The sequence below is a fragment of the Excalfactoria chinensis genome, chromosome 4 (genome assembly GCF_039878825.1).
Source record: "Excalfactoria chinensis isolate bCotChi1 chromosome 4, bCotChi1.hap2, whole genome shotgun sequence".
Classification (NCBI taxonomy): domain Eukaryota; kingdom Metazoa; phylum Chordata; class Aves; order Galliformes; family Phasianidae; genus Excalfactoria; species Excalfactoria chinensis.
In genome coordinates this window covers 75,287,070-75,341,904 of record NC_092828.1, presented here as the reverse complement: position 1 = coordinate 75,341,904, position 54,835 = coordinate 75,287,070, and the positions used below count along the sequence as shown (strand labels likewise).

The window sequence follows — 54,835 nt, the reverse complement described above, 5'->3', positions numbered from 1 at the left end:
GGGCAGAGGGGGAAGTCAAGGGCCTGGGGCAGCGGTCTCACCCCTCAAGGAGCTGGCTGACAGTGCTGCAGAGGTACCCCTCGCCTGTCCAGGAACTGTGTCCCTCTGGGTCTTTAATTAAGGCAGCCTGAGCTTCTCAAGCGATGGAGTGTGAAAGCAGTACCTCATAAAAACGTCCCGGCCCCAATAACAATTCTAAATCAGCTTCCTGGGATGCAGCCGCAGTACGCCACGTGGAGAAGCCACGGCAGCAAGGGGAAGGTTTTACGGGCTCTTAATTATGAGGTCTGGCACAAGTCTCTGGAGCTGGAGCTGTGGAAAACAGTGAGGAGAAGAGCTCAGCATCATGCTGCTTCTCAGCTGCTCCCACACCTCCCCAGCTGCAGAGTGAGAGGAAAGGGCAGAGGCCTCAGGTCATCAACAAATGGGGGTGGGATTGATGTGCACCTACCTGTGGAGCAGGTGGGCTCATTCACACCACAGAGTGCACATTCCCATGCACATAACTGCATATCTGCTACACACATCTACGTGCACTGGTGCACATATGGCCATATGTTGCTGAGAGGGGAACTAGAGCACAGGCTGCCCAGACAACTGTGGGTGCCCCATCCCTGGAGGTGCTCAAGGCCAGGTGGGGTGGGACTCTGGGCAGCCTGACCTGGAGAGAAACAACCATCCCACGGCAGGGATTGGGAATGGATGGACTTTTGGTCCCTTCCAACCCAACAACTCTGTGATTCTGTGAAGTGAACAAATCCCCAGACAGGGAACCTCGCAATTAAGGGCTGTTTAACCCAGCTGAATCCCTGCCTGCAGGATCAAAGGCTGCAGCTAGAAGGCTGGATGTGTTCAGAAAGACATAGTTAATTGTGAGAGCAATTAGCCTCTGCAAGAATTGGATTCTCCGTGCCTGGAAGTGTTTAAATCTCAGTGGAGATCCTTCTGCAAGATATGCTTGTGTTTGGCTGGGGTGGATGAGCTTGATACAGGAGCAGCCCACTTTGTGCAGAAAGTCAGAAGAGATGAACAGAACGGTCCTTAGAGCCAGAAAATCTCAAAAATCTCTGAAACTATTAATAGAGAGTGAGACATTTCCAGTGGGTTTGACAGCTAGATGACAAATCTGTGTTAAATTCCACAGGATCCAAAGAAACTCTGCTTGGCCTCATTTTCCAATACCCTCCAAGGGGTTTCCCAACAGGGGAATTTTAGTCGTCTTTTTTTTTAAGCTTTAAAATGATATTCCAAACTGGAAATCTTCTCCACCTCCACTCCCCTTACCTTTCCTCTGCTCCTCCATCTCCTCCCACATCTCAGCAAGAGCCCATGTGTCCCCACGTGTGGGTATAGAAAACACGAGCTGTGCTGCCCACCAGCCCTGGAGCCAGCTTCCCATGGCAGCCCCCAGTTCACAGCCCCTTCACTTCCACACAGAACTCTGCTCACCTCTGCAGTTTCTGCAGCCACCATCACACCTCATGGTCCAAGTCACTCCAATTGGACTGGAGAAGGAGATCATTTGCACTTTCCCACCGCAGAGCAACCTCAGAGCCAGGACATGATCCCGTGGGTACATTCTATTGCACCCAGAAAAGTTCAGTTTATTAGTGCTTCCCTATCAGTATTTCCCTTTTAGCTCTGCTGTGAAGCTCCATCCTCCTAAATTCAGCCTGGCATAGCAGCTCTCAGTACCCTCTGTTGGGGACATGCTTTCACGCTGCCTCACTGCCTGCTCTCTCATCTCCCTCAAACAGAACAAGCGGTCGCAAGGCACATTACATGATGCAAGTGATTAAGAATTAATAACTTCTTCTAAGGCCAATCATTTCAGCTGAGACTGCTACGAGTTTATTATTTTATCGGTATGTTTTGAGAGAGATGACAGATAATTGAAAATGCAGTATTACTCCCAACTGCTCATCATTTTCCACTGAGCTTACACACAGGCCCCCACATACAAAAACCTCACTCAAGCACGCTGCATCCTCTCTATCAAGCCTTCATTTGTCATGCTTGCTTTAACTCTTCAGGGAACTCTGAGTTACAAGTTTGTACAGTGCCAAGATAACAAGCAAAAAGCATAACAGGAATGAGAATAGCAATACCTTGTTTGCTGGCAAGATTACGCTCATGTGAGATCACATCTGTTGCATCAGCAAGACTTGGGAGGACAAAGCAGATTTAATCCTAATAGCAACCTTTTAGCAACTAACGGGCTGTAAGAAAGAAGGGGACAGCCTCTTTAGTGGGATCTGTTATGACAGGATGAAGGGAGGTGGTTTCAAACTAACAGAGATTTGGACTTGTTATAAAGGAAAATGTTTTTACAGTCAGGATGGTGAGACACCTGGAATCACTCAAGGTCAGGCTGGATGGGTCTCTGAGTACCTGATGGAGCTGCAGGTGTCCCTGCTCATTGCAGGGGGTTGGCCTCTAAGGCTCCCTTCCAACTCAAACAATTCTGTGAATCTATAATAGCACTAACAATGAGAGTAAACCTAAAGTGTGACCAGACCAACAGGACTACGCAGGGAAGAATAAGTCAGAGCAGTGCCCACCACTGAGTGGGCAAAGGAGACCATTAAGAAACACCTCTAGGGACTCTTGAGATGGTTTGTGGTGTGCTGCAGGGTGATCGGGGTCACAAATTGGGAGGGTGAGGTCTTCCCTGGGGAAACACCTTTGGTGGGAGCCATCAAATGGAAATGGAAGAAATAAGCAAAAAGCTGGGTAGATTCACCAATAATAACGATTTAGGGTGTGACTGAAGTTCCTGGTTGCAGAAGGAAAATAGAAACCACTTAGAATATTTAACCCAGAAGTTCCCAATGTAATGCATGGTTATAACACGGAGCCTATGTATACCCATGAAGAAATACATAAGCATCCAAATTACTCAAAGAGGAACAATTTGCAGAAGGATCCCCAGCTTGTTTCTCTCGGACATTTATAGTGAAGATGACTCTTTTCCTTCTCTCAGAAGGAACTTCCCCTTGTGAGCATCCTCCATGCACCATTCTATGTCACACAATGGGGCTGGTGGGAAGGGATTCTGTGGGGCAGAGCTGGATTTCAAACACGTGCAGCCAGGGGAAGATGCATTCTGGTGCCTGTAGATCAGTGAGATGTGGAGAGATCCCCTAACACAACAGTTTCTCAGATGTCAGATCAGTGCCGGGAGAGGTCTCAGCACGTGCTACTCTCTGTTCACAATCACAGAACCACAAGGTTGGAAAGGACCTACAAAACCATTCAGTCCAACCATCTTCCATCACCACTGCTACCACAAGCTACTAAACCAGATCTCATAGCTCCTCATCCAGATGCCTCTTGAACACTGCCAGGGACAGCAACTCCACCACCAACCTGGGCAGCCATTCCAGCACCTGACCACTCTCTGAGAGGAAAAGTTTTTCCTTCTATCTAACCATCCTCACGATGGAGCAAAGCCTTCAAGAGCAGAAGACCTCTGGCATCCCCACTTGCAGGTTGCAGTTGGCACATACACGTGGCTCTGCCAGATGCCCAGGACACACAAAGAGTAAACACCACAAGGCTGTCTCCCTGCGTGCCACAGAGCAGCTCTATCATCCAGGTCCACTCTGCCCCCGTCCTTGGAGCTCTTTGCGTTCAGTACTTTCTATGCGCAGACACTCACCACCCAGAGGGTCGTCCTGTCACACCCTATCTCCTCTCCCTCCCAAACATTTTATTATGCAGATAGAAAACCGCGGAGCTGCCAGGCATCCTTCCCTCGCCTACAACCAAACCAGCAGCGCTGCCCTCTGGAGGCCTCGCCTTCCTCCTGCAGGAGACGGGTTTTGGCAGCGGGGGGAGTTTTCTCTCCCTTACTTCGCAGGATCCATTTGTGCCTCAAGGAAGAGCAGAGAGGAGATGCCCACCAGACCCACACCCACATACAGCTCCCCTGGTCCTAGCATCTCCTGCAGGATGCAATAATGCCATTCCCACGCCCCAAGAAAAACACCTTTGTTCTTCCTCTGAAAAGCTGAACTAGCCCAACAGACCGCAGCCGTGCCTCTGGCTTTGCCCATGAGGAGCTGTCTGATATTCACAAAGCCTTTCTCTCTTTTCTTCCTTCTCCTTCTTTCCTACTCGTGCCTACTCTTGGTTTCTAAGCACTGAGCATAACCGAATGTCTGCAGGGGGGGCCGGGCTGCAGCTGGTACAAATCAACACAGCGGTGCTGATTCAGAGTGACCGAGCATCTGATAGGAATCCTCCTGCATCAACAACACATTCTTGGTGACTACTGGCACTGCAGAAGAGGAAACCACACAGAAAGACCCTTCCGTCACATTCGATCTCTCACATCCCTCCCCACACAGTGCGAGCCCTGGAGCCCAGCAGCCAGACTTGCCCACCACTCCCAGCCACCTCGAAGGCTGACTGAGCCCAAGGAAAGGCAGAAGCACAGCACCCCGTTTCACACATCAAGGGATCTGGGACCCTGAGCTCGCAAGGAAAACGTGCTTGAAAGCTCTTGTGTGCCAGGAGACACATGTAAATCAGGGCATCCCCAGGCAGATCCTCCTTGTCCTTCCCCTGCAGCGGCAGGAGAGGGGTGGTGGAGGTCAGGCCTTCAAAGCCAGAGGACAGTAAATCCATGTGGCACTCACTCCATTGTCTGAAGATTCATGGCTTTGTTCCCTGAAGGTCAGCTCCATCTGTTCTAGTCAATTAAGGATAATCTATGACTTTTCCCTCTGCACCCTCCCTGGCCGTATGCTCCTTGTCAGCAGGAGACCATTGGTCAAAGAGAAGCCAGAAATGCTCAGTGTCCCAGAGAGAGGCAGGGAGAAGAGCAGAAGGAGGCAGAGAGCTCTTCATCTCACAGTGGGCTCCCAGGGATCCTGCTTCCCTAAAAGGCTGGAGGCTGTTCTCTCTGCCAGTCCTCAGAGTGATGTAAGTGCTCAGAAACCACCTGTAACTTGGGACAGCAGAGAGTTTTCCTGCTCCAACAGCACGGCTCACACAGGTATCCATCTAGCACCCAAGCCTCTTTGTTCTCTCCATTATTATAGCATCATCAAGATTGGAAAACACTACTAGATTGCCACGTCCACCCATCAACCTATCCCCACTAAGCCATGGCCACAAATACCATATCCACGTATCTCTTGAACGCCTCCAAGGAACAGTGACTCCATCACCTTCCTGAGCAGCCTGTTCCAATATCTCATCACTCCAAGAAGGGCTTTTTCCTAATATCCAACCTGAACCTCCCCAGTGCAACAAAGCCATTACCTCTGCTCCTTGATCCAGTGCCACACCAAAAAGGAAAGGTGGTTACCTGGGCTATGGCCTTTACATGGTACCCCTGGTGGGCTGCCCTACCTAGTGCAGGAACCAGGAACTGGGGCACATTTTCCCTACATGTTTTCTATGGGACAAAAAGAAAGTGGAAGAATGATTAGTCTTCCCATTTGTCCTCATTTGCTTTGCTAGCTAGCTTTGTTTGTCTGCTTTGTTTCTGAGCAGCCCTCAAGGCTGTGTTTTGGAGAGAGGGTTTCATCAAGCAAAAGAAGGTACAAAGATGAGTTAATGAGAACGATTATTCAGTGACAGCTGTTACAGTTCACCTCCTAACAAGCAGAAGGCAGTGCCTTGCTAAAACAAAGCTTTCTCTGGTGATTATGTGCAGGAGGATTAACTTTGAAAACTTTGCTCAAGACCTGCAGTGATGCTATTGGAAATCCACTCAATGAGCAGACAAGTACAGGGGAAATGGACCATGTTTGAAGTGCGCCTGCTGCGAGGAGGCAGAGCCTGGGGATGGATTATAGGCACAGCAGAGATGCACAGTTCCCTTCTCTTCCACCCCAGGATGTACAGCTGAGGGTATGGCCCACCTGGGGCTCAGCAAGGCACAGTCTATCTGCAGAAGAATTTTCTCCCCCGCATGCCGCAGCCCACAAATCAAGCCCTCCATCTCTTGCCCAGACACCCCATGGCTGGGCTGGGCTGTGAGCTCCTGCGATGAACGCTGGCTGTTCCTCACTGCCATCTCCTCCACAACTACAGTCAGCTCCAATAATGATTATATCTGCATCCGTGCCTGAGAACAGCTCTTCATCAGCTCCTCCACACGGGGATGAGATGCCTAAACTTGGCACATAGCACCTGCCATTTAACATCCCCGTCAAGCCACAGGGAAACCAAATGGAGCAGAAAACTGGCCCAGGAACTGTGCTTTCTTTCCAAACTGGCACCCACTGAACACAGGACCCCTCTGCATCCTCAGACTGGCAACCCAAGCAGCTCTCTGCTCAGGTTGGCACTGGCAAGAAGCAGTGCCCAGCATTGTGCTTCCACCTGTGCTTCTGTAGCATCACACACAGAGACTCCAGCTCCTGGGGGCTTTGCTCTGCAGCATCGCCCCCAAGCTCAGCTGCTTCCAGACCCAGCATCACAGCCCTGCCACAAGCTAAGACAGATGGTGAGCAAGCCCCACTCTGTCTCCTGTGGCTGTTTGGCCACTACAGAGAGCTGCACTCAAATTTGACTGGCGGGTATCCATACCCCACATGCAAACATTTTGGCAGGGAGAGGCTACAAGCTGAGTAGGTGAAACTGTACTCCCCCACACAGGCCAGGAAGGCAGGTCTTCCCACAACTCCAGGGAGATCTTCTCTTGGAAGCACCAGTCTCTCCCTCCACTGGCTCAGTTGCATTTCAGACATAGGCAACCACAGACTCACCACCAGCCCCCAACCCTGCTCCACAGGCAGAAATCCCAAAGCAGTGGTTATGGAGCGGTTTCCTCCTTTGAATCCCTTCTCCTTGACTCCCAGCTGTTCCACATCCCCTACTGTCCACTCTGCTTCCTCCTGATGATCAAGCAGCAGCTGCAACGCATCAGCCCCTTTATCAACACTGATTTTCTACAGCTGGCTCTTAGAAGTCCTGCAGGGGTTCTACTGCCACCTCTGCAAACCAAAAGCTCTTATGCAACATGGGGGGCTGGAGCTTAATGTTCTTTAAGGTCTCTTCCAACCTTAGCTGCTCTATGATTCCACAATTCTATGAGCAGAGCAGGCAGTCCTCATGGCAGTAAGACTCCCACCACTGGTCTGTACTGTTCTGCTTCCAGAGAAAAGGAAGGAGAAGGGTTATTAAGCTCTCATGGGATGAGAAAACCATTGTGGGCTTCTCCACACACTCAAATCACATCTTTCACAACCCACATTTAGGGCCAGAGGGCTGCCAAAAGCAGTGCTCTTAACATGAAATAAGAAGCCTTGACAAATATTTAATTGCATCTCTGCTCACAGGCAATTAGAGGAATAGGACATAAGGTCTGGTTTTATGTGATGTTTTCTTTTCATTCTTTCTTTCTTTTTCCAGTTTGTAGCTCTTGTACCACAGAAATGTGTCTTGCATCATAAAGAAATTGAGGAAGAGCCCTCATAGCATAAGGAGTCTGATCAATACTACTGGGCAGGCAGAGCCAAAAACATGACAGAAATGAGCTGGGAATTGGAAGAAAGCAGCAGATATCATTCAAAGCCCCGGGGCTGATGAAACATGAGCTGTGCCTTGCCTAGATGAGCAGCCCTGGTGCAATGGGACTTGTGAGATCGAAGCTTGGGAGAGGAGAGCTCATGGGCATCGGACAGTATGCAGTAGGTGGGAAAACTGCATGAGCACCAGCAGGGAAAATTGCATAGCAAGTGCTTTTGCTCCTGTAGAGTTTGTCCTGTCACTGGGGAAATAAGAGGGAGTGAGATGCCAAAGGATGGGGAGCAGAGGTTGCATGTGGAAATGGGAGCAGGTGCTGGAGTGAAGGCAGTGATGGGGAAGTGGGGAGCAGAGGAGCCCCCGCTGCTGCAGAGAGTGTGGGCAGCGTGGCTGATGGCAGAATCTTGTCCAAAAGGGGATGCAGGAAGGATTTATGAGCACAACTATAATGAAAGGCAGTTATCCGTGACCATCTTAAATCTTGTCAGAGGGAGGAGAGGGGCCATCTCTGGTGTGAAGATTGGAAGATTGAACATTGCTGTTCTGCAGTGGAGTTACAAAATGAGACCCCCCACAGAAGCAGCTGCTTTATGAGAAGGGGCTGATGCTCTTGGGCTGGGCCTGAGCTATGGGTGCTGTGCTCACACTGTGAGGGAGGGGAAGGCAAACAGCACAGGCGTCACTGCAGAGGGGCTCAGCATCCCTCCCAGGGAGGAACTGGAGTGCTGCCAGGCTGTCACAGCCTGAATTCAGGACAGGCTGAAAGACTCACCTCAAAGGCTCAAGAGACAGGGACATCATTCTGGTTCTTTCCAACGCACACCAGTGCAGTTCAGCTCCCACAGCTGTGATTAACTCTGCAGCACTTGCAGCCCACGGTGCTGCTTATCCCATCCACAAGAAGGAGAAAAGCTCCATGCCCTTCCCTGCCCCATAGCAGCTCCCTGGGGCTGGATCCTTAGAAATTTCAGTCATCTCAACCCCACCAGCTCCACCTGGGGTGACATTTCAGTCCAGGACCCGAGGGCACAAGGTGGCAGGGGAAGAGTCTTCACTCTCCCAGCATCCAGCACAGGAGATGCCCGCTTCTGCCTCTGCAATGGAACAGCTGAACTGCACTATCATTGGGAGAGAGAGGAATCAGGTAAAGCCGTGTCTACAGGCACATATGGAAGGGCTGGGATGCTGCCCAAGCTTCGGCTCAAAAAAAGTGCACATCTTATGGTATAAATATTTTGGTTCGCCTCCCCCTCTCCAGCCCACGAGCTCCAGCACTGAAACCACAACAGCAGCCCTCAGCACAGCCGTTCTGGCACTCGCTTCCCTCCGATCCCCACAGCCACCAATGTTTGCTGCAACACAAGTCTGTGCCGCCTGCGTTACCCCAGCCCTGCGTGTGGCCCTAAAGTGCCTGCAAAGATCCACGTGCCCACCTACCAACGACTCGCCCTCCGTGCCTGCATCAAAAGTTTCTCCAAAGACTCAAGGGAGTGTGACACAAATACGGTGGTTTGGGAATTAACTAAGATAGAGAGGAGAGGACATCCCCTCAGAGGCTTTCTCCACTGATTTCTTACAGAACAAGAAAAAGATAAGGAGAGAGTCTAATGAAATGGAAAAAAATATATATGAAGAGTAATTTTTAACCAGCACATACTGAATGGTTCTTAATTCTTGAGCCAGCAGAGAAGAGAGGGGGCTTTGGCTGTGGGTGAGCCGTACACCCCATCCCTCAGCACAGCAGGGAGCTGGGAGAGCCCAACAGCGGCAGTGCTCATTCAGAAGCTAGAGAGCCAATGCCAAACCTGAGCCTGGGCTCTGTGCTTACCTGGGCAAACATTTGTTTTGTGCTCTAATAGCAAGGTGGATGCGCTATTCCCCTGTGTAAACATCCACTCTCCAGACATAAGCACTTCTGAGCTGTGCTGTTCTGTTCAAACAAGCCCCTTTCTAGGTGAAATCTGCTGCATTCTCCTGTGTCAACAGCCTGTGCTGGGGGCTGTCCCGGTCTCCTCTAAAACACCTCTTAGGATGGGAACACTCCAAGGGTGGCTGTTTGTCTGTGCAAACATCTCCTGTGTAGGTGCAGAGCTCTGTGCCTGTGCGGCTGCCCGCAATGGGCTGGAACAGGGTTTGTGGTCCCGTTGAGCTATATTGAAATGAGCTTCCATAAAGGATCAACACTGGGAAGGAGAAAGCTCCTACATTTCCTTCAGCCAGCCCTTGCCACAGGATGGAGTCACCATTCTCCCTATATAGGGAAACTGGGGCAGGCAAAGCAACGTGGTTTGTCACCCACCGTAGTGGCTCAGCCAGGAGGATGCCCACAACAAGGGATGGTGAGGAGCAGAGCAAGGCTGTGGGCTGAGCCAGGGCACACGGCACGGAGAGGGGAACAGATATTGCTTAGCCCAGATGAAGCAAGCTGGCAGTGATGTGATTTTTTTCTCTATAAATACATCTGGAGGGTAAACATAAGGGAAGGGGAAAAAGGCTATTTAGGCTGAAGGACAGTAGGGGTGCAAGAAAACATTCACATCAATGTTTACAGAAGTCAAAGAGAGGGTTATATGGAGAGAAGGAAGGGAAGGACACACAGCCTGGGGGAAGCACAGGGGAGACGCAGGCTGTGCCCACTGCATCCAGACAAGGCACAGAGCTGGGGATCTGCACTTCCACTGCACTAGGCTAAAGAGCAAAGCAAAATGAGACAGGTGGGAGATGGAAGGGCTGGCTCCTGTTCCAGCACAAGTGTGGGTCTCACAGAAGCTGATGCTTCTTGCCCTCATCCTGCAAGCTTTCCAGGCAGGTGCTATGGAGAGCCATGATACCATAGGGTTGTGCAGAGCCCACCAGAATGCCAGCACACAGGGCCCTCGTGCACTGCTGCCCACTGGGTTCAGTGCACAGCATTTCCTCCACTGCCTCCTGGGAGCAGCGGGATTTCCATCCCCATTAAAAACAAGCCTTTGTTATTAGCCCTGTGAATTATTTATTCCATCATAATTAATGCAGGACTGTTAACAGCCATGGCAGAGCTCCCCGGCTCGCCTGTCTGCAAACACTGCTCTGCTTCTGCTCACCACTTTAGCATTAAATATGCATCGGGACTGATAAACGGCTCCAGCACAGCACAGTCCCACAGACAAAGTGCCCAGAGCACAGATTCTTCCCTGGGGAAGGACCACACCGGGCATCTCCTGGCAGAATGGGCTCACCTACCTCCAAATCAGACACCCACCAGTCCCCCAATGGCACTCCCACATGCACAAAGAAGGGGATGGACTGATTTCTTTCAGTGCTTTCACGCCCAGATGCCTATGGAGAAGAGGGAGATGGGCATTAGCTTGCCTAGTTAATAAAAAGGAAATAGATAGATGCTCTGGAGCTGCTGAGCTCTTCTGCTCCTTTTTCAGACCAGCCCCTGGAAGCAGAAATAAAGCAGTGGTAGGGTACCACGATGCCTCAAACTCGGGACTTTTGTAGGTAGAGAGCTGTGCTGGGAATGCCTGGGGGGAGGACTTCCTGAGGGCAGGTGATATGGGATGGCTCTGGTACTTCCCATCACACTCACAAAATGAAACAACAAAACCCAGCCCAATCCAGGCTGAGTGCCACAAAGCAACCTGATGGAGAGCCACACCTGGAAAGGCTTCATTTCCCCCCACCAGCTGCATCCCTCTGTCTCACTGCAGCCTCCAGGACACGGCCTGAGCCCCCATCCTATTGCTCTCTGCTGTCTCCTTCCCCACAACCACTGCTGCCTTGGTTGGCAGTGTCTTGAGAGAAAGGCAGCCTTCAGCTGAAGTCTGTCTGAAATCTGGACTGTGGATGCACAGCATATGGATCAGGTCAAGAGATGTGATGCAGCCCAGTTCCATGAGGTCACCCTGAGCAGCAGCATACTGGCTTGCAGGCCCAGAGCAGCATCCCTATCTTGGGACGGGGTAAAGCCAGGCTGAGCTGCAGTGGGAGAGGGCATTATTGCAGAAGAGGAGATGGGCTGATGCTGAGATGGAGTTCTGAATGAGGTGCTGAAAGTAGGGCTGGTGGTGCTGTTCCGTCTTAGCACTTGGGTCTAAAACAAGGAGAGAAAAGAGGAAGCATTAGCCAGGTATTGTCTGGCTAATCCTGGCCCAGCACTGAAGTGCATTTAAAGTGACCCTTCTCAAAGCCTCATCTTTCCCATTTGATGTTTCTCTGATTCAAGGATCTTTTTGCCTGCAACATCTATTTCTCTGTCAACAGCACTCAGAGCATCTCTCTTGCTATCTTTAGTCTTGGTTTATTGATCCCTCATTCCTATCTATCCATCTAATTCTTTTGTGCTTATTTCTGCCTGTCACTCCATTTACTGCAGCACACCTGGCCTGTTTTACAATGTGCAGCTCCTGTTGGGCATGAGCTCAGAGCTGAGCAGCCAGGGGGATAAAACTGCTTTGTGTAGCCTCTGCAGACCCTGTAGTGTCTCCATAGCTGTGTCCAGGGGAGGGGGGGATGAACACAAGTCGGGCAGCAGCCCATGCTGTCGGACCCTCTGCCCTGCCATGGCATATCGTATCAGAGGAGATTAGTCAGAGCCTTGATCCTAATGCCATCCTGAATCCAAAAGGCAAGCCATACCCTTGGAGATAAGGGCATCCTTGACAGCAATCAGCTCCCAGCTGGCAGGTTCAGGGCACGGCAGGGCACAGCAGGGAGCAGGAGAGGTGGATGTGGGGGAGAAAAGCCTGGGAAAACAGGGGTGGGGGGTGGAAGTGTTCCCACAGAGCTGCTTTTATTTTCACCTTTTGTGTCTTTAAAGGTGAAGTGGGAAAAAACAAGGCTAAAAACAAAGCCCTGTTACTTATCCCAGCTCATTAACTCATTAACCTTAACACAGGCTGTGCTCAGCAAGCAGAACAGGAGGAAGGAGAAGGGTTTGAATGTGAGTCAACCGTAGCCCAGCCAGCCAGGAAAGCGAACTTTATCCTGGCATGCAACAGTCTCGGCACTGCCTCTGGGCAAGGAAATGGACTGTCCCACTCTGTAGGTGTCCCTGCTTATTGTGGGGTGTTGGACCAGACGTCTTCCAGCTCCAACTTCTATGAGTCTAAGACCAAGGCTTTGGGGACAGGACAATTTAGGAAACCAAATGCTCACCCGCATTCCAGAGAGAACAGCGGAAAAGAAAGGGGGAGTGGGGCAGTAATTCAGGCCTAATTAGCCTCATCAAATATTCATCTGGTAGTTTCCGTGAATTTACAGAGAATGTTAACAACATCAATACAATTAATTGACTTCAAGACGCTGCAAGCTAAAGCCCATCCCCAGACAGTGAGCCCAGGCGATGGGAGGCCCCGGGCGGGCACTGGGATTTGCTGCAGTACTCCAAGGCTCTGACAAGCCAAAGGAACTGCCAGACCACACCTTGCCTCCCAGCTTCGTTCAATGCTCTTTCATTCTCTTAATGGAGAAGGCCACTGCACTATTAGAAACCCGAGAGCACCAGCACAAGGCAGGACTTTGCACAAGAGAGGCCTTATAATGATGTTTTCTCCAAGGGAGATGCTATGGGAGCTGGTTGCCGTGGGAAATCTCAGCGCAGACATTCTCCACAGAGAGGGAACACAGCTGCACCGGAGCTGTACCCAGATAACAGGGAGATCTGCAGCGAGCAAATGGAGTTCTGGAGAGCAGAAGTTCTACACAGATACAGGTGGAGCAACATCAGCTGCACTGCATGCTCACGGACTAGGGAAGAAAGCTGCATGTGTGGGAAATGCATGGCCACAGCAACGGGAGGTGAGAGCCCCACGTGCAGCACGTTACCCCTGGCAAACACATCAATGCCACTTCTCCGTGCGCAGCAGTTGGGAATGGCAGTGCTGCTGATGGCATGTGCTAAGTGTTAATTACAGAATTCAGGCTCCCTGTGCTAGTATCATTTTAGCTGGACTAATAACAACAACGGCTCATTGCGTTTTTGGTTATGTTGTTAAAAGTTTTAATTACAGCTGCGGTCCTCACATCATTCCCTTGGCAGAGACCCTCCTCAGGGCAAAGTGGGAGCTGACACTTTCTGCTCCCTTCCTCCAAAGGGGTGTTTGTGGGTCAGGGGCTGGGCTCACCCACTGCCTCAGCCCCACAAAGCCCTTCTGTACCCATTCCTAGCCATGGAAAGATGCTGCAGGGCTGGGAGCAGGAGCCAGTTGTTGCTCCAGCCCCTCTGCCAGCCCCCAACCCTTCCTTCCAGCCCCTGGCCACAGCCCCCAACCTCTGTTTCCCCCCCACCCCACCTAAGGCAAGCAGCAGTACCTGCCTGCAGCCCTCCCTGGGGAGCTGCTCGCTGCAACATGCTGGCTTTTAATTTGCTTACCCGAGCAATAAAGTGGAAATGAGGAATAGCAGCTAATTAAAAGTATCGATTCATGTGGCATTCAAAGACATGCAGAGAGGGCCAGGAGGGAAGGAGAGATGAGGGACCTGGAACAGAAGAGGGGATAAGAGGACTACAGCCCTCCAGATGGGTACACCTTGTTTCCCAGGATTTCTTACCACGGGGAAGAACTTTGTCCTCCAGCAGTCCCGTTCCTACAGGGCACTGCCTCCAAAACAGAAGGTCTTTTCTCTGCTGAAGTCCCCAAGCCTGCCATTATACCAGCCCTGTGCCAACACCAACTGAAGCTTGCTATGCTCTGCTTATATATGGGACTGATGGCAGGCAGACAAAGATCCTGGAATGGGGGAAGCACACAGCTGCTGCAATGGCACAGCCCGCTTAAAGGTCATCCCCTCTGACCTTCACATCTGTAAAGCTGTGTGCAAACATGAAATACATTGCCTTCGTGACACAGTTACACACAGCCAAGCATACACAGTACATTAACTGGGGAGAAGCTGCTGGAGGAACTGAAAGGCGCCTTGAAGCAGCAGATCCAGACAGTACCGGTCTGGCTGGTCCACAGTTCATTCATCCTATGCATCATCAACCACTCTCCACTACGAGAGCGTGGTTTTCAGTACCAAAATCTGTGTCCACAGCTCCCATGGGAATGGAAAAAGGGAAGGTGGAGGCCATCACCACGGACATGGGGCTCTGCTGTGGATGGGTTTGTCTCAATAGAAACATCTGGTTCATTAGGTGAGGCAGGTGCTCAGATTGCCCATGTCTGGCCAGCACATGTCTGTCTGCAGAGGAGGGTGTCTGCTGAATCCTTGCTTCTCAACAGGAGTTAGAACTTTGAGTCGTAATTAAAAAAACAAGCAGAGTGAAGAGCATCTTGACAGCTCTCTGCCAATGACGGAGCTATGAATAGACTCAGAAGCACCTGCAGACATCCATGAGATGAGAAACCATTGCCCTTCTGCTCATTACCAAACATCACCGTCTCCCCACCCCTCCATCCTGTGTAGCTACCAACAGCTGTCCTCATGGCGTGGGAGAAGAGCCAAAAACATCGTCCCCATGATCCCACACACCAAGCAGATCCACCATGGCCTAGATTTGGGAACAGGGCCCCCAAGTGCAGCAGCATCATCTGGGAACTACATCATCTTTGAGATCCCTTCCAACTCAAACCATTCCAGATTCCAGATCATCCTTGCTCAGCGGCAAGGGTGATCCTGCAGGCAAGAACTTTTCTACTGCACGTGGTCCAAAAACTCCTTAGAGAACTACCAGAGTACCTTCAAAACTCATGACCTTCAGAACAGCCCTGGCAGCCTCCCCAGCAAGGTTTGTAGCCACACCATGTGCACAGCACAGGGTGTGGAACATTCTCCAGCCTCAACCTTGACTGTTTTCTGGGCTTCTTCTGAGCCCCAGGGAAAGCAATGGGGGATTGTACGTGCACACTCAGCCTCCCTCTATCCCCAGGCAGCAGCAACTGGTGGAGCAGGGCAGGAGACGTGCTGGGAATGTATCCTGAGTCTTTCCTTCCATCCCTCCAAGGGAGACAGATGAGGGATGAGGGATGGCTTCACCTCCTGCTCACCCTGAGCCGCTGTCATGGTAACACATGTTCCCATTTGGGAAAGAATGGGTTCTTCTGCTTGTTTATCCAAGGAGGAGGCAGGGAGCAAGGGGAGGAGCAGGGAAGCAGGCAAGGCAGTCAGAGGTGGATCTTGGACAGGATAACCAAGACGGGTCACTCCGTGCTTTAGCAAGACAAAGCTTATCAACACCACAGCTGCAAGAGGGCTGCAACACTCAGCCACTCCATTTCTGCTCCTCATAGCTGGGCAATGTGCCCCTGGGGCCAGAGGTACTCTCTTCAGAGCACACTGAGACCCTGCACAAAGGGCAACAGAAGACTTGAGCTCCTCAGGACCAAAGAGGGTCTAAACACCAACCAGACTGTATGGCACAGTGTGTGCTCAGCAGTCAGCTTTCCTCCAAAGGGCAGAGCCTGCATCAGTGAGTTAAGACTCAGTGAAACATCCAGGAAGGTTTCAGTCTCTTAAAAGTCCTTACACGTCCATCAGGGCTGCAAACAACACTCCCATTGCTCAACCACAACAGACCCTTTGGCAGAGCTTGGAGCTTCAAGAGACTGCAGCTCAGCTGAACCTCAGCAGATACAGTGCAGTTAGGAAGAGCAAGACTGATGTTTCAGTGTACGTACCAGACCCAGGGCTCCATCTGAACTACTCTGCAATCCTAAAATCCAGTGGTCCAGGCCTGTATGAACCTTGCACACAGCTTGCTGACCTCTCTCTGATGGGCTAACTTACCTCTCTGGAACAGGAGTAAAACCAGGTTGCTAGCCTGGTTGTCTAAGGAGATCAGTTCGAAGCCTTCTCAGTTCACCAAAGGGCCTCTTCGTGAGCATCTTCAGAAGGACAAAAAGCAGGTGGGCAGCAGGCAGGAGTCATCCCTGTTGTGTCCTGGCAGGACATCTCCATTTCCCCCAGCTGTGAGATATGTACTTACCTTCCCCAGCAGCCCGCGGGAGAGATTTTCTGGCTATCATCTCGAGATGATTACTTCTTTCCTAGAAACAGTGCTCAGAGACGAGAAGGAAAGCCCAATACCAAACAAAGCATTTATGGTTGATTCACCCAGCCCTTTTTCTACTGCTCTGGTACAGCAGATTTGCATAAATCCGCAGCAGAGTTCAGGGGTGTCCCCCCAGCTTGACAGCACTGGGAGGAGCTGCCTGGCAATCCCCACACTTACCCCCTCTGCCCTCTCTGGAGGCAAAGCCACAAAATATGTGCTCGTATTTGATGTCTCCTGTTCACAACACACAGCTGAATAAGAGCCTCTGTCGTACAAGGGATTTCTTTCTTTATTTCAATAGGAGAGATCCAGCAGAAACAAAACTATTGATAATATTACAGCCAAAAGACTTTATGGGACCCTCAGCTTTTCCTCCCGGGTGCCAACCAGCGCACACAGCCTTTGGCATCTCCGGGACAGCATTACAGGGAGAGGTTCGTACTGCAGCCACCTGCCATGAGCAGCCCCAGGGTGCATCTGCTGTGCCCCGTGTCCTCTCTGCTGGGGATGTGGGCATTCCAGCAGTGCAGCTGTGCCACTGAGCACTTCACTCCAGCATCTGCCTGTCGGCTCGCTGGAAAAATCACGGAGCTACTGCTAATTTCATTAGCAGGCCCATCAGGCGGTTCATCAATCTGTGATTTCCTGGCTTGCTGCCTCGAGAAAACAAGCGGGATCTGCTCTGCATTCGCAAAGCCATCCTCCGGGGTAATTTGTCTGACGGCTTAAAGTTTCCCGAGTGGATTGTTATCTTGGATTAAAACTGAGGGGGGGGGTGAAGGGAAGATTTTCTTTTCTCTTTTTCCCCAGCAAGAAGCGAGGATATCCCCTGAGCTGTGAGCGTCTCCCCCAGCCGGAGACAGGAGCTGCCCCGCTCCGGGGACGGGCAGGACCGGAGGCACCGCACCTGGCTTCCCGCATCTCATCGCCCTGCAAACCTTGCTCCAGCGCAGTGAAAAACAAGCCCGACACGCTGCTAGTCGGTACGGGGCCGTGCGGCGGTTCCGCGGCTCACAGCTCCCTCTCCCGGCACCATAGCAGCAGCCGCAGCCTCCCTCCCGTCTCCCCGCTCCCGGGGTGCCCCACTGCCTCAGTCCGGGCGGAGGGAGAAGCTGGGAGCCGAGGATTTGGTGGCGAAAGGGGATATCAGAGCAGAAGACCGTTCATCTCCAACCACAATCAGCTTAAGTCTGACAGAAAGCCCCCCCAGATTTCATTGAAGCAACAACAACACCACATTATCTTGCTCCGTGCTCAGTAATTTCATCTTCCCCCTACCAGAAATCCCAGAAAGCAGGGCCACTTCATTTCAGAGTATCATCCAAAATAAAGGAAGTCGGGCTCATTTTGGAAAGAAAAGCAAGGACAAAGCAAATGCTCTCCATTTCCCACCATGAACCTTTCTGCTTTGACATGCCCTCATCTGTCATCCCACTATTTTAGCCAAAGTATGAGTTGAATTTGACCCAGCACGTGAATTTCCCAAGAATTCCCTTCTCTAAGAAGCTTTCTCCTCTTAAGAAACCTCTAGTGATAGTGCTGAGCTTGCAGGGATTGCATGGCCACTCTCACCTGCTTGCACCATGGACCCACAGGGCTTTGCCGGTGGCCATGATGGTGTAAGGTTTTTGACCTTGCACATTCATCCCCATGACTACCATCCATTTCTCCTCCAGACAGCAACTGGCCCAAAACTCCCACCGACTACACGAAAACCTCCTGCCTAAGAAAATAAATGTGTTCTACGCTCTTTCTGAGCTACCCACAGTAAAACAAATATGGGCACAGTTGGGTCCTATCACTGCTTAAAAATATGTCATTTCAGTCATACCCCTCCTGGCACATCCAGCCATCATCATTAGATAGATGAGAGGCAGCTGCAATCTTCGTTCCTCTCACAGTGGAACTGTCATTCAACAAGGAGCGGTCTTCACATTCACACTGCACTCATTATCTGAGTCCTCTATAGTCCAAATGGAAATCCCTCCACCCCTGCAGCAGGAGAGCAGGAGGGAATGCTGTTTCCTGGTAAGAGAGGTGCTCGGAGTAACCAAGTGTCTGTTTTGGGGCAGCGTGATGGCTGAGTACTGAATACAGCAGAAAAATCAGAGCCGTGGGCAGCTGCCTGCTCTTCCAGATGGATGCTCAGCCTCGGAGTAAGAGGCAGAGATGACCTATGGGGTGACAGTTACCCAGAGGAGCTTCCCTGTCTGCAGACATGAGAGGCACAAGGTGGACTTTCTCACTTGAATCCAGGTACCCCTCCATCAAGTTCTATATCCCACCTTCTACTAAGGCAACAAGGAGAAGTGTGATTGACAGAGACCTTTTCCTGAGGCTGGAAGGAAACATCAGTAGTGGCATAAGCCATCTTCCTCTTTTTATTGACCCAGGTTGGAGGTTTCACAAGAAATAAGACAAGACTGAGGAGGAGCTAGGACAGTTGCCTCATTTGGAGCCATCTCAGGAGTTGCCACTCAGTGGCAGTGCTAAGAACATGAGAGAAGTCCTGCCAAGGCAGTCAAAGGTGCTGCCATGGAAAGTGGAAACTGCCTCAGCACAAAGCGAGACATCATCTAGCTGAGATCTGCACTCTCATTACAACCCAGTAGGTTTAGCTTCACCCTCAACCTCAGACAGACTGTCTGAGCTATCTGAGAAGAAGTCCTCCAGATCCTGCTGCTTTATCTGGGACTCCAGAACAGTGATGCGCTGCTTGAGCTTCATCTGGGCATCATTGTACTCTGTCAGGAGCCGGCCAAGGCGTGTGTGAAGTGTGTCCAGGTTCAAGGTCAGTCTGTCCAGCTTTTCTTCCACACTCTTCCCTTCCATGCTTTCTTCTTCAGCTGACTCATCCAGCAAGCCTTCCTTGGTAAGGATCTCCCGGCCTCGCTCCTCCAAGACCTTTTTGGCATCAGGATACTCTGTGACCGCTTCCATCAGATCTTCCTTTGACAGGCAGAAAAGATCAGAGTAGCCCAAGCTACGGATGTTGGCTGTGCGTCTGTTGCCCATTTTGCTCCCTTTGATGTTCAGGATGCTGATCTCACCAAAGCAGCCCCCTGCAGTGAGCAAAGCGTATTGCGTTGTCCCATCATCTGCCACCACAGCCAGCTTCCCTTCCTTGATGATGTACATCTCTTTTCCAATATCTCCTTTCCGGCAAATGTAATCCCCTGGGCTGAACACCTGAGGGCGAAGCTTCAGCACCAGCTCCACCAGTAGACCTGCCTCACAGTCCTGGAAAATCCTCACCTTCTTCAGTGTCTCCAGGTGAACGTTGATGGCAATCTCTGCCCTTAGCTTATCAGGGAGACTCTTGAGAACTTCCCTTTCATCTACAGCCTTCTTGTTGGTCCACAGGTAATCAAACCACTTGATGACTTTGGTTTCCATGTCTTTGCTCACCTTGCGGAACTGCATGTAGTGTTTAATGGCATCAATTTTTGCCTGGAACTCTGCTCTTGTGGCATTCATGTTGGATATCATGGACCCTACGTTCCCCACAATGGTGGCAAAGATGAGGACACCGATGAGGAAATCAAAGATGACAAAGAGGTATTCTTCATCGCGCACAGGAGGAGGGGTCTCTCCAATGGTAGTCAAAGTCAACGTTGACCAGTAGAGACAGTAGACATACTCCCGGGTGAGATACCCATATTCAGGGTCTGTGACATTGGGATAGACCCAGGTATCTTCTCCAAAGCCTATGGCCTTGGAGATGGCATAGTAAATGCACGCATTCCAGTGGATGATCACCAGGATATAAAGAACCAAGTTGCTGATGCGGAAGATGTTGGGGTAGCTGGTTCTGGTCTCTGTCCTGTCAAAGAACTCAAACATGCGGGAGAAGTGCAGCAGCCTGTTGAATCGCAGCTCAGGGCGGTGCAATCCCACAGCAAAGTACGCCAGGTCTGTGGGCAGGATGGAGAGAACATCCAGCTTGAACTGCAAGGTGTAGATGTAGTTATCCCGTAACTTCTTCAGGTCTTTCACCAGGAGGCCCTGTTCCAAGAAACCTAACAGAGGAGGGAATGAGAGAATTGTTTTGGCTCATGTTAAACTCTCCTGCAGGCTTAAGGACTTCTGGTAAATGTCTCATGCCATGTGTATGTGTACATATATACAGTCCTCCAAACATTACCGGTTCCACCTGTAAGCCAAGTAGATGGCTTACAAGCTTCTGCTATCAAGCATCTAGGAAAAGCCATGTAAAGATAATGCTTAGGAATTCACTCTGTTCCAGGAAGAAATAGGAACAGAAATGTTTTCCTTCTCCAGATCAGGCTTTATTGCAGTTCCAGACAGAAGGCCTACAGCCACGTCCTCCATTATAAGAGCATTAAATACTACCATTTTTCCATGTAGATAATTCACTAGCTGAACTTGTGCAAAATCAGAGATACAGACATTCAACTCTGCCCGAATGCTAATAGTAATGTGGGTAATTTTGTACAATTATTCAAAGGTGAAATTGGAAGCCAGGATGATTAATCTTTCATTCTGAAACTTACCTCATTTCTCAGATCTTTAAATTAGATTATTCCTCTGGAGATGTGCTTCATACTAGTGAGAACCAAGGCAGACAAAACCCTCCTCTTAATGGAGCTGTCGATTAGGTCCCTCCACTTTTAGGATATTAGAGAAAAGCACTCACAAGCCAGGATGCTTACCTGTGTGCAGGCGGATCACTATGTCCCCAGTGTAGATGCAGTCCGAGATGTAATCTAGCACCAGCCAGAGGACAACGTAAGTCTTTTGCAGGTCACTGAAGCAAGCCCTGCCAGGATGAGGTGGTGAGGCCAACAAATCTCTCTTCCAACAGAATATAAGTCGATTCTTTCCTTTAGGTTCCCACCACCCCACAGTCACCAGCACCAGCTGTCCAAGCCTCATCTGAGCCACAACAAGGAGGTAAAGATGAGGGCTAGAGGAGACAGGAGCCCTACAATATCCCAGCTCACCTGGCCACAAGCAAGCACCAGTTGTAGAGGACAGGAACAGCAATGACAGCCAGCCAGCAGTAATACCAGTCCCCTGCAGGGTCCACCACAAAGGACTGCCATTTCTTCCTGGAAGCAGAGAGATGTGAGAGCTGGTAATGTGTGAATAACGGGCTAAACATAGAAAACAGGGTAGAAAGGAACCAGCCACGTCATCCCCTTCATCCTTTGCACTAGCCTGGATCAAACAGCTGCAGCTTGACTGCCAGTCTGTAAGCTAAATCCAGTCCCAGGAGTGATAAGTAAAAATGTCCCACATTAAGTTCCTTTATCCCCAAAGCAGTGCTTATTAGCATAGCAGAAGGGAAACCACAGCATGGCAAAGCAGAGCAGGTGGCCTCCATGCGCCACGGAGGCAGAGCCAGAAACAGATGTACGGAAGAGGGTGACCAGAAAACTTCTGTTAGATGACCTTGCCTCTCCTAAATGAGGCATGGATTGGAGCCAGATAGATCTGAGAGAAGAAGATTAATTAGAGCAGGAAGGAGAGCTAGCTGCACATCAGTAGGAGCACCACGGGGCTGCCCAAGCCCCAGAGCAGTGGCCGGCATCACAGGGCTGCCATCCCACACCGCCTGCCTGCGGCCCACTCAGACCTCTGTCCAGCCTTTGAACTGCTCCCAAGCATTTGATCCCGCTCATCTTGGGGTTCTGAGATAAGATGCATGTGCTCCCATGGCTACATCTCACTGGAGGAGCCAAGGAACAGGAGCTCTGCAGCTGGACTGATAGGCTCAGCCGCTGCCACCTGCTAGGGCAAAACACCTCCCCCTGTATCCTCACCTCCCTTCCAGCTTTGGAACGTGCAAAGCTCCCTCCAGCAACAGGAAAAACAACCCACTTGCCAAGACATTCTCAGTGCTCACCCCGCTGTTTACGACAGCTTCAGAAGCAGACATGTGCCTTGAAGCCTCCACCAGTGGTGTGCCAGGTGAGGCCGGAGCTTAGAGCAGGGCCAGCAGTGCTCCTTCACTCTCCCTCTGGGTGCAGCCCCGGGCATCTATGTGGTTCTCCCCACATTCCAGGTGGGAAGAAAACAGTTGTGCTTTGCTCAGAACAGGACTGATGTGCAGCTTAAGTACTTTCTGATTAAGGACTCCTTGCTCTCTGAGACGTATCATAACTGGCATGTAGGATACACCAACTCACCTGCAACCAGGCAGCACTGCTGTAATACCTGTATCACAAGTACTAATAACCTCAATAGGTTAATCATGTTTGTAGTTTCAGCTTTAAGTCACCAATGCCACCATCTCCTCAGGAGAGCTGTGGTACTCTCCCTTCTAAAGTCTGTGGGGCAGCACCAAATGCACACACACACCCCCCAGCCCAGGGACCTTAATCCTATCCCTTCAGCAGGCATTTACGGGTTGTAGGGTGATGGCACTGAGCTCTACTGTCCCATCTCCTGCAGATACGATCGCAGCTTTTCCCAGGGTGCCATAGGCATGGAGCAGCCCTCTCAGCATACATCAGCTCCTCTCCCTCCAGTAATTAACAAGCTCCTTTTCACCTTGCAGGGCAGAGCATTTTTTTTTCCACGGCTAGCAACAGCCCTGATACAAGGCTCAGATCCTTTCCTCCTTTAGAAAAGGATCGTTTCTCGGTGTTTTAATTACCATGTACAATGGTAGGGTCTAGACTAGTCCGTGAGCTTTGCCCCTTAATTAGCCAGCAGAAGAAAAGCCAGGTTATTGCTTTTCACCGGCAGTGCGAGCTGAGGAGATGAAAGCGCTGGGTCTGAATGAGCCTTTTCAGAAAGCTGCCGTCACGGTGTCTGCCCTCGGAGGAAGGGAGACGGGCAGCAAACGCACTCCCTTCATCTCCCTTCCTCCTGCAATGATGAATGAGGCTGGAGGAGCCCATGGGTTTGTGCTTGCTGTGGCATTGAGTACGGACCTTCCACGTCCCTTGGCTCCTCGCATGCACAGCTGCCAGGACAGCTTTTTGCAGACCCATCTTAGTTCAGATGCCAGCAGAGCACAGCAGAACCCTCCCACTGCTGCCACCCGCTGTCCCTGGGCAGAGCTGAGCCCCCCACCCGTGGCCCTCCTGCTCTTCTCCCTTTTCCATCACAGCATCCCATATGGCCAATCTTCAGCCCCGGGGAGGCTGTGTCACAGGGAAAGGCCCTACTTTGGGGTTTTCTCTTCAGCCTCCTCATCCTCTGGATCGATGCTGGCATCAGCAGGCACTGTCTGCAGCTCAGGGCCCTGGAAGCGCTCAAGGAAGGGGTCCGGCTGCTGCTGCTCCTCCTTCAAGCTCTTGCTGGCCCAGTCCCGGAGCACCAGCACAAGCCTGACAATCCTAAGTAGGGGAGAGAGGCAGAGTCAGGAGCTGTCCACATACGGAGAAGAAAGCAAAGGTTTGTGACAAGCAAGGGGTCAAAGCCACACACAAAAGGCTCAGACAAGAGCCTAAGCAACAGTTCTCCAGCTTCCTTCCATGCTCTGGAAATGCAGAGGATCCAACCCTGCCCCACAGCCTGGCCCCAAACTGCTACCTGGCCAGGGCTTGTCTGCCTTGGAAGGGGGGAGCAGCCGGCTGATCCCCCCCATATTCAGGAGTCCGTCTGCGCAGCTCCAAGGTCTCATCCTGGGCTGAGCAGGTCCTGCAGTGGAGAGAAGGGAGGGTCATGGCTTCACTGTGCATCTCAGTGCCAGCCCACAGCCTGCTGGGTGAGCCAGGGGAAGCGGGCAGCTGGGGTGTGCCATTGTGCCCTGAGACTCAGCCATACCCCACCAGTGCCACCCTCTCCCAAGCCATCCTAACCTGCTCATGCTGAGCTCCGTGCTCTGCGCATCAGTCCTGGCTCTAGTTGGTTGGGGTGGGCAGGGGCCAGGCAGCTGCAGGCCGTTACTCCTGGCCATCATCCTCCCAGCAAGCTGCCCCAGGGACCTAGGAAGAGCAGAGAGCAGAAGTGCAGGGAGCAGGAGGCAGTGTGTAGTGTGAGCATTGAGTTATTGTACAGCACCAGAGGAAAGAGGGGCAAAGCCTAACAGTTGTGTCCACCCCGTGCTTTCCATGTAGCTCTCACTGCAGAGCCCTACAAGGCATTGCACTCTCCCCAGAAGGCCCTACATCTGCCCGTGAAAGATGTTCTCCCCACCACCTGGGCTCCTCAGCCATTGCCAGGGCAACAGCATCTGCAGCACGGTGCCCTAGTGACGAGCTGCAGCTCTCCTACAGCCCAAGGGTGAGAAAACAGCCCCCGGGAGGAATGGGAAAACACGGCCACTGAGGGGGAAAATGCTGTTCACATAGCAGCACAAAATGGGTTTAGCATGTACAAGACCCTTGCATTTGACCAGCCACTCTTCTGTCCAGGTACTGTGAGCTGCTGACAGTCCACCCAGCAAGCCCCACCACATCCCTGCAGCCACAGGCACGTGAGCAAAGCAGGCTCCTGGGGACAACTCATCGGTGCTCTCCCACAGCAAATCCCACTGGTGATGAACTACATGGTCAGGGGCAATGCCCTGCACAGCCCTGCCCGTGTCACCATTACACACACAGAGCTGCCCACAAACCCAGCCACCTCCCACCAGCGGCAGAGCAACCACCAAGATGCCAACACCGCCCACTTACAAGCCTGATGTTCCTCGAAGCCTCCAGCAAGCCAGCAGAGGTTGGCAAGGGGCATCTTCTCATGGAAGCATCAGCAAACACCAGAGCCACGTGGCTGCAGAGGTGCCCCCACAGTGCCCAGGACAGGCGATATGCAGCACACTCCTGGCCCCCCAGGCTCTGTTAGTGCCCCAGGCAGCACAGTGTGCGTCAGAGTAGTCAGCCACAGCAGCTTTGTACCCAGGGATGAAAGGGGAGGAGGGACACTGCTCCCTCCCACGCATCCCCTTCTTCCCCACCGGCCCTCCCTCCCCTCCATCCAGTTACCTGGTCTCAGGCAGCAGGAAGCCACATTTGCTTCTCAGGAATCCCAGAGAAGAGAGCTGCAGAGTTTGATGGTGATCATGAATTACGCCTGTCACAGGTATCGGCCTTGTTTTGCACTGACAAGCAGCTGGCAGAACATTTGCATCCCCGAGAAAAAAAGGAAGGGGTTAACTTTCATTCTTTCCTATTCACATCCAACTGTATGCAGCGACTGAAGTTGGGTCAGTCCTTTCCATGGGCACAGATTCAAGCAGATCGTGCAAGTGTGATCTGAGAACGCCAGCATCCAGGGTCCATTCAGCACCAAAACTTTACCTTTTCTTCCTTCAAAGCCTCATTCCCCACCTCACTGAAAATCCCAGCAGCAGTGAGCTTGAAGAGACGTGGAACTTCTGCAGCCTCAGTTAGCATCACTGGAGGGACACGCTGCCTTCCCTTATCTCCATGCCACAGAAGCAGGAACAGCCCAGAAGCAGTGGCAGCAGCTCGTCTCCCTTCCCAGCTCTCTTTTTGCTCCCTGCCTGCAGCCACCTCCAAAAACGTGGTTGCTCCAGGAGTCTCGCTGCTTCTGTCCCTTTGGTGCATGCCACACACCTCCCTCCAGCGCCAGATTGCATGAGACACCTCTTTTTCTAAGCATGTTGTTGTGGCAGCCTCCCCAGGGGAGCCCCAGCCCTCCCACGTGTGCCTGCCCTGGGACAACTAAGGAGGAAGTCTGCAGCTGCACTGCAGATGCACCAAGGAGCAGGGCAGCATCCTGCTGCCAAGGGGGAAAACCTCACCCACCCCACACCAGGATGAGATGGCACAGGAGATACATCCAGCACACACTGAGTTTATTAAAATACGCACTTCGTGGCTTAGTGTTTCTACATTTAATGAAGGACTTGTGCCTTAGGCACAGGGTTGGGGTTTGACCCAGCAGCAGCTCAGCACCACGCAGCCCTTTGCTCACAACCTCCCCCCAGTGGGATGAGGGAGAGAATCGGGGGAAAGGAAACAAAGTAGAACTCATAGGTGGAGGTAAAAGCTATTTACTAAGACAGAAAAGGAAGAGAAAAGGAAAACAGTAACGATAATAATAGATATTTACAAAGTAAGCGATGCACAATGCAATTGCCGACCACTCGCTGACCAATGCCCACCAGTCCCAAACAGCAGCTGTTCCACCAGCTCCCCACTGCTGTCAAGGCTCTCTGCATGATGCCACGCGGTATGGAACACCCCCTGCTTGTTAGCTGAGGTCAACTGCCCTGGCTCCATCCCTTTCCGACTCCCTGTGCCCGCCCAGCCCCTCACTGGCAGCTCAATGCCAGAAGCCGAAGACTGAAAGGTCCTTAGTGGTTGCAGCACAGCTAAACACCAGTGTGTTATCTGTATTGTTTTTCTCCCAAAGCCAAAACACGGCACCACACCAGCCACTATGAAGGAAAAATTCAACTCTGTCCCAGCTGAAACCAGAACAAAAAGTCACCTTCTACCCAATACAACCTGCCAATAATTAGCCTTCAGGAAGGCATCCCATCTGATCACCACACCTCCACATATTTCCAGCCTGTGCACATCCCTAAGCCATGCCAGGAGCCCTGCTGCCATCCCTCACACACACCCCACTGCAGCACAGCCCCCCATCCTGCTTTCACCTGCAGTAAATCCCAGTGCTGTCCTGAACCCAGACATCAGCCACAGGTTCAGACCTGCAATTACTTGTGGGACAGTTATTTATTAGTAAATGTCCAGCTGCCAGATTTACAGCCATGGAGGCTTGATGCAGTGGCAGGCAGGGAACAGCTAAGCATCCACATCTGTAAATAAGCCATCGGGACATCTGGGTGATTTGCAGATCCAGCTACAATCATTTACAGGTAGAACAGAGAGGTCCTGTTGCCAACACCTGCCCCAGGCCTGCAGGCACCACCTCAGCAGATGCATCGGATGAACCACTAAGAGAATCTCAATTCACTGCGAATCCAATTGCTCCTAAACATCAAGGAAGGAAAGAAACAGCAGAACTGTAGAACTGGGCTTGGTTTTTGGCAGCTGAGCCAAGGATTCCCCTCACCTGTGCAGTTGTACCACGCTGCAGTTACAACTTGGCAGTAGACTGGGAGTGATCCTGCCCTCTGGCACTGGCAATCTCACAGATACCCACTGCTGCCCAAACAGGCAACTGTCCATGGCCTGTCTGATGCCTGCACTGTTATTACAAAGTGTTACAACCACCCTGGGAAAAAGCCAAGCTCCTGGATAAGCCCAGAGCTCAGCAGTGCTCTTACAGCCACTTGGGATATGAACACTTAAAAACCCACTGCCGAGAGTCTCCAGCATGACAGGAGCCAAGGAGGTGGTGCCACAGTAGAGATCTTAGAATCACAGAACTGCTTGAGTTGGAAGGGACCTTTAAAGGTCATCTGGTCCAGCTCCCCTGTGGATGGCAGCCTCCAGGTCCACCCCTCCCCTGAAGCAGGGGCTGCCCTGGCACAGGACTCCTCACACAGCTGCTCAAGGCAAAAAAGAAAACCCAACAGAAGTTGAAAAACACCCAAACACTCCACACAAGCTTTTGGGGTGGAAGCTGAAGAAGAGACCACAGCAACTGGCACTGCTGCCCAGAGAGCTGTGGGTGCCTCATTCCACAAAGGTGCCCAAGGCCAGGTGGGATCGGGCACTGGGCAGCCTGAGCTAGTGGGGCAGCCCATGGCAGGGGTTGGGGATGGGTGGGCTGAAATTTCCCCTCCAACCCAAGCCATTCTATGGGTTTATGAATTGGCTGAAGAGTTCTTTGGAGACGGAACAAAGCTGTTCAAGCTGTGACACAGACAGGGGACCAGCTCAACCACAGTCTAAGACTGTAACAGGACCTACTGTCCAGAGAGACCTAACACTTGGCTTTGTGCCTCCTTCAATACACAGCCTAAGGGGCAGAAGCTCTCCCATTGACCTCTGCAGGACAAACACCTACTGTGTCATGCACAAACTTCATATGAGGCTTGGGCTTTTCACAGCAGCTTCCCACATGACCACTGACCCCATCAAGCACACTACGTGTAATTGCTACCATGCACCAAACACAGTCCAGCCCTGGGACTGTGCACACTGGGCCATGCTCCCTGTCACACCCCACTGCTCCCTGTCATCCATCTCCAGCTGCTGTGCACCACATCCGGCTTTACAGTTCCACTTCAGAACCTAAAGGGTACCAAGAAGCAGCTCAAGTTCAGAAGAAACACACAGTTTTACCATCCACATTATATGAGCAAGGATCCTTTCCCTGCTCTCACCCAGGGTAGGTCAGGGAGCCCAAGGCACAGAGTCATCTCCACAGCCAGAGCCAGGTGTTGACGAGGCAGGCAGAGAGCAGCATGGAGTACACCAGGGGCTCCTCTTTCCTCCAGGCCTTGTGCTGCTCCTCCAGCACATGCAGGCGCTCCGAGATCCTCGCCAGCTGCAAGGAGAGCAGTGTTAGGAGCACCACCCAGGCTTAGCTGGCAATGCCAGCAAACCAGGCCCTAGCAACAAGCCCTGGAGCACCCACATCCATCCTCCTGTGGCTTTCCCAGGAAACACCTGCAGCCTTCCCCTCCTTCTCTCACCTCCTTTTTCATTGCCGCAGCCTCAGCCACAACAACCTCCTCCGGCGCTGCGCCAGCCTCCTGGGAGCTGCGGGAGGAAAACAGAGATGCACGCTGTTCAGGAGGTGCAATTCCCCTCCCACACACATAGCATTGCTGCGGGGAGCCCAGCCATGCAGCACTGTGCACACCCAGGTTGTGCTGTCAGCATGCAGCATTGGGAGAGAGGAAACAGCACTCACACAGCATCTACCAACTTCTTACCCCCATCATGCTTATACCTCAACCATGCAGCCCGCAGTGATCGCAGCAAAGCACTCAACACATGCTGCAACAAGCAACAGGAAAACCACATGCTTATGTTTCTTTAGAGACACAACAGAGAGAAAACATATTTACCCAGAGTCCATTTCCTACAGCCAGAGGAATCCACTAAGGATTGGATAAACCATCATTAGAGCAAGTCAGGCAAACAGAGATCCCACAGCCAGTGCCCAAAGGGAGAGATGGTATTTAACCAGCAAGACAGGACCCAGTGGGTAGGAAGCAGATACCAGTGGGGGGATTTATCAGAGCATGTGCCAGCTTTGCCTGGGTTTGCTGGCACCAGGATTTGGTCCTCTCCAATACTTGCCCCACAAAAGGCACTGTCTTTTGCCCTCACAGCAAATGTTATTTGCAACCAGAAGCATAAACAAGCACTCCAACCATGCACTCCTTCCCCCTGAAAACAAAGGGACAGAGGCTACAAATGAGCATCTCCTGCAGATACAACCTTGTTCCAGTGCTCACAGCACAAAGCCACAAATAAAGTAGATCCACATTGAGAAATTAGAGTTGCCACGTTCATCTGTTGTTCCCATCATTATAAGGTAGCGCTCCATCAGCTCATCTGTAACCCAAAGATCTCCTGTACACACCAACGTAGTGGGTGCTCCATCCCCAGAGATGCTCAAGGTCAGGTTGGACTGGGCTCTGAGCACCTGATGGAGCTGTAGGTGACCCTGCTCACTGCAGTGGAGTTGGATCTGATGGCCTTCAAGGGTGCCTTCCAACTCAAACCAGTCCATGTTCTGCCACAGGCCCTCACCGACATGTTATGGGCTAACGGTGTTGAACAAGTTCCTCTGGGGACCTCAGGAAGGGAGGAACTCACTCCTGACATTCAAGCAATCGGCCTGAAAACACATTCATGAGGTAACACATCCACACAATGCAGCTGCGGTAAATACAAAAGTCACAACAGAAAGAATATCCAATTTCACCCTGTACAAGGCCGATAAAATTGGACATTTCCTGCAGCTTTTACTTGAAAAACTCCCCACTGACACAAGCGAACACCCTTTACAGTAGAGAACAGAAATTACCTCTGATGACTCATACCCTTCAAGAGGTCACTGCCATGGAAATATTCCAGTCTCCCTCTGAGGCCAGAGCTTTCTTTATTAAAATTTCAGGATAAACAAGTCAGCTCAGTCACCTCTTTATTGTTGTGGGTGGTACAAAAAGAATGCATGCATCTGAAATGATGCACAGTACCAAGAAAAGGTGTTCCAAGTTGCTTGGCTCCAAAGGGAGATGAAGAACTGGGAAGAGCTCAGGACTCGCCCCACTCTCTAAGTCCCCTCCTCCACAGTATCATGGCTAAAACTCCTCCATGTCAGACTGGAGGAGGTTTATGTGCACAATAACTCCGCTCCAGCCGGGGAGGGAAGGTACCATGTGCCAAGGCGGCATGGATGATGGATGCTCCCCCTCCTCCCCATCTGCCTGGAGGTTTTGCTCAAGGAGAATTAGAAGCATTGTGACAGTTCAACCTTGGTGATTCTGTGATTCTATGATCTTTGGGTGCTTCTGTACGGAGCCAGGATTTGGATTAGAGGATCCTTACTAGCCCCTTCCAACACAGCATTAGTCAATGGTTCTATGAAAAGGTTACTGAAGAGCAACCAAGAGATGGTCATGCACGTTGTGGGGATGTGGGAGAGGTGTCTTGGTGACAGGATCAGGACCGGGCCATCTGTGCAGGGTTTTGATTCCCTTCTCACATTTCTCTCCATCACGCTATCAAGACACGCAGAAAGAGTAGTGCCAAAGAGTTGCTGAAACCCAGCTGTGTCACAGGAGGTGTTAGGTCCCTTGGGGTGGCACAAAACCAAGCAGGAGGCACCCAGAGCTGGCAGTGTAAGTAAGAAGGAGGGATTGGAGCAGTCATGACTGCGAGGTTAGAAAGCTCAAGGCTGGCTCCCACCTCAGCAAGGCAAAGCTAGGTCTGTGTAGAGCAGCAGGGAGGTGGCTTAGGACAAGCCAGCATCACCTGGACGGCACTGGGTCTTGCAGAGAGTTCTGGACACGGTGGAAGAGCACCTGGCCCAGCAGGTACATGGTCTGGAAGATGTTCTGCATGGAGTAGATCCTGCCCGTCCCAACAAGGAGGGGAAGTGGGGCACTGTGAGCAGGTGGGGGGCAGGTGCCCAGCCTGGGATGCACACAGAACCACATTGGTTACTGTCTGGCCTTGCACAGCACAATCACAGGCCCCGTATCCCTCCAGCAGCTCAGAGCACAACAGGGCAATGCCATCAACACCCAGACCTCTGCATCACCAGGTGAGAGGAGCTCCACCAGCAGCCCAGGTTCTGTCAATTGGATCCTCCAAAGGCAGCAATGACAGTGTGACAATCACACCTCTCTGCCAACCCAGGACAGGCTTTCTTCTAGGCAGAAGATGGCTCTGCTCTGGGATTTTCTCCACTGGAGAGGATGTCAACCACATTACTGCTCACAAAAAGCACGTGTGCTCTTTGCTCAGCCTGGCTGCAAACCCAAGAGACAGGCAAGGACTCACAGCACTGCCACCAAGCTCCAAGTGGGGACATGCTGTCCCATGTGTCTCAGGTGGCAGCAAACCTCTCCTTACTGACACCAGAGGACACTTTCCTCTTAAGTAGCTCCATACAAGACTAGAGCTAAACCCTGATTTGGATTCCCCCCCATCTTGGGGCACCAACACAAGCGTCAAAGACCCGATGGATGCTGGTCCCAACCCACCATGCACCACTCCAGGTCCATGCTTACCGCTCATGGTGTCGGGCTGGGTTGGACAAGACCAGCTGTGCACTGTCACTTGGGGACCGCCGTGATGCACTGCTGTGCTGGCTCTGCCGCCGTGACCTGCTGCTGTGTTGGCCCTGTTGGCATCAAACACAGACACATTAGAGTCAACGAATCATTAAGGTTGGAAAAGACCACTAAGATCAGCCAGTCCAATCATCAACACCATGCTCAAATTAGGCAGAGTGCCCCATGAAAAGCCCTCAGTGATGGGGGCATTGCACAAGCCCCAGCACAGTGAGATGATCCTGGACAACCAGAGCAAACCAACCACAAGCAACGTGCTCCCTTTGCCAACACATGCAAGCCCACCCGCTCTCATTACAGTACCAGTCGTCTGCGATTCTGGGCACTTGATCTGCCAGCCACGTGCATAAAAGGGATCTCCCTCAGTGAGGAGTGCTGAGCCAAGGAGTCGAGGGGCACGCACACCTCAGTGGAGGGGACATTCCTCTGCTGGTCCAGCAGGATGGGTCTCAGATCGGCATCTGTTGTTTCCACAGAAAAGAGAGAGGGAAGAATGAAACAACCCGAATGTGCCTCGTCGTCCTCAGGGCAGCAGGGAAGAGTGATCCTCCTATATGGGGCTGCCAGCCCTGTGTCCACTGTTACTGGATGTACATCAAAAGGCACATTCTGAAGATGTGAGCAATTGGAGAGCCTGGAGAGGTGTGGGTTGGAAATCAGCTGGATGTACCACTCCAGGAAAGCAAGGTTTGGGAACAGTTTGTCAAAGAGCAGGGTCATACGTCTCAGCACCCCAAAAGCTGAGAGGAAACTGGAAGACATGGAAGGAGATGCCTTCAGATTTTCTCCTCACCTTTTGGCTCAAAGACCCCTCTTGCCTTCTGCTGGTCACCTTCGTCCACCTTTCCTCCTTAGGCACCTCTTCACTTTCCCACACTACCTTTCAGAAGAAAGATGACTACAATATCTGACTCTTTCCTCTCTTGCAAAGCAGACCACCGAGTGCTTTAGAAAATAGTTCTCCCTACAACGTTACAGAGCCCCACCAAACTTCAGGCACCCCCCAGAAAAACCCAGTACATTACCTGCAAGAGAAATCCTAACAGGGATGTGTGTTGGAAAGGAAGGAGGTAAACCTTCAGACATGGGCTCCTCATCCACAGGGCTGAAGCTGTTTGCCACAGTGAGCCTGTTGGGTACCTGCATCCTTCGATTGATGTCCTCAGTGAAGAGCAGGTCACAGCGGACTACGTTCACTTTCTGCTCCAAAAGTGGCCACATCTTGTGGTTGTTTTTTTTCCCCCAGACTGCACGGGCAGCCAAGTGACACCCACAGACGGACAGCACACGTGCTGTAAGGCACCTACACACAGGCAGAAACAACAACAAACAGAACCATAGGAGATGTGCTGGAGAACACTGAGTCCCACGGAGCCCAGCTGGCAGGGGCAAGGGCATGGGGTGGGAACAGCTGCCAGCAGGATGGAAGAACTAAACTGTCCCACACTTTCATATAGTATCCCCTAGGGCCACACTGTATCCATGTCCACATCCTGGAGGGATCCACACCAAGGAGCTGAGCAGGATAGACTGCTTCAGGCAGTGGTGTCAGACACTGGCCATCTTCCCACAGGGAAAGGAAGCCTCTTCCAGCAAGGACACGGCAGGGACACAGGTCCCCAGCCCCTCTGATTCTCTCGTTGTTTTTGACATTACTGATGTACTGTTCTGGGTTCTCCCAGAGCCCAGCCAACCCCATTCCCCCACAGCCCCCTCGGCCCTCCCTTGATCACGAAACACCGAGGAATCCCCCTTTGTTTCTTAGTCACAATCCCCCAGCACAGCCCAAACCACTGCGGGAAGGAGACGTTTTCCTCTTCAAAGCTCGGAAGGGGAGGAGGCGAGGAGCGGAGCGCAGGGGCTCTGCATGCTCTGATCGCGTCGGGCTCTATTTTTAGCACCCTGCGCTCTGACGCTGCATTGCCAACCCGGCAAACCACTCCCAGCTGACAGCAGCCAGGGCTCCCCACCGCCATCCCCATCTCCATCTCCATCTCCATCCCCATCCCCATCCCACCTCCCGGGAGCAGCAGCACTCCTGGAGCCGCACAGACGGCCGGAGATGCAGCCCCAGAGCACCGATCCCATCTCACAGCACCGGCAGCCCTATAACTCCAGGCATGCCAGGGCGGCTCCCCGCCAACACTAATCATTTCACTCTGTTCTCTCCTCCTCCATCATTAAAAAGCCTTTTAATTAAAGGGACGGAAGCCCGCCCAGCGTCATCCGCTGCGGCACTTTGCTGCTTCCATGTGTGTTGGAACGAGATCCCCGTTCCTGCAAATCGGCTCGGCCCCGACACCGAGTCCCGTGACTGCCCCAGAAAGGTGCCATTCCCGCAGCAGAACGCTGCATCAGACACGCAGCCCCACGGCCCGCAGCCATGGCGTGCACCGCGATCCTCCTCCTGTTCGGGAGTTTCAGAGGTACAAACGCCCTGCGCTGACTTCTCACCCTTCTCCCTGGGTGAGCGAGGAGCGGGCAAGCGTTGCGCTGCTCCTCGCATCGGCAGTGCGGATACGTGGCTGGGGAGGAGGGAAGCAGAGGGGACACCCCCGTCCTGCCCTGCGGTGGGACATGGGTATCCCTCCGCCACGAACGGGTTGACACCCCCGCTTGGGGTTCACACTCGCAGATCTGCTCCCCCAAAGCGGCGCTGCGGGGTCCTCGTTACGCCACCCCCCCAGCCGGGCTTTTCCCCAGCGCAGTGCCCGCTCCCCGCTGGTGGGAGGGCGGAGCAGGGTGGCGGTGGGCACTTACTTCTTTTTTTCTCGCAGTTTAAAGCAACTTCTCAACCTGTAAGCAGCCGCTCTTCCTGCCCGGCCGGCGGGGAGGTGATGTCAACGGGGCGAACCCTCCCCTCCTGGCACAAGGCCGGGCTTAAAGGCACAGCCGGTGCTTCTGGCGGCAGCGGCCGCGCATCGCCGAGCCGGAGCTGAGCATTGCCGCCTCTCGGTGCGGCGTGCAGCGATCGAGCTATCCGTTTGGGATGAATGACGGCTTTAAAAGCTTCTGAATGGGGACGGAGTCCAAAAGGCCTCACCATAAAATCCAGTTCTGAAAGGGCTTAAAATAAATCTCGCGCTGCCCTAGTCTTGCTATTTAAAGGGGATTATCTAAGAGGTTTAGGCACGCGCAGAGGAATGCCGAGACGAGCTGTGTGCCCGAATCCCCTCCCGGCCGTCAGGAAATCCCTCATTCCCACGTACCAGCCGGGCCCATAGGACCTTCCCGGTTGGTCGCATGCCCAGCGATGCGGGGTGCGATGCCCCGTCCCAGCACTATGGGAAGAAGCCACCGTGTGCCGCTCAGACAGTGAGGGTTTTTTAATAAATACCTTCTTTTTTTTTTTCTTTTGCACAGAAATAGACCAAGTTTGACAGAATACAAACCGCAAAGGTAATGACCGCGCATCAAAGACGGAGGATCCAAGAGCGCCCTCTGACTCCCTCCGGTCTTTCCCAGCTCTGACCCTGGCACTCGTCGCCAGGTCGTCCCATCACCCGTGTTTACTAAGGCCAAAAGGCAGAGTGAAGGCCTTGGGAAGGGACAGACAAGGTGCCGGCAGCTGCAGACCCCACGAGCCTGTATCCTGACCCGGGGACAGCCATGCTGGGCAAGCCTCAGCTCCAGGCTGAGAGCATCACTGGGACAGAGAAGGACAGTGGGCATGGGCAGCCTGCGGGTACACCACAGCCTTTTGGTGCTGGTGGAGACTGGTGCTGGGGTGCTGGGGTGAACGCTACAGGGTGGCAGTGCTACAAGGTTCTGGGCTGGGGGCTGGTAAGAAGAACCCCCTTACAGCCCATCAGACATGACTGGGAAAGGACAGACCCATCGCATGGACCCCAGAAGTGGCTGCCTAGGAAAAGGGGACACGCTGGTCCCACGGCAAAGCATGTGCTCTACTCTGCCCTGGCTCCAAGGGCAGGAGTCAGCCCTGCTCCCATCCCATCAGCATCCCCAGCTGCCAGAGCCTGGTTGGTGGCACAATCATTGTTCATCTTTGCAGCCATCTCTGCCAACAGGCCCTCTGCACCATGGCCATGGCCATATGCTCTGCCCACCAGAGCAGCTTGGAGGACAAGAGCCCTGGAAAGAGAACCAGGACAGAGAGGTTAAGGGAAGGCTGAAGGGAGGTTTGGCACATCTGCAGCCACCCTGTTCCTGCATCCCACACCTGGTGAGGGCACCAAACAGGTGAGGCAGGCACCTGCAGGAAGGAGGCACATCCCTGCTGCTTAAAGCTGTGCAGCCATCTTGGTGGTTCCAAAGCAACTTACCTCATGTGCAAGACCACCACAAACCTTTCTCCCTTTCCAAAAGGTTTTAAATCACAAAGCACCTCCTCAGCCAGTCCCTCCCCTAACTCTCAACGACAAACATCACTACAGGATGGACTGGGCTCCCCATTCCCACCAGGCAGCAAATCCACACAGTCACAAACTGTAGGAACAAAAAAGAGCAGCCCCCCCCTGCCTTCTCGCCTCCTCATCAGAGCACCAAGCATCAAACAGAAGGCAGCAAGGACTGCGGTCTCAGCACATCACAAACCAATCCCTGCTGATTTGGGTATGGAAAAGACCAATCCCAACACCAGCCCCACAAGTGCCTCAGGTCCATGAGCCAGCATGCACACAGGGTAAGGCTGAGCAGAGCCCCGGGGAGGCAGTGAGGCTGTTTTAGTCATGGGAAATGTTATGTCTGAGGGGAAGTGAAGAAATCCAACGCGCCGTGGGGAGGACCCCCACCTTGAGCCAGGAACAAACTGCTGCTCTGCTCTGGCTGCTGCAGCACTTATGTGAGCAGGGAGCAAGGGATGGCTGGTCAAACCCAGAGACCCACATCCCACCTTCACCCTGCTTGGGGACAGCTGTTTTTTGGTAAGGAAGGTAAGGCTATTGTGTGATGGCACCAGCTTGTACAAGTGAGACGGGGACATCAATGCCACCTGAACAAAGTTCTGAGCGTGGCAAAGGGTGTGGGTGCACGAGCATGAGTGTGTGAAGAGGCAGAAGAGAGGCAGACCCTCTATTTGCCCGCAGCAGGAGCAGTAGCAACAATCTCCTCATACTTTGGTGGAGGGTCATTGTAGGAGATGCTGGTCTCTTCCCCGCTGCTGCTCTCTGGGTGCCCCGTCACCTCCTCATAAGAAGGTGGAGGGGTGGCGCTGGACAGTCTGGAGAGGACAGAGACCGAGTGCTCTGGTGGGCAGAGAGTGCCATCTTGCTGGGGGGTGTCCCCTGCTCTGCTGTCTCCAGCCCCTCGGTTGTTCGCTTCTCGCTGATACTGAGTTTCCCCTTGGCTTTGTGACCGCTCGCGGTACACCATGACCCTGGGAAGGCTGCGTCCCGTTCGGCTGGCCAGGTAGCGGTTCTGGGCGTAGGAAGGACGGTGACGGGTGGCCTTTTGCAGCTGGCACCTCCAGATGATGAAGAGGGCGATGACTATCAGAAGAGCCACTCCCAAGAGGGGCACCACCACATACATAGCGTCTGAGCGCTCTGTGTTATGCCCAGGGTCCTTGACAGAGTACACAGAGTTGGTGTAGCCCTTCCAGAACTCCATCTGCAGCAGGAACAGAGAAGGAACTACCATGTGCTTGCACGTGGGACGAGCAGCCCCTAGCCATCACATGCAATAAATACTGCTGTCCCCAAGCCTACAACAGAGACGTTTTCCAGCTGCCTTGCAGCACTCTCACCAGGGCTGTGAGCAGCTCTGTTGAACCAACTACAGGACCCAGCAAAAAAGAAGATGGGAACAAAACTTCAACAGCGGCCACCAGCCCCCACGTTAAGCAGGGAGAAATATGGCCAACATCAACACCCACCTGGAGATGTGGGGACAGCAGTGTAAATCTCTCGTACATGCCAGGGGAGTGCCAGTTCAACCTGCAGCTGTGCAGGGTGTGCCAGCAATGATAAGGAGAGAACATTGCCTAGCAAGGGTAAATCATGCTGCTAAGTCAGGTTACAGCACACTGCCTGTGGACTGAAGAGGACAGAAGGAACAGGAGAGGCCATTCCCACCGTGCTTTTCTTCACCCACGGCACACTAAGGTGTAAGTGCCTCACACATCCACTGAGGAGCAGGGTGGGACAAACTCACTGTCTTCTCCTTGTTCTCGAACACTTCCTTGACCTCCTCATAACTGCAGACCTCCTCCATGCACTCCCGTTCGATGGTGCCCTGCCGAATCTCCTCCAGGAAGCCGTTGGCTCGGGGAAAGCGCTTCAGGATTGAGTGGGCATTCCTGGCCCCCAAGAACACTGCAACACACAAGGCACAGATGCTGAACAGCGACAAACCCGCACCCGGCCTCTGTACAGAAAGGTTTTCCCACCTGCTTTTGGTGCAACAGGCATCCCAAACACCAAATGGCCCACAGTTCAGTTAGCACAGCATTTTGCCTGCTGAGGAAGTGCACACAGCAGGGAGCAGGGCTACTGTGGTCTGCCCAGAGACACGCAGCACCAGCAACATCCTTCCAACAGGGCTGGATGCCAGATACACAGAAATTGGCAGTGTCAGAACACACAGGACAGATCCAATAGACTTGTTTTTAACCTTCTGCCCTTGATGGGATCTCACCTTACTGCCCCTTTACTATAGGAAAACTACTTCAGAAGGAGGACCCAGGGTCAGGTAGAGCCTCCCAGGGGAAAAGGGAGTTCCCAGCATAGGGACACTGACCCCATTAGCACAGGAAAGGTGAGATGCTGTCCAGAAAGCAACACTGTACACAGACCATGACCCTCCCAGGATACAAACATCCCACACACGTTTCACAAGGCAGCCCTTCTGTATGCAGCCAAACCCATCCAACTGTAGGTTGATACTGACTCTTCCCACCCAGCCAATCTCACTGCATCCTTTGAGTAAGATGAATCAGGTCAGCTGGCTGATCTACAGCAGCCTGTTTACCTCTTTCACCCTCAGGCTCAATCTTCCAATAGATCAAGCAGATGAACCAATTCACACTGCAGCAACAAGAACAGATGCAGGACAAAGAGGTAAGGGGACTGACAGTGTGTCCCATTAGACCAAATCAGATAGAACAGAAAAGGATGCCTAGTAAATGATCAAATGTAACATTCAGTAGCAGCCTGCCACCAAGAAGGTCAACATGTTTCCTTTAGCTTTACCTTCCATTTCTCCTGCTCCTAAAATAATACAGAAAGGTATTTTTGAGAATACTCACAAGTGTCAAGGCAGGGGAAAGATCACAGTGTATGAAACTACTACAGTGCTACGCCACTCCATGCTTGGAGGTATTGTGCTCTCTACGTGCTGTGTAGGTGCATTTCCCCCAAGTGATTTATTAATGGCTTGCTTCAGCGAGAGAGTTTGCAGAAGGCTGAACCACTGAGGTGTGAATGAAGAACAGCATGAATGATGTGAGTCAGAGACTTTCCCTTCAGAATCAACTTTATTATGCAAACATATCTTTTTTTTTTCTTTCCCCTTAAATAACAAGGATAACCAGAAAAAGCATCTTCCAGAGGCACAGAAGGCATTCTGCTGGAGGGCAGGGATCAGCTTGCCTTGGCTTTCCCAGTCAAGGAGGGCTGTCCTGGCTGAAGATAGAGCAGGCTGGCAGGCTGGCTTTCTCCTGACCCTTTCCAGGTCACAAAGGCACCATCCATTCTGCAAACGTCCCATCTTTCGCTGGAGAAATCTGGCCTTACCTCCTTGGCTTTCTGCCTTGATCAGGCTGTGCTATTAACTCTCCCCTTCTCAGCACTTGAGCCTGAGACTTTTTCCATCTTCCTTCCCACCTTGGAGCAACAAGCTTAGATGCGTATCTCACTTGCAAGGTTTTCCATCCCTGCAGATACCAGTCACTTGACCCTGCTTTGCTGAACTGATCACTATGATGGAAATAAAAACAGACACGCAGGCAGGTATCAAAAACAACGTCTCAGTTGAAAACATGCTGTGATGGAGGCATGTGCCTCTTCCCCAAGAAAATCTCCCCTGAGGACCTAGAAATGACAGAAGAGCAGAAACTAAGTCACTGATCCTTCTCCTCTTTTACGTGGAAAGCACATGCATGGGAATCGGGGCAGGCAAACCAGTGGCCTCCGGACACAAGAGCCTTGTAAACTCTCCTCTCTGACTTGGGATCCTCAACTCACAAGAAGAGCAGACAGCTGAGCAGGAGCTGTCTCCAAACCACAGGACAGAGGGAAGACTTTTCCAACCCAAGCAGTGTCCGTACTGACTCCTTGTGCCTCTCCAAGTCTCCCCACACCAGTTGGAGCACCAGTGCACAGGAAAGATTAGAGCTTTAGGCTGGGGGAGCAAGAGTTCACTGCCATCCCTTCTAAGTTTCTTAAGGTGATGCTGGCCCCTGGTGGTAGGCAGGCTTAGCCATACCTCTACCCAGGGCTGCCTTGCCCAAATGACACATGGGTGCACCTGGAAAGGGGCAGCCAGGACTGCAGTTCTGGGGAAGCACATGCAGGTGAATGTGCTGGCCACCACAAACCACTCCTACAAGTTGCATCCTTCAGGGTTAGTATGACAGAAACTGCTTGGCAGGGGGCACTGCCACCACAGGGGACAGCTTCCACAAGGAGCAAGTGCTACTAAGTCAACACCTAAGGTCTATGAGGGAAAGGAAGTGCAGGAAGGCAGGGCAACAGTTGGGTACCCTCCTCATTAATACTAGATTAAAAGTATATTTTGTGGCAGAACCTGCCTGGAGATCTCTGCTCCCTCCCCAACCTAGCATAGTACAGACAACAAAAGGAGGCATACCTGTCATCCCTGGAGTTTTCCTCCTGTCCAGCTTGGCTACTGCCTCCACCTTCACAGCTGGCTCTGGTGACACCCTGTGAGCAGATCCTAAGATTCCAGCCAGATCTGTAGCATCTTCCTGTTCACAACCACCATCCTCTTTAGAGTTCCCATTGCATCACTGCATGCAGCCTCTTTGCAGGCTGCCCAGATAAGCAAGGACAGAGGGTTGAGTCCAGCCTTTCACAGATCACATGCTGTTTTCCACCCTGCACCCTTACTGTTCTCAGCCCAGCTTTTGCCAGGCTAGTCCTCACAGCTGCTGGCACTGAATGGCTACATGTGCTGGGCACTCACTCACCAAGATGCAACATGTTCCAGCAGGGCTACGTTACACCACTAACAGATCTCTGCCAGGAACATAGAGCCGCAGTGTCCCAGCCAACATGGGCTGCAGGACAGCATGGCCTGAATCATGGGCCACCTTCCTGGGTAGCACCACGGCTGGGAGATCTTGGTGCAGACCAGCAATACCTGCAAAGGAATCAGTCAGTCCAAAAAGCCTCAGGGAGGGGCTTTTGCAACAAGCCTCACAGAAATAAAGGCAATCCTGGAGAGGTTTGCCCTTCAATACCTCCCACCTTGCAGAGAGAAGAGAGGCGCAAGGCAGGCTGGACCTCAGACAATGCACAGGGATTAGGGTTCGGAGTCAGTGGCATCTGACCCACCCCGATAATACAGGTGCCTCTTGCTTGGGAGGCATCTGCAAAACACTCCCCCACCGCAGATGAAGAGATGGTAGTGGTGCTGGAGGGGAACAGGGAACACTTACTTGCCATGCTGCCTCTCTCGGCTGCGGGGGACTCCCACCTACCTGCAGGGAAGAAAACAGGAGAGTTATCAACAGTTTCAATTGCAGCCCAGCAGACACTAAAGCCCAAGCCCTCCAACATTCAGGGTCAGAATGATGCAGAAAGCAGGGTGCTATCTGTAAGACCCATGAAACTGTCAGCCAAATGTTACCTCCCTGGAGAACCAGGGACCACTCAGCCTCCCCACCTGATGTGTGGTTGAGGGAGTTAGGGCATCCCCACCCCTCACATCAGCCCATGCTGCTGCGTACAGGGTCAGCAGTTCTCACCCTTAGCAGGAACTGATTGGATGTAGCCCTTGGACCAGTGGGGCCAGCAGGCCCAACCTTGCAACTAGCTAAGCTCCCAACTTTTGAGTCCACAGAATAAAGAATGCTCAGAAAGAAACAGTTCCTGAGAGAAGCAGACCAACACATCCAGCACCAAGAGCAAAAGGGAGAGTCTCCCATTCATGGAATCAAGGCACACCCGATGAGGACATGATGAGAACAGCTGCCGAGGGCAGGTCCCTGCAGACATGTGCTGCCCCATGATGCAAACAGACAAGCTAACTAGGAAGGCAAGAGCAGGATCTGCATATGGGATGACCTGAGAATTGAAAGCTGCTGGAAACAAACTGGTGCTCTTCCCTCCAAGACAGGATTGATGGATACAGGTAAAGCTATCAATGTGGTTTGCAAGTAAATTCAAGTAAATTCTCACTTCTGTAACTCTTACCCACAGTCTGCAATAAGGATGGCTGAACTGTCTTCTCTATTGCCATCAAGTTGACAACTTATCAGGAGAGAAAAAGATACGCATCTCCTAAAGGGTGTTTGGCAAAGCTCAAAGTAGCAGCAGCACTCCCTGCATACACAGGATGTCAGCACTCCTGCTAGAAAAGCACCTTTCACACTTCAAAAACAAAAGCAAAAAAACCCCGCAACAGTGAAATTCGGAAGAGGATTCATACTATTATCTGCTTGCAGGAGGAATTCCACTCACTTATTTTCCATGTTTTGTTTTTTCACTGCGCTCAGGATTCCACAGATCAGATCATCCTGGCCAAACTCATCTCTCACCTTCCGTGACACCTTGCTGTGACAAAACCACAACTCCATCAAAAGAGCGAGCCAGTTCCCACAGGGATGTATTGTGGATGTAGGAGCAAAGGCAGTTTAGAAACAGCAGGAACTCAAACGAGCTGATCTGAGATCCAGGACTGCAGATATTCAGAGCAATCACTTCAATTAGCTCTCTGCTGGGGGGAGGTCAGTGGCAGTACAGAGACATCCTCTGGGTCAGCAGCACAGGAAACACGCTTCTATTTCACTCAAAAGGCTGGAATCCAGGCACACAGCAGTGCTGGTGTATTGCCACATCAGGAGTTATCAGATCTCACTGACACAAACCTTCTCAGTCAAACTAATGTCTCTCACTGCCCAAATCAGGTTTTGCATGTTTTCTGTACCAAAAGCAGCAAGAGACCGAGGATGCCCGGAGCTGTTTTCCATCAGCAAAGCGCAGTTTCTTTTAAAGAGACTGAGAAACTCTGCAACACCTAGCCCGGGATTTAAACAGGACAGAGGAAAAGCAGCAGAACAATTCCACGTGACAGGTTTGCCATCTCACACTCCCCAGGCTGGGCAGTCATCCATGTTTCTCTTCACAAGGAATGGAACACTTGATCTCGCTCCTCCAAACCACGTTCTCAAGTCTGATCGGCGCACACAGGAGTCACACATTCCCTCATAGGTTCTGTCAGCTGTGAGCAGACACTGACCTGATTTTATTGCTCTGAAGCATGCTATACATGGAGCCTGACACTGCAGGCGTAGAAGTACAGTAATGATCAGTTTCATCATCTTTAACTTTTTTTTCCCCCCAAACATCCGTGCCAATGCACCACCCAGTGTCAGAAACAAGAGACGCTTTATTCCAGCACAACAATAAGCCCGCTCTGCACAAGCCTGTAAGCACAAGAGATGCCCGCCCGGATGCACGCAACAAGGGTGAGCAACACGGATATCTCATTTCCACGCACAGATCCCTGACCGCCCCCGGGTTCAGACAAGCCGTTGGGCCGGCAGCTGGCAAGCAGCACTTCCTGAGCACCCACCCACCCACCGTATAAGAGAAGCTGGAGGGTGACCCGGCAGACACCCACCCAGCCCCGTCACCCCGCTTCTCAGCACTCCTCTATAAATACCCCATCGACGGGAGGTTGCTACAGCAACAGCGAGGAGGTGGGAGGGATGCGGCCGTGAGTGCGAGGATGCTGCAGTCGCACATTTGTCTCTCCCCCGGGCTCCCCCACCTCCGCCCCCGCTCCCCTCACTGGTGCCAAAGGAGGAAATCGTGCTGGCAAAGGCTGGCGAGCGATCGTAGCCCGCACAGTCCGAGCAGCGGGTAACGGCACGGGTGTGGAGAGGGACCGACCGACGGCAGAGCCGTACCCAGTAAGCAGGAATTGCTCCCGCTCCTGCCACGGCCGGCAGCCCAGCGATGCTGTGTGCCAGCACCCACAGTACGGGGCCAGGCCGGTCCTGGAGAAACGCGCCCCGCCCCAGCAGCGCCACAGGGGCGCCCGACCCCACAGCACGTCTCGCACCCAGCCAGGCCCGCCCTGCCCGCAGCTCCCCCCCAACCCACACTCCGATCTCCGGCATCTCCCCCACAGATCCTCATCACCACAGCCCGAGCTCCTCCCCATACCCCGCTCGGTACCACACCACCCGAATCTCCCACACCACCCGAACATCCCCGCCGCCCCACAGCCCGCCTCGCGCCACCCCGCCCGTACCTCATGGCGGCCTCGCGCCCCGCCGCTGCCGCTCCCTCCCGCCGACGGGCAGGAAGAAGAAAGCCCCGCCCCCCGAGCCGCCCCCCAGCCAATCGCATCCCCCCGCCTCCTCCTCCCGACTCTACAATAGGAAGGGCGAAGCAAAAGAGAGGGCGGGCCTACGAGCTCTTTCCCCAATCAAATGTGGACTCCGCTGAGCGTGCAGCCAATGGGAGAGTGCGATACGGCCGCATAAGCTGCCGGGAGTAGTAGTTCCCCGCCCGTTGAGGAGCGGCGCTTCGTGCTGCGGGCGGCGCTGCGGGGCCGCGATGGGGGCTGCGGGCTGCGGGCGGCCTTCGGAGTTTCACACACGCGTTATTCCTCCGCTGACCGTCCGCCAGCCCCGCTGGGCCCGGTGCTCGCTCCACGGGGCCGGGCCCTGCACCGCTCTCAGCGTCACGGCTGCTCGGCCTGCCGGGCCCGGCTGGCGCTGCCCCGCACTGCCCCGCGCTGCCCGGCGCCTCGCTCATGCTCCATCCCCGTGCCGCGCTGCCCTCAGGCCGGCCGCGGGGAGCCGGACCCTACGGCGGGCACCGCAACTCCGGCCTCAACTTCGTTCCCCTCATCCCCATCCTCGTCGTCATCTTCGGCCTCGTCCCCCTCGCTGTCCGAGTCATCGTAGAGGCAGAGCGTGGCCTGCACAGGGAAGTTCTCCAGGAGTTTCTCCCCCACGCTGTACAGATAGTCAAAGCACCTGGATTTGGGCCACAGGAGCCTGTTGGGGAGAATCACCGTGAGGAGCTGCCTGTCTCAGCCTCGGGCACGGCACCGGCACACGGACGTACCTGACCGGGTGGCGGAACAGTGCGAGCGCTTTGTCACTGCCGTGCTCTCCTGCAGCATCCAGGGGCTGAGCCTGCGGAGACAGAGCCGGGCTGGGACCTGCCCCATGTCCTGCCGCCCCTTCCATAGTGGCAGTGACACAGCCCTCGCCCTCCTAACATCAGAGGGTTACACGCCACCGCACAGCCCCTGCGCAGTGTGTGCGTGGGGTCAGACTGCATCCTGATTTTCCCCACGGAATGGATTTAGCTCCCCGCAAAGGAAGCTGGCATCTAAACCCCACACAAGGGCTTTATGCCAGAGTAATCTCCCCCGCTGTGCCCACGCGTCCTGCTAACCCCCTGAGGAATGCCCGCCAGGCTGGGAACAGGCATCCCTTTCAGACCCCACAGAGCAGCTGTGTTTGCTGCAGCTGGCACTGCCCCAGCAGGCTGTAGGCTCGGGGAGTGGAGAGGTGATGCTGGGGAATGTGGGTACCCAAAAGCATCCCCTGCTCACCCCTTCTTGCAGCCATCCTCCTGCAGGCTTGGGGCAGGATAGTAGGGTGCAGGCACCCTTGGGGACAGTGCCCTCTGCTCAGTCCTTACAAGGGATAAAGGAGTCTGGGGCCAGAAGCTGGTGACCCCAACACTGCCACTGGAATAAAGAAGCGGGCTCCAGCAGGAAGAATAAAACTCACAGTGTCCATCTGCTCCCTCTGCTGCCTGGTTGTGTACTCCTCCTGTGGCAGCCATGGTCTCCAGAGTGGCTTGGGTCTGAGGGAGGGAGGACAGAAAGATAAGTATAGTGGGGCCACCCTGCATTTTCCCCTCCATGCCTTGCTCACCCACACCCCAACCACCCACCCCAATCTTGCCAGTACATCCACAACCCCTGCCCTGGTGCCAGGCACATCCACCACCCCACTGTTGGTCCCCTTCCTGCTGGAGCTCCCAGCTTTCCTTCCCAGGCTCTGCACCCGCTGTGCTGGGATCAAGGGAGTCTGCACCTAAAGCAGGAGCAGCACAACCCTCACCCAAACCCACCTGGAGCCTTCCCACCTAGCCAATGCTGCCCCCCCACCCCCCCCAGCCATGTTGCACCTGAAGTACCTCCCCCCCTGCTGCAGTCCTGGGGCTGGGCAAGCACCAGCTGTAGGCAACGGGAGCCGGTGAAGAGGCAGGCAACAGGCAGCAGCTTCCATGGTGGCAGCAGTATCCCCTCCAAGGCTGCGGGCCCTTTGTGAGGATAGCTTTATATATAGCCCTTCCCTGGCCAATGACTCACAAATTCTTTGTGGCAGGAGAGTGTTGGGATGGGGGCTCAGGGGTAGCAGTCCCTGTGGTGTGAAATTTGTCCCAGTTGTGTAAACAGAGGGCTGGGGGGGAATGGAAGCGGGGTGTTCTGGAAAAGCAAAACACAGAAGGGAAAAGTTAGACACCATTTGTGAGAAAGTCCCCAGGAGGGCTCGGGGGGGACGTGGGGGTAAATAGGATAGGGCAAAGACAATTAACAAGGATGATTAAGTGTTCTTAGTGTCCATTTGCATAAGGGAGGGGGGATTTGGGGAAATGATCAGGAGTGCTGGGGCATCATGGTGGGCAGGGGATGGGGATGGCATGATAGTGACAGCGTGATGGGCTGCAGCAGAAGCAAGCACAGACCAACCAGAAGGTGAGACAAAGGATGCTCGAGAGACAACAGGGGTGAAGATAGGTGCCAGGGGATTGCGGTGGTCCTGCTCAGGTCCACATGTCCCTGCTCAGGTCCCCCAGGGAGGTCCCAGGTTTTATTCCTACAGCAGAGAGCTGCTGTATAATGGCTAGTGGTGTATAATGGCTATAATGGCTGCTATATATGATGGATAGTGTATAATGGCTGTCGTATCCCCAAGGCTGGCTGCAGAACCAGTCCCAAGGTAAGCGGGACACAGACGCAGGGCATTTTCTCCCCAAGCTTTAGCCTTGCAGGGCTGGGCACAGCTGCAGCACAAAGCTGGCAACCAAGAGCAGTGGCGAACTCTGCTGATTTGACACAACCCACCCAGAGCTGGCTGTCCCTTCCTGGCAGAACAGTTCAGTATGATCTGCTAAAGTGATGTCTATACCCATAGCGGGGCAGTTGGATTAGATGATCTTCAAAGGTCTTTTCCAGCCCAAATAATTCTATGATTCTGTAATTTGCTGTTGCAGTGTTTGCCAGTGATGTCTGCCTGCCCGGTTCTCTCTAGGCTCTTTGGGATGCAGACAGTATCAGGAAGTGCAGGAAAGATTCTCAGTAGGAGGGTGCAAGGTTCATACCTCTATGCATCCCATCCCGTGTGCTTCTCCTGCCTGGGCACTTGATGTGAGGTGCCACTTGCAGGCAGGTCACCCCAGATCCTGGGAGAGTTTTAGTTTGGGACAAGGAAAGAAAATAGCAAATGGTCCGTGCTGTAGCTCTGCCAGCAGTGTCCAAACATTGGCCAGGATCGGCTTGGCTCTGAGCACAATTTGTCACCAGGGGCCCTCCCTGCCCCTGTCCATCTGCAGCAGCCAGGGAGCGGGAGGGGGCACGGCACGAGCACAGCCCTCATTACCGTCCCCATTTGCTCCTCATTTGGGCCAGGAGTCTTACAATAACAAACCCCACAGAGGATAAGCAAGTCTGGGGAGTTCAACCTGCTGGTGTTTTGCTGCCCTGTGATCCCAGCACACAGCCTGGTATGGACAGGATTCAGCTCACAAGAGGGAAATGCCGTGGTTGTCCATCTCTCAGGGTACTACTGGTATGCGGTGGAACACTTTGCTAGCTTGCACGCTGCATTGCCCTATGCCCAGCTCGATCTCCAGCCACTCTCTTCTAGCACTGGCCAAGCCAGGTCTCAGGGGCTGCTGAATCCCACAGGAGAAATGCCCCCCCTGTACCCCTGCCAGTCGGGCATCACCACTGAGAGCAAAGGGCCCCTGGAGCCAGCACAGATGGAGGGCAAGGGAGGAATTTGGCTTCATCTCTGCAGCCGGTTTCCATCCTTGGCTCTGCTCCCTTCACTCCACCCCATCTCTTCTCACCGCCTTTCCTCCACACACCACTGCCCCCGCCCTAGCCTGGTATCCCAAGCCACTTAGGCAACCACCTACCCTGATAATTAATAAAAACAAGCAAAACAAGGCATCCCACTTCTTCAATCCTTCCTGACACTGAAAGGGTTTAATTCTGATCTGCAATAAGCCTCCAGGCTGAGATTTGTGGATGGATTTTGCAAAGCTGACGTGAACCATTCGCAGTCCCTGATCCCCAGCCCTGACGAGCCTCTTCCTGTAGGACTGCAGCTGCCCTCGGTCCCGAACCACATCTCCAGCCATCTCTGTAAGTACACGGTCCCTCTCATGCCCCAGTTTGCCGTCACCCAAAACCTGGGTGTTCTGTAGCAGCACCCCTAAGACTGAGATGCTGTATCTTGGTTTGCGCATGGGAAAGGAGATGAAAGTCAGGAAATTTTGATAGCAAACATTTGATGTTCCAAGGCCGGGAAAGGGGAACGGAGGCTCCGGGAGGGGTTGCACCCGCAGCCGGCAACTTTCCCAGGGCAAGAGGCCGCTGGCTGGGCGGTATCTGTGTGGTTTGCTGTTTCGCAAGAACCACAGCAGGGGGAATTTTGAAACAAGGTGAAGGGAAAACAAACCACCCAGTGTCTGCCAAATCCCTGTTACCCACCCCCAACTAGGGCAGAACCCCCCCCTGGCACTAGCACCCACATGGGGAGCACACACTGCATGCTGCACTCCGCTGCAGGACAGAATGCTCCCAGAAGCTGGCATGGACTCACCATTAACACACTGTGCCCCATGCATTGCTCTCCTTTGTGGACCTCCATGCTCTCCCAGGGATGTAGGTGTCACTGTCACCAGCCATTCCTCCCTGTCATCATGATACGAGAAGGCTGATAGCTGTGATTCAGCCACAAGAGAACGCATCCCTTCGCCCCATCCCTGCTGGATTCTTTGTGGGGTCAATGGGTAACAGCAGATGCCCCATTCCTCTGCTGAGGAAACCTCGGGGCCACCACTCTAAAGCAGCTCCAGCAGTCCCAAACAAACAACATGCAGACACAGTGTTTTGGCTTCCTTTTTTTTGCCTGTTTTTTTCTCAAAAACAGAGAAAGATAAAGATTAGCTGAGTTTGCAAAGGCAGCTGGAGGAATGTACAGCAGCAAAAGAATATTTCCATTAAGCAGGGCACAGGGTGAAGGAAGAAGTGGCTGGGGAGGCTTGCACCAGGAGACACCATGCAGTAGGAGATGGTCCAGCAGAGACCTGCTGGGGACCAGCCAGCTCCCCTTCCTGCCTGCAGCACAAAGAAGGGCTTTGGCGACCTGCCTGGGCTGTGCTGTGCTACCTCTTGAAGCCTGCCGGGGAAGATAACAGAGGTGAAAGGGTTCTTGGCGCTTCTCCACAGGCTCGAGTCAATCGTTAATCGAGGAGGGATTGCTTTCCACTCTTTCAGGTAACTTCTCCTCCCCCCGGCTCTCCCCACGTGCCTGTGCCCTCACAAAACCAGCACCCACAGGAGCAGGGTGAAGCTTCGGCACAGCGAGAGCAGCCGCTAGCAGGGCCATGGAAAGGTAAATGTGTGGAAGAGGTGACACCCAGCGCAACCATGGTCTCTATGGGACTCCAGCTGGTGGGCTACACTGTGGCCTTCCTGGGCTACATTGGCACTCTGACGACCACGCTGCTGCCCAACTGGAAGATCAGCTCCTACATTGGCTCGAGCATCGTGACAGCCGTGAGTTTCACCAAGGGGCTATGGATGGAGTGTGCTACATACAGCACAGGCATCACTCAGTGCGACATCTACAGCTCCCTGCTCAACCTGCCTCCTGACATCCAGGCAGCCCAGGCCCTGATGGTGAGCTCCTGTGCTGTCTCCTCCCTTGCTTGCCTGATGGCCGTGATGGGCATGAGGTGCACTGTCTTCAATCAGGGCTCACCAGCCAAAGACAGAGTGGCAGTGGCGGGTGGTGTGGTCTTTATCCTTGGGGGGCTGCTCTGCTTTATCCCACTGGTGTGGAACATCCATGTGGTGTTGCGAGACTTCCACAACCCCCTGCTCCCTGACAGCACCAAATTTGAGTTGGGGGAGGCTCTATACCTGGGCATCATCTCCTCTCTGCTCTCCCTCATTGGTGGCTTCATCCTCTGTGCCTCCTGCCCACCCCGTGACCCATCCAGCCCCTACTCACCCCGGCTGCTGGCAAGCAGGAGTCCCCAGCCCTCCATCAAACAGATGCAGAAGCCCAAGAGTGAGTTTAGCTCCTACAACCTGACTGGATACGTGTAGCAGCAGCAGGACGCCTGGTCAGCACTTTTCCCAGCTTCCAAAACACCTGGGCTGGCACTGAGGGCACACAGTAAGAGGAGAAGACGCAGCCTTGCCTCCCGCGCTAATACCTCTTGCTTGGGGATCTTGACATATGACTGCACAGAAATCCCAGCTGATGGTGAAGGACATTGAATCCAGCTTCTGTTACCACTTTGGTACCTTCAGCCTGCTGGAACTGCCCCTGCAAGTCAGCTGGAAGTGCACCCATAGCCCCTGCATGGCAGCCTTGTCACAGCCAATCTCCAGCCTGCAGCCCACAGCCCAGCAAGGACAGTGAAACTGTGCTGCTGGGGCTCACCTGCTCACCTGAGGCTCTGGAGATACTGGGGGGGATTAGGGCACCCACAGGGGCCCAGAATCTTTGGGGGAGTGCGGGGGGATGGAGTACTGATTGCAAGCTGGTACCACAATAAATCTATGTTTCTAGACAGGTTGTGACTGAACTTTTCTCTAGCACCAAGGAGTATCCCAGCACCTCACCAGTGGCAGGGCAGGGCCATGCTTACCTGCCTGCTTCATTCATCCTGCAAAGGGAGACCCATCCCTTGCTCTTGGCCATAAAGAAGATTAAATAAAACACAGAGGGGTCCTGCAGGTGGGTCTAAGCCCTTGGGTCCGTGCAGGGGCAGGTTTGGGATGGGAGGGCAGGGCCAAACCTGCTCCCTGCATCCCTTTAGCATCAGTGGGATGTGCTGTGCAGCCGCAGCCCCGGCAGCCAGCAAGGGTCTGCGTGGGGGCTTCTGGTGATGCTGAGCAGAGCCACTTGTGCCAAGGCAGGGGGGACAGAGGGAGGGTACAAAGTGCCCATGGAGGAGCAAGCAGTTTTTAACCCTCGGAGCACCTCCTTTGTCTCTTGGTACTACATCCCACTGCCGGATGCAAAATAACCACTTTGCCCAGGGAAGTTTGGTCTACCTGCCAGTCCCTTGTAAATCAATTTAGATTAGGTCCTGGAAAAGAGGGCACCAGGTTCCCCGCTGAGGCACGTTCCTCACCAAGAACCTTGTCACCGTTAACCTTGCGTCAGTGAAACTGCATTTACCTGCGGGGCTAACGCTCCTGATAACAGTGTGAGTCACACTTTCTTCCTTCCTCACTGAGAAAGATGCTCATTATCAGGGACCACTGTGGATTTCAAGGCAATGGCCGTGCACCCGCTATCCACAGCCAGATGACAAAGCTGAGTTACTCACTGCTGCTTTGAGAAAGGAGAAGGCCGAGGTGATGGGGGCTGGTGTGCAGGACAAGCAGGAGCTGCATCCCATGACCTCTCGAGATGCCGTGCTCAGGCACCACCTTTCATTCAAGGCTTTCACTGCAAATGTTTTGCTCCTTGGCAGCTGATTCAGAGAGGAGGCAAGAAAATATTTGGCAACAGACTTCCTGCTGGAGAGGAGGAGGAATGTTCTGCCTCCGCTCCTCACTCCCACTCAGGGCTGACAGCATGGCCTGTGTCTGCAGGCAGATGCTGGCTTAATTAAACAAGGGTGCATTAGAAACATTCTATTCAGAGTTTTACTATTGCTGGCCTTATTAACGCTATTGTTTGAGCAGCAGAAGGGAGGATTTCTGGCTCCTGCACACCTTCCCTAGGGGGGTAGGGTGCAACCAAAACCAATACTGGGCATGCCCTCACTTTGGGCATGTGAGCACCAGGCCCATGGCACTGCTTGGGAGTGTGCTGACCCTGGGGAAGGTTTCTGGGGCTCAGCCCTACTGCAGGCCCCAGGTGCCCCACAGCCTAAGGGTTTCTCTCTGGCCCACACGATACCAGTCCCTTGTGTCAGGAAATTTTCCCCTGTCCAGTTTTTGTGTGTTCTATCCAAGCTGAATGCACCCAAAGAAACTTGGCTCCAGGAAAAGGCAGGCTGGAAAAGAGTTTCCTCTTCTAAGAGCAGGAGAGAAGACAATGAAGGACAACGGGTGCATGAATACAGCAGCAGTTATCTCTGCCTCACGCAATAGCCACGTTCCCCATTAGTGAGATAAGCCGGGTCCTTGAGGCCAGGCTGGATGCAGCCCAGCCCAGGGCCAGAGAGGACGGCAGTCAGGATGAGGCCATGCCTTTGGGCAGCAGAGCCAAGCAGGCCAGGGTGCAGGGTCAGCCCCACAGCTCCTCACCTGCACAGCAGAAGCAGAGAAGGGCACAGAGGAGTGAGATCATATAAGGGGACATGAACAGGAGGGGTGGGATGGTGCACAGACAGCAGGGTGGCCTTGTAGAATGGCAGGAGCCCCCCTCTGCAGGGCTGGGCACTGGTGACTAATCCTCTGTCGTAAGGAGAAAACTTCCCCTCTTACTCCAAACAGTACCTCAAATGAAGAAAGGGGGCAATAAAGGATTAACATGCCCTTATCTTCAGAGGAGATAGAGGTGCCATAAATGCCCAGCACACAAACCTGCAGCTGCACCTGTGCTATGGGCCGAGACCTGGAGGGACAGTTACAGAAAATGTGTTTCAGTCACTCCGCTTCCTTCTGACCTCCTGACCCCTGGATCAGGGTGGGTTGAATGTGAGCTAGCAGTGTGCCCAAGTAGCCAAAAAGGCCAATGGCTTTCTGGCTTGTACCAGAAACAGTGCAGCCAGCGGGAGCAGGAGGTGATCATCTCCTTGTACTCAGCTCTGCTGAGGCCGCACCTTGAGCACTGTGTTCAGTATTCAGCCTCTCACTACAAGAAAGGTATTGAGGCCTTACAGAGAGTCCAGAGAAGGGCAGCGGAACTGTGAAGGGTCTGGAGCACAAATCTTATGAGGAGTGGCTGAAGGAAATGGGATTATTTGGTCTGGAGAAGAGGAGGATCAGAGGAGACCTTACTGCTCCCTACAGCTCCCTGAAAGGAGTTTGTGGCAAGGTGGGGGTCAGCTTGTGCCCCCACATAACTAGTGATAGGATGGGAGGGAACGGCCTCAAGTTGTACCAGAGGAGGTTCAGGTTGGTTATTAGGAAAAAATTATTCACCCATAAGAGTGGTGAGGCAGTGGCACAGGCTGCCCAGGGAGGTGGTGGAGTCACCATCCTTGGAGGTGTTCAAGATGCATGGAGATGTGGTACTTAGGGATGAGGTTTAATGGGCAATACTGGTTGTAAGTGAACAGTTGGACTAGATGATCTCAGAGGTCTCTTCAAACCTTAGTGATTCTATGACTATGTCAGAAGAGGAAGGACAAGTGAACAGTACCGAGCGTGGCTGCTACCACTGCCCCAGTCAGCATGGAGATCCCTCCATGTTCTCTGGGCATCCCTCAGACAAAGGGGCAGCCCTGGCTGAACTCTTCAGCTGTACATATGCCTCCGAGCAAGCAGAAGTTTGTTAGCTCTCTGTCATCCCACATCTTGTTCCCAGTGAGGATCTGAAGCAGCAAATAATTCACGCAGACTCTTTAAGCAGCATCAGACCAGGTGATAAGAGAGGCCATCCTTGTGCAACCCAGGGAAGCACTCAGAGGGGAGGGGAGGGAGGGGAAGAAATTTCAGGCCAAAATCCTGATGGGCCAAGGCACTTGGAAGCAGCCTCTGCATTCCTCTGCCTTCCTCCTTCCTCAGCTGCTTCCCAAGTCATGCTGCAGCCTCAGCACAGCATGGACACAACTCCTCCTCTGGCATCAGTGGCACCCATTCCTCATTTCCAGAGGCTTTCTGCCTTCCCCAAGCCATGGTGATCACCCTGCTGGTGCCCAGCTCTTCTGGTTTTAATGGAACACTTCACAATGCAGGTGAGGGCTATCAAGAAACCAGCTCTTCCTCGGAAAACACCTTAATCTGGGAAAAAAAAAGTCTGTCCACAATCTCAAGGCTTCTCCTGGAAGTGGGCTGGTTGAGGGAGCTTTAAAGGAGCTTTTGTTCTTTGAAGAAAAGCATGTGAGAAATATTGAGGAACAAACACCATGACACAGTAACACAGAGAGGAAACAGTCCTTTGGGTGCACCCAGGGTGATTGCTAGAAAGCACCTTCCTGGCTGGGGTTGAACAGCAGTTCAGAAATTTATCAGGTGAGCTATAAAAGTTATTTACCTTGGAAAATTACATATTAAATCCGTTACGATGACACAGAGATTTGATCTTCAAGGCATTTCAATAATGCCACAATTAGATTTTTCCGTAATTTAAGTCTAATCTACGCTAAAGGAGCTCCGAGTTAAGAATCTCAGCAAACCCAGCACATTTACAATCTGCAGTAGCAAGAAGAGTA

At 53.0% G+C, this 54,835-nt stretch overlaps 5 protein-coding genes across 10 annotated transcripts; 1 reads left to right on the top strand and 4 right to left on the bottom strand.

Moving 5' to 3' along the window:
- Nucleotides 1-19,066: 19,066 nt before the first annotated feature.
- CNGA2 (cyclic nucleotide gated channel subunit alpha 2) lies at nt 19,067-24,472 on the bottom strand. Its single transcript, XM_072334542.1, has 6 exons — nt 24,244-24,472; nt 23,975-24,082; nt 23,608-23,778; nt 21,433-21,540; nt 21,142-21,248; nt 19,067-20,487 (listed from the first exon to the last, which is right to left on the bottom strand). Exons 1-6 carry the CDS (start codon nt 24,342-24,344, stop codon nt 19,067-19,069), a joined length of 2,016 nt encoding a protein of 671 aa, XP_072190643.1. The 5' UTR covers nt 24,345-24,472.
- A 1,753-nt stretch (nt 24,473-26,225) lies between these two features.
- On the bottom strand, nt 26,226-35,079 carry LOC140251155 (mitochondrial fission factor homolog B-like). 2 transcript variants are annotated; one of them, XM_072334543.1, is made up of 7 exons: nt 34,839-35,079; nt 33,104-33,381; nt 32,382-32,539; nt 32,016-32,128; nt 31,255-31,416; nt 28,959-29,025; nt 26,226-28,810 (listed from the first exon to the last, which is right to left on the bottom strand). In XM_072334543.1, the coding sequence occupies exons 2-7, from the start codon at nt 33,297-33,299 to the stop codon at nt 28,679-28,681; spliced, it is 828 nt and encodes a 275-aa protein (XP_072190644.1). In that variant the 5' UTR covers nt 33,300-33,381; nt 34,839-35,079; the 3' UTR covers nt 26,226-28,678. The 2 variants fall into 2 exon arrangements, with proteins under 2 accessions (XP_072190644.1, XP_072190645.1); XM_072334544.1 differs by lacking the exon at nt 31,255-31,416.
- Nucleotides 35,080-35,388: 309 nt separating this feature from the next.
- On the bottom strand, nt 35,389-44,542 carry PRRG3 (proline rich and Gla domain 3). 2 transcript variants are annotated; one of them, XM_072334547.1, is made up of 5 exons: nt 44,478-44,542; nt 41,656-41,697; nt 40,845-41,026; nt 38,190-40,066; nt 35,389-37,646 (listed from the first exon to the last, which is right to left on the bottom strand). In XM_072334547.1, the coding sequence occupies exons 4-5, from the start codon at nt 38,247-38,249 to the stop codon at nt 37,110-37,112; spliced, it is 597 nt and encodes a 198-aa protein (XP_072190648.1). In that variant the 5' UTR covers nt 38,250-40,066; nt 40,845-41,026; nt 41,656-41,697; nt 44,478-44,542; the 3' UTR covers nt 35,389-37,109. The 2 variants fall into 2 exon arrangements, with proteins under 2 accessions (XP_072190648.1, XP_072190647.1); XM_072334546.1 differs by lacking the exon at nt 40,845-41,026 and having other exon boundaries at nt 38,190-38,350.
- Nucleotides 44,543-44,612: 70 nt separating this feature from the next.
- RIPPLY1 (ripply transcriptional repressor 1) lies at nt 44,613-49,284 on the bottom strand. 3 transcript variants are annotated; one of them, XM_072335607.1, is made up of 5 exons: nt 49,087-49,284; nt 46,566-46,682; nt 45,979-46,054; nt 45,302-45,372; nt 44,613-45,231 (listed from the first exon to the last, which is right to left on the bottom strand). In XM_072335607.1, exons 3-5 carry the CDS (start codon nt 45,985-45,987, stop codon nt 45,012-45,014), a joined length of 300 nt encoding a protein of 99 aa, XP_072191708.1. In that variant the 5' UTR covers nt 45,988-46,054; nt 46,566-46,682; nt 49,087-49,284; the 3' UTR covers nt 44,613-45,011. The 3 variants fall into 3 exon arrangements, with proteins under 3 accessions (XP_072191708.1, XP_072191709.1, XP_072191707.1); XM_072335608.1 differs by lacking the exon at nt 46,566-46,682; XM_072335606.1 differs by lacking the exons at nt 45,979-46,054; nt 46,566-46,682; nt 49,087-49,284 and having other exon boundaries at nt 45,302-45,663.
- CLDN2 (claudin 2) lies at nt 48,410-51,120 on the top strand. 2 transcript variants are annotated; one of them, XM_072335605.1, is made up of 2 exons: nt 48,410-48,626; nt 49,495-51,120. In XM_072335605.1, the coding sequence occupies exon 2, from the start codon at nt 49,917-49,919 to the stop codon at nt 50,598-50,600; it is 684 nt and encodes a 227-aa protein (XP_072191706.1). In that variant the 5' UTR covers nt 48,410-48,626; nt 49,495-49,916; the 3' UTR covers nt 50,601-51,120. The 2 variants fall into 2 exon arrangements, with proteins under 2 accessions (XP_072191706.1, XP_072191705.1); XM_072335604.1 differs by having other exon boundaries at nt 49,764-51,119.
- The last annotated feature ends 3,715 nt before the right edge of the window (nt 51,121-54,835 follow it).

Excerpts from the sequence above, each read along its gene's own strand:
- CLDN2 (XM_072335605.1), top strand. The coding sequence starts at position 49,917 with ATGGTCTCTATGGGACTCCAGCTGGTGGGCTACACTGTGGCCTTCCTG.
- LOC140251155 (XM_072334543.1), bottom strand. The coding sequence starts at position 33,299 with ATGTGGCCACTTTTGGAGCAGAAAGTGAACGTAGTCCGCTGTGACCTG. Across the intron at positions 32,129-32,381 it reads CCCAGAATCGCAGACGACTG|GGCCAACACAGCAGCAGGTC; the intron begins GTACTGTAATGA and ends TGATGCCAACAG. Across the intron at positions 29,026-31,254 it reads CAAGACCCAGTGCCGTCCAG|CTCCCAGGAGGCTGGCGCAG; the intron begins GTGATGCTGGCT and ends TTCCTCCCGCAG.
- CNGA2 (XM_072334542.1), bottom strand. The coding sequence starts at position 24,344 with ATGATGGCCAGGAGTAACGGCCTGCAGCTGCCTGGCCCCTGCCCACCC. Across the intron at positions 24,083-24,243 it reads ACGGAGCTCAGCATGAGCAG|GACCTGCTCAGCCCAGGATG; the intron begins GTTAGGATGGCT and ends TCTCCACTGCAG. Across the intron at positions 21,249-21,432 it reads TGGTGCTTGCTTGTGGCCAG|GGCTTGCTTCAGTGACCTGC; the intron begins GTGAGCTGGGAT and ends TCATCCTGGCAG.
- RIPPLY1 (XM_072335606.1), bottom strand. The coding sequence starts at position 45,426 with ATGGAAGGGGCGGCAGGACATGGGGCAGGTCCCAGCCCGGCTCTGTCT. Across the intron at positions 45,232-45,301 it reads CTGTTCCGCCACCCGGTCAG|GCTCCTGTGGCCCAAATCCA; the intron begins GTACGTCCGTGT and ends TCTCCCCAACAG.
- PRRG3 (XM_072334546.1), bottom strand. Across the intron at positions 37,647-38,189 it reads TCGAGAACAAGGAGAAGACA|ATGGAGTTCTGGAAGGGCTA; the intron begins GTGAGTTTGTCC and ends TTCCTGCTGCAG.